Source organism: Vicugna pacos, chromosome 15 (assembly GCF_048564905.1).
Source record: "Vicugna pacos chromosome 15, VicPac4, whole genome shotgun sequence".
Classification (NCBI taxonomy): domain Eukaryota; kingdom Metazoa; phylum Chordata; class Mammalia; order Artiodactyla; family Camelidae; genus Vicugna; species Vicugna pacos.
In genome coordinates, this window is record NC_133001.1 from 16,233,829 (window position 1) to 16,302,283 (window position 68,455).

Sequence of the window (68,455 nt, forward strand, 5' to 3'; positions counted from 1 at the left end):
CACTGTTTTAATTATTATTGCTTTATAATACATGTTAACATCTGTTAGACTGAAATCCATCATGACTCCCCTTTTTAGAGTGAAAACATGTATACATGTATATCAATTTTTCATTTTTATACATGAATTTAACACTTTCTCAAAGTTAAAATTATTTTGTTTTGCTTTAATGGTATTAACCTATAAAATGATTTAAGTGACCTCTTTCAAATATGTAATTTCCTCATCCAGTAACTTAGTCTGTGTTTTCATTTATTCAAGCCTTCTTTTAAAAAAGAAGACAAAGTTTTATATTTTTTTAACATTTTTATTGATTTATAATCATTTTACAATGTTGTGTCAAATTCCAGTGTTCAGCACAATTTTTCAGTCATTCATGGACATATACACACTCATTGTCACATTTTTTTCTCTGTGAGTTATCATAACATTTTGTGTATATTTCCCTGTGCTATACAGTATAATCTTGTTTATCTATTCTACAATTTTGAAATCCCAGTCTATCCCTTCCCACCCTCCACCCCCCTGGTAACCACAAGTCTGTATTCTCTGTCCGTGAGTCTATTTCTGTCCTGTATTTATGCTTTGTTTTTGTTTGTTTGTTTGTTTTTGTTTTTGTTTTTGTTTTTTAGATTCCACATATGAGCGATCTCATATGGTATTTTTCTTTCTCTTTCTGGCTTACTTCACTTAGAATGACATTCTCTAGGAGCATCCATGTTGCTGCAAATGGCATTATGTTGTCGGTTTTTATGGCTGAGTAGTATTCCATTGTATAAATATACCACCTCTTCTTTATCCAGTCACCTGTTGATGGACATTTAGGCTGTTTCCATGTTTTGGCTATTGTAAATAGTGCTGCTATGAACATTGGGGTGCAGGTGTCATCCTGAAGTAGATTTCCTTCTGGATACAAGCCCAGGGGTGGGATTCCTGGGTCATATGGTAAGTCTATTCCTAGTCTTTTGAGGAATCTCCTCACTGTTTTCCATAGTGGCTGCACCAAACTGCATTCCCACCAGCAGTGTAGGAGGGTTCCCCTTTCTCCACAGCCTCTCCAGTATTTGTCATTTGTGGATTTTTGAATGACGGCCATTCTGACTGGTGTGAGGTGATACCTCATTGTAGTTTTGATTTGCATTTCTCTGATATTTAGTGATATTGAGCATTTTTTCATGTGCTTTTTGATTATTTGTATGTCTTCCTTGGAGAATTGCTTGTTTACAAAGTTTTATGTTTTTCTTCATGTAGGTCATAGTTTTCCTTTGTCAAAATTACTTCTAGGTACTTTGTATTTTTGTAGTTATTGTAAATGATGTCTCTTTTTCATCATATTTGTCTTATTCCTAGTATATAGAAATGGTCTTAATGTGTGTGTATTGTTTTATACCTTCTTGTTTGATCCAGCACTATTTTCAATTTCCTGCATCAAGAGGTATTCAATTAATACTATTAATTTGAATCAACTTTTAAAGTAATCTAGTTATATCAGCATCTTCAAATAATGATTTATTGCCTTCTCCTTTTAAATATGTTTACATCATATCGAATATATGTTCTCTTGTTTCAGTCAGAACTTCTAACTCAATATTATAGGAAAGTGATTGCAATTTACATCATAGGCAGAAACTAATCTCCCTTAAACAGAAAAATTTCCTACCAAACCCAGAGAAAAAGACCAACAAGAGAAAAATGGACAAAGGATAAGAATAGACAGTTCAGAAAGAAGGAAATATAAGTTCTTAAACATTAAAAAGAAAAAGCTCAACCTCACTTTTAATGAGAAAAATGCTGTGGTACCATTTTTTTACCCATTAGTTTGGCAAATAACCAGAAGTTTGTTAACACTGTTGACAGACTGTAGGAAAACAGGTGCTCTCATCCACTGCTGGTAGGAATGTAAATTGATTTAATCCCTACAGAGGGCAATCTGGCAATATCTGTCAAAATTATACATGCATATGTCCTTTGACCCAGCAATACCACTCCTAGGAATTTACCCTGCAGATACATTTGCACACGTGCTAATTGACCTATGTACAAGATTATTCATTGCAGCATTGTTTGTAATAGCAAAACACTGGAAAACAATCTAAGTGTCTATCAATAAGGAATCAGTCAAATAAATTGTAATGTATCCCTGAAGTAGAGTACTATGCTGCCAAGAAAGAATGACTTGCTGATGAAACAGAAAGATTTTCAAGATATATATTACTAACTGAAAATAACAAGGTGCAGAACGGTGTGTATGTTATGCTATCTTTGAGAGGAGCAAAAAGGGGCAAAATAAGAATACATATTTTTATTTGTATGTTCATAAAGAAATTCTGGAGTAATGTAGGCAGTACTTACAACAGGGATTAGCTTTGGTAATCTGAGTTTGAGCTAATGAGAGACAGTAGTGGGAAACTTCTAAGTGAACCTGCTTATTTTTTTAAATGTTTTAACAGTGAGATTGCATTGTCTATTCAAAAAACATGTGGAAAAAACATGTGAATGTATTGCATATTCAACATTTTTAAAATTTAAATCAATTTTTCGATTGGCAATTATGGGCCCCTTTTAAATTGTTAACAGCACGAGGTGAAGTGGATGATCATATTCACAGGGACTCTGTGTCAGCTGTTGTGTATATAAGTGTAGCTTTCTGCTTTGAAGTTAGAAGACCTAGATAAGCTGCATTCAACTACTGGCTGTGGCCTTAGGCAAGTTCCTTAACCACCACATAGCATTGTCATGAGGGTTGAATGAGGGAGGTAATGTCGTACAGGTTTTAGTTCAGAGCCCAGCATATGCTAAGTGGAAATGCTTGTTTTCGTGTTTTCTGAGAGCTGGTGCTTGCCCTCCTCCCTCCACTCAAGGCACCTGGTACCCACTTCCCTTCAAAGTGCTTGTGCTCTGTGGTAGCAGTTTGTTTGCAAGCCTGATCCCGTGAAGGCAGACACCCTGTTCTACTCAGCCCTGTCCACGCAGTACCCAACACATCGGCTAGCCTGTAATAGGCTGTATTGAGCACGTAATAAGTGTGTGTTCCTTCTTTCAACAGAGATCTGTTGAGCTCCCAATGTTCGGCCAGGTACTCTGCTTGTTGCTGAGCTTTGAAGAGACATGATCCTGTTGACAGTCTGGCAGGGGAGACAGACATGAAACAGATAGTTGACTGAAGTGGGATGAGTGAGAAGAAGGAGCAGTACCTAAAGTACAATGTGACCCTGCAGGGAGGGGCTGATCGAGGAGAGTCTCCCTTAAAAACTGGCTTCTAGAGTGAGAACTGAAGATATATGGAATCACTTTAGCCAAGATTATGAAGACAGTGTTGCAGGGGAGGGAACTGCCTCCTCAAAGAAAAGGGTTTTATGCTCTTGGGGAGCCAAAGGCCAGCTGACCCTTAGGGAAGGTGGAGGAGAGAGACATCTGCAGTGCCCCTGGAGGTAGACTTGATAAGACTTGTTAACACTGGTGTGCTTGAGCTGAAGAACAATGGGTTTCCACTGAAGGCTTTTAGGCAGGAGAAAGACTCAATTCAATTTACATTTCTTCAGCCAGCTTTTATAATTGTTGAGGATAATGATGGCAACTAAGTGTTTAAATGAATGAATAAATGAACCTCAAAGAATAATTCATCACCAATTATATTCAAATAGACTATAATGCGAATTTACTTGGTTTACACATTCTTTTCTATTTCACTGAGACTGTATCCTCTCTGTTTAGGTCTAGGAATTCATAAATCTCCTCACACTACAGGCTATTAACCATTTCTAGAATGGTCACCTCTATAGATCCCATTACCTGTTGATATAATTTCACTGTAGAAGATAACCAAATCTCAAAACTCTGAGGAGACCTCTCCATCTGCCCACACATGGGTAGCGCAGTCCTCCTCCACCCTACCTGAAATGCCGCCACACTGCTCCCTGCTAACACATCACACCGTTACTCTACTTAGGAGAAGCCTCAAAGAACTTTACAAGAAAAATAAGCAAGTGTGTGGTCCTGGTGGAGAAGCAAAAGCAAATGTAGAAACTGAGGGATATCAGAGTACAGCCAGTTTCCCTCTTAATTAGTATGATTTTTACCATAACTCTTTGGCTGCCTTAAGCATCTAGAAATCAATTCGGGTAACAGTTCAGGAAATAGTATTCAGAATTGTAGTATTATTATGGAGTCTTTTTCTTTTTTTTTTTTTAATTTTAATTCTTATCTTTTATTGAAGTACAGTCTACTTATAATGTTAGTTTCAGGTCTACAGCAAAGCAATTCAGTTATACATATATATACATATGTATATATATTTTCAGATTCTTTTCCATTACAGCTTATTACAAGAAATTGAATATAGTTCCCTGTATTATATAGTAGATCCTTGTTGTTTGTCTATTTTATATACAGTAATGTGTATCTGTTAATCCCAAACTCCTAATCTACCCCTCCCCCCACTTTTCCCCTCTCGTAACCATAGTTTATTTTCTATGTCCAAGAGTCTATTTCTGGTTTGTATTTTGTTGTTGTTGTTTTTTAGATTCCATATATAAGCGACATCATGTGATATTTGTCTTTCTCTGACTTACTTCACTTAGGATGGTAATCTCTAGGTCCATCCATGTTGCTGCAAATGACATTATTTCATTCTTTTTTATGGCTGAGTAATATTCCTGTGTGTGTGTGTGTGTGTGTGTGTGTGTGTGTGTGTGTGTGTGTGTGTGTGTGTGTGACATCTTCTTTATCCATTTATCTGTTGATGGACATTTAGGTTGTTTCCATGTCTTGGCTAGTGTAAATAGTGCTGTTGTAAACATTGAAATGCTTTTCAAATACTATAGTTTTCTCTAGATCTATGCCCAGGACTGGGACTGGTTTATCATATGGTAAGTCTATATTTAGTTTTTTAAGGAACCTCCATACTGTCCTCCATAGTGGCTGCACCAATTTACATTCCCACCAACAGTGTAGGAGGGTTCCTTTTTTCCCACACCTTTCATTATGGAGTTTCTATTCTAACAAGAGCTATTTAATATACTTGGCCAAAAAGTTTATAAAATCAAAATGATGTAACAAAAGACCCCATTTGTCATACCAAAATAAAAATAACAACACTAATACACAATTTAGAACTCTGGAATTACTTTTTTTTCCGTCTTCATCTTGTAAAGAACTTGACACTATTGCTAATATAGGTGCTAAGTAATAAAGTTCTGAATGTCTATTTAGAAGGTTATGACTTTAGAAGAAAAATATCTTTTTTCTTCCTGTGACATTCTAAAAAAGAGGGAAGAGTCATTATTTTATAATATAATAAATTCTGTAGATATCAATTATGGTGCTTCAAGCTGTGTAAACCTGTATGAGTGAACATTCTAAGGACAATGATCAAGATTTTAAATGTCTTATTACAACAGATTTTCTCACCAGAGGAAGAGACTGTAAACACCATCTGAAAATGAATCTCAAACACTGGAATTTCCTTTCAGAGACTTGATGAGGTTGACAAGCACCCTCTGTGACAAAATTATTCTTTAACTCTGAGGGGTAGCTATTTGTTACTTATATGGAACTTGAATTCTTTTGTTTTTAAACCAAGGGAAACACTATACTTTGATGAAATGACAAGCACTATATCTCACTGATATCTAAGCCAATTTATCATGATTGCAGTTTATCAGCCAAATAAAAGATGAGTCATGAGAGCAGTGTGTCTTTTGAATGCCTGACGATGCCTGGTACCATGGATTATACACAGACATTTAGAAGACACCTAGTGACTGATAAATAATAATAATGATGATGATGATAAAACTAGTAGTAGTACTGAGTGCTTACAAAGAGGCAGGCACTTTGACTCAAGCTTTGCAAGTATGATGTAAACACCAATTCTCACAATGAAGTAGATCCTATAGTTATCCTCATTTTATAGATGGGGAGGCTGGGTCAGAAGAGAATGGGAACTTGCACAAAATCACAGAGCTAGAAGGTAGTGAAGCTGAGATTTGAAATCAGGCATCTCCCCCTAGAGTCTTTAATCATTACTCTGTTTCTGAAGTGTGGGATGATTAAAGCTGAGGTTTTTCAAGTAGCAGGCCATAGTCCATTGCTTTAGCGGGTCCTTAAACATGAAATAGAATAGAACAGAAAATGCCACCAGAGTGTATCACAGTAAAGCAATGTTTCATAGAACTACTGTCCTGTTTCAGTTCTTTATTGGTAGGGATGTGGATTAGGTCACAATGTAAAATGTATTTTTTTCACATTTTATTTTGTTTATTTATTTTTTATTGAATTATAGTCAGTTTACAATGTTGTGTCCATTTCTGGTGTACAGCATAATGTTTCAGTCATGCATATACATACATATATTTGTTTTCATAGTCTTTTTCATTATAGGTTACTACAAGATATTGAATATAGCTCCCTGTGCTACACAGAAGACACTTGTTTATAAAATGTATTTTTTACTGTCGGTTGAGGTAAAAAAAAAAAAATCTTTGCAAGCCCACTAACCTGATGTGTAGTTGATGATTTTTTAAAATTATCAAATCAAAAGCACTGAATTAACTAGTCTCAAGTTCTCTTGACTAATAGTTAAATTGTAAAAAAAAAGTGGAGATAGGTCATTTAAATTTTATCTATTGTTTAAAAACTTAACCAGTTAAAAGTTAAAAAAAAAACCTAGAATTAGAAGTAAACAATAATTTAAGGCAACAAAATTAATAATTTGAGGTCTCAAATGGTGAAGCATTTAAATTTCAATTAAAATTAAAATGTGAACATCATAGTTCAAACTATCCCCATCTTTGGTCCTTTTTATGTTTTTCAATATTTTCAAGCAAGCAGAATTGGACTAATGCATTGCCAAGTTTAATTGTGCAGGTAAAATAAAATAGACGTGATATTTTCCCTTTTTGGAAAACTGATTCTGTTAGGTTCATATTAGTGTTAATCAGGTTTTATAATGTACTTTTTCATTTAACACTGTGTGGTAGCTTTTTCATTTAAAAAAAATCATCTATGCATCTTTCCCAGTTTATCACCAAGAGTTATGCAAGTGGAAAAGATGGATTAGCCTTTGTGACTTTTGCTTCTTATTTGTGTGTATGGTTGATTATGACCTTATTTGAAAGTGTTTTTGACAGAATATTGAACTTGGAAATTTAAACTTTCGTTATTACTGCTTTGATTGTGGAAATAATTAAGTAAATGTTGATGAATGAATCAGAGCATTCATTATGTAGGCTAAATGTGTTATGTTAACTGTTAAGATTATTGCTGATTTCCAATAATGGGTTATTGATTAACTGTAATAACATACATCCTCCACTGTCTCTGACACATCTTTTTGTGAGCTGGTTTATATTATAACTTCAGGAATCATAGTTCAATATTTTATGAGTTACAAGAATATTTCTGGAGGGAATCTGAAAAGTATTCAGGATTTTTCTGTATGAAAAGCACAGAACATCGTTTCTGACATGTCTGACATATCTAAGTGACAAGAGTTCTCCAAACAGATGTAGCATCTAATAGCATACAGTATACTTTCACACTGCTAGGACAAGGGATCTCTGTGGAATATGATCCTAAGTGACTTGTTACACAGACTCTTCTTTTTGTACCAATTGTGTAAATTGAGCTTTTGCTTTAGAATAAGAGTCTTCTTCCTTCTGAGGAACAATAGGGAATTTTATTAATTGATTATATTTGTCTTTTTTGACAGCAGGACCACTCCACCAAGCTAGCCTTTTCTTTTGTCTTTCAGGCCTAAGGTGACTACCTTAATAAATATTGCTTTGAGTCTTTCATAAATCTTTAAGTTGTGTGAGTTACATGTTGGTTTTATTTTGAAAAGTAAGGATTTATCAGCTCCACTTTGTGTATAGCTATAAAGCTTCATTCATTCATTCATCTATTCATTCAGCATATATTTATCAAACATCTAATCTGTAGGTAGGCACCATAGGGAACTGAATGGAATTCGAAGACATATACTGCAGAGTTCCTGCTCTTCAGAAGTTTATCAGTTGGTTGAAGTGTGGAAGATGCACAGTCAATGAACCACCAAGTTCTGACAGTTCTACCTCCTTAACATTTCTTGACTCTTTCCACTTCCTGCTACCCCCAAGGCTGCTAAATTAGTTCAGGCCATCACCAGCTCTTCCTTGGTTTTCTGCAATAGATACTCTAACATATCTCCTCATCCCCAGTCTTGCTTCTTTGAAATCTAGGCTTCACGATGTTCTTTCTAAAATGCTAATCGAATTACTTCTTTCCCTAATGATTCACTATTGTCCTCAGGATAAAGTCCAAATTATCAAACTGGCTGCATTTGTCCTTGCTTCTCTCTTTTGTCCCATCTCTAGCCATTCACCCTCTTCAATTATGTTTTCCAGCCATTCTGAATTCCTGCCAGAGTCCCTAACCCACCCTGCTGTCTTCCCTCGTGTTGTTCTCCCTGTCATCTGTAGGTGTGTGCTCATTCATTCATTTCTTCACTCAAAGCATCTTTCATTAAGGAAGCCTACGTGTCCAGCCCTGTACACCATCCTGAAATTTCCCATTGTGGTCAGCAGAGGGATGCAGTCAGTGTACTGCACTGTGCAAGTCCCAGGGTGGATTTAGGCACAGGAACTGTGTGGGTAACGGATGAACCCACGTCCAGGGAGTAAGTGAAGGCACCGGGGAGGAGAAAGGGGGTGAAGAGCATCTGGACTGAGTTAAAGGCCCAGAATGGAGAGACTTATTTCGGGAAAGAGCAATCAGTGTGGCCTGAGTGGACAATGCGCAAGCCTCAGAGCATGAGCCGGACTGGAGGAGGCAGGGTCTGGTCACCAAGGGCTTTGCCTGATGTGCTAGAAAGTTAGGGTTTCTTTTCTTGTGAGGTAAAGGGTAGACACTAAAGGATTTTTTGAAAGTGGAAGGGAGGGATGGGAAACTGGAGAGGAGAAGGAAGAGTGGCTTGGTCACATTCGTTTTTTAAAATCAACACTCACAGCATTGCTAGAAATAGTGACAATTTGTCACAAATTGTCTAAATAAGCAAACACAGTCCTGAACTGAAAAAAAAATTACCTGAAAAATTTTAGAGCCACCTTATGAATCTGGGGCAATTGACTAGGATGCTAACAAAGTTTAAATGGGAATGCACACTAGTTTAAAATTCTCATATTTTAATAGACCCAAGATTATGAGTCTCTGAGGACAGGGCTTCTGCCTGGCTTGTTCTTTACTATATCCTTACTAGCAACAGTAAATCTAGCATGCAGAGATTATCAACAAATGACCAAGTGACTCTGAAATGTCTTCAGAGACTTCTAAGATCATTTAATGAAAATAGCTCCCTAGTATTAAAAAAGAAAAAAAAGCCAACAACACAACAAAATTAATCCCCACTTGTTAAGGATAACATGTTCAAATGAATGAAACTGTGTGATTACTTAGAAACTATCGTAGACCCAATTATAGGAAAAATCACATCTGAGGAAAACATTTTCATCATTAGGGAAGTGAGAGGTTTTCTTCGTTGGTGTATTCCCAGTTCCAGCATAGTACATACCACATGTCGGGGACTCAAAATACTAGCTAAATGAATGAATGACTGAACAAATATAGAGAATGCTTCCTTAAGGCACATATATTCACAAAATCCCCAATGAAAATTTTTTTCTGCACTTCTCTTTGTCAGCTTTAATCTTCAAGAGAAAAGGAACACACAGAAGTTAGGGGTTGTCTTTGGGCCAGAAAGGAATCTTTTAGCAGTTTTAACACATCACGGAGGGTGAAGAGCTCTGTCTGTCTATTAACGGCAGACCTGGGAGGAGGCTCCTGATCTCCTGAGTCCAGACATTTTCACTGTCCCATTTTGCAACTCCAATTAAAAAATAAAATGTGGCAACACATAAAAATACTGTTTGATCCTATGTAACTCATCTTTTTGGCACGGATCAAACTTCTCTCTCTCTCTCCATTGCAGCTACTACAAAGCCATATATCTCCTGCAGGAGGAGAATTTGAAATACAGATGCGGAATTCTTAAATGAAAGTGTTTCCCCTCAAGTGAACCTTGTGTGTTGTTCTCTATACCAGTTATTTCCGCAGCATATGTTGTTTGGTTTCAGTCTTTGACAACCAATGAAGTTTATGTTGTACACAAGACCTTAGAGATTTCATGTTCACTGGGGCCAAATAAAAGTAAATTCTCTCGTGCTCTTCTTCCAGGAACTTCACTAAGACATTCTGCTGAGTGCCTTCTCAGATGTGCATGTGATTCTACTTCTCTCTCCAGATTCCAGGCTAAAGCCCCACTTACTCTGTCCTCTCTCACTGGGTCCTCTCTCGTCCCATTAGGTCTCCTTAATGGTCCTCTTTTCTTTCCTTAGCCACTCTGACCTGATAAGACATATGTTTGCACATCTCCCTCTCCCACTAAAGCTTAAATGCCTGAAACTGCTACAACCAGAAGGGAGAGCTAACACCTGCTGTGGTCCTCAGTTCTCTGTCTTTAAAGACAGGGACTAGAAGAAGATTCTTCTAGTAGCTCCCATAATGGCCTTAGAGCTACCTACAGTTCTTTGGGTCCTCTCTGGAGAGGCTTTGTTGGAAAAGAAGGGAAGATCTGTCTTTTCTTCACCACTGTCTCTGGAAGGGCACTCACATCTCCTGCCTTGAGGGGTCAGCCAGAGGACCCAGTGTTCCTGCTCCTTAACAGGAATCAGAGGAGGTGGGGAGCCAAACAGGCTACAGTCTACACTCTCAATAAGGTGTGTGAGATAGGTTGGCTCCTGGTAGAAAGATGCTCAGGAGCTATGCGGACCTCCAACTGCCCCTTGCTTGTCTGTCATAGGCTTACTTACTTTGAGGACTAGGTTTTGTGTTTTTGTATTTTTCCCTAGCATCAAAGCTGATGCTCCTGTAAGACAAGACTGGAGAGATTCTCCTGACACCACTGAGTGACAAGCTCCATTGACCTGCCTCCAGTCTTTTCTAGTGGCAGCAGTGGATGCATGGACTCCTCAGAAAACCGAGGCCCTTTTGGATCACCCTGAATTTTGAAAATGCTATAGTAGGTGCAGGGCCTTGGGGGCTCTCCAAAACCCCGACTAAAACTGTGCCAGGCGTGGATTTCCTGGTCTCCTGACCCACTCTCTTTCCAGTCAGAAACCTTGTCTCCTGGTGATACAAGAAGCAGCTAGAACTGTTTACACCCATGTCATTCAGAAGACTCCCTCTTCTTTCTCCATAGCTTCCTTGGGTTGAGGCTGCTGGTTTATTACAAAGATGATGCTTCTGCCTGGAAGAGTGCAAATTGCCACCTGGTAATTAAGTCTGTGATCTTCTCTGTCTCCCACCTCATCGCCTCTGAAGGCCAACCTGGCATTGTTTTCTATTTTCTCAGTCTGGCAAGGCTGTGGACTTGTTTTGACACAGTTTCCAGGATAGCACGTGGTTCCCACTAAGCCCACACCTCTCAATCTCTACACACCCCCAACCACCCACCAGCCACTGTGGAGCTAGTTGTGCCAGTGTTGCCACCCTGCTGCAGCCTCAGTTTCATGCACCTTTGCTCATTTCGTTTGCTCACCCTGTGCTCATCTTATCTTCCCAAATTCACTGCAAAACCCTTGTTGGGGAATCCTACTGTTACCCAGCAAAGAAAGAAGTGTTGCTCATCACGGTGTAAACACAGTCTGAGAAGAAAATGCTGGGTAGTGCATTAGTGATGAGCACAGAACCTAAATTTAAAGGTTCTACACAAAACCTATAGATGAATTATCAGGTAAACTACTTTCAATGTGTTCCTTGGTATAATTTGACTTTTATAGGAAAGGCTTAAGAGATATTTTTAAATACTTTGGTTTTCATGGATCTCAGAATAGGTTACATTTTTAAAATATTAAAACACAGTAAAATACTTTTTACACAGGGATTTCAATAGTTTGGATCTCTACAGGCAAAAAAAAGTGTGAAATAATTATCTGGATAAATCAGGAAAAAATCATTTTAGTTTGAATTTATATTGTACATTTTCTGTGTTCTTGGTATTGACCACGACACAAATGTCACTGTATCTAAAGATTTTTAAAATCTTGCTTTTATTTTATTGAACATTTCAACATTTAGAAATTTGAATTTACTTTGGCCTTATATCTAACTGTCTACATATATAAAGCATCTGGCAAATAGCAGATACTGATAAATGGTCAATTTAACAGAGAATTTTCTTATAACAACTACTGCTGTTTGATTTCCAGTAGATTACTTTATCCAAATAGAAAAAAACACTAAGTGTCCAAGATTCAGAGCATTGTAAAGAAGCCCCCTTGCAACCTCCAAATGGATTATAGATGGTTTTTGTTTTGTTTTGTTTTGTTTTTTTTGGAAAGTGTTTTGAGTGAGAAGAGAATGGTCATTGGACTTTTTCCATTCCGTGAATCCCTTCCCCCCTTTCCTTTTTTTTCTCTCCAATTTTCTCAAAAGTGCAAAGAAAGAGAGAGAGGAGAAATGAATGTATATATGTACAAACGAAATATATTTTATATTTCTGTGCAATTCAACAGTTACTATAAAAGGAACTTGTAAAAGATATTATGATCTCATGCTTATATATATATATATATATATATATATGTTGCTTTCCACATTTCTTAGATAAATGACATAAGCCTCATTTACAGAGGATTAGAATTACTGAAATTATGACTATAATGGCCCATAGAGTAATGTAATATTTTTCACTTCACTTTCCATATGAAAAGTGATTTAAACATTATTCATTTGAAAATCTTTAGACTCTAGTTACATTACAAGTAAAGAGTTGTACTGGCCAATCATGCTAGACTGTTCTTAAGAAAAGAGTCCATGAATTGTGGCAATTTTCAAAATGCCTGAGCAAATGTACCTGTTATTGAAATAAATCTTTTTGCTTTTACAATATTTCTCAGGATGAAGATAACAGAATGATTAAATAAGTAAATAAATAACTTACAGGATTTACACTAACTCTTTTTCTATGGGAATTTGACGATTGCTCTAAAAACATTTTAAGAGAACTTGAAAATTTCTAATTTAGTCAAATTATAAATGAGATTTTTTTAAAAAACAAAGACTCCATTACATATGCATGTTCCAGTCCTTTCAGGTGATAGTATTTCTCTTTCTTTTCTTTCTTATAAGATTTTAAAATTTACATCTAAATGGAAATGAATTAGAACCAAAAGAGTATTCTTTCTAGGAAACTCCTTCATACTTCATTCACTTATTTTTTATCAGGGTATCCTTGTATACTTATCACTTTATTTTCAAATATGTTAACTTTCTGTGTTCACTTTCCCATCTTAAAATGGTAATAGTAATAATTCTTACTTCATTGGGTTATTGTGAAAATTAAATGAGTAAATATTCTGAAGTACTTAGTAAAGTTCCTGTCACATAGTAAGTGCTCAATAGATGTTAGCCCTTATTATATTTGCTGGGGCTGTTGTTGTTGTTGTTGATGTATAGTTGATTTATAATGTTTTGTTTATTTCAAGTGTACAGCAAAGTGATTCAGTTATTTATATACACATTTTTTCAGATTCTTTTCCATTATAGGTTATCATAAGATGTTGAATATAGTTCCCTGTGCTATACAGTAAATCCTTGTTGTTCATCTAATTTATATATAGTAGTGCGTACCTGTTAATCACATACTCCTAATTTGTTTCTCCCCTGCCTCTCCTTTAGTAACCATAAGTTTGTTTTCCATGTGACTCTGCTTCTATTTTATAAGTAAGTTCATTTGTACTATTTTTTGGATTCTACATATAAGTGATATCATATAATATTTGTCTTTGTGTGCCTAACTTCACTTAAAATGGTATTCTCTAGGTCCATCCATATTGCTGCAGATGACATTATTTCATTCTATTTTATGGCTGAGTAATATTCCATTATCTATATAAAGATATATATCACACACACACGTATATATCACATCTTCTTTATCTAGTCATCTGTTGATGGACACAGGTTATGTCCATGTCTTGGCTATTGTAAATAGGGCTGTTATGAACATTAGGGTGCATGTATCTTTTTGAATTAGAGTTTTCATCTTTTCCAGATATACATCCAGGAGTGGGATTGCTGGATCATATGATAGATCTATTTTTAGTTTTTAAAGGAACCTCCACCTCCATGCTGTTTTCCATAGTGGCTGCATCAATTTACATTCCCACCAACATTGTAGGAGAGTTCCCCTTTCTCAACACCCTCTCTGGCATTTATTATTTGAGACTTTTTGATGATGGCCGTTCTCACTAGTGTGAGGTTATACTTGCTCTTCTTCTTATTATTTTCCCCTTCTGATCTATCTGGGTTTGTAGTTTATCTGCTGTGTGATTCTGACATTCTCAAGTATGTAGAAATCAGCTTGAAATGGTTTAAACATAGTACCACGTAAAGGTAGGGTGAGGTTCTGAGATTTTTCTATTAACACATTTATAATGCTAATTTGATCTCTTCATAGAGGACTTTCTTCTGCTCTAGAAATATATTTTAAAACTTCTCCCATGAGGAAAGAATTGCAAAATAGAGTAGCCAAAAATAACATAATTTTTAATGAGCCCAGTACAAACTTGCAAATATCATTCCCCAGACATAATTTTTTGGGGCTTCTCAGTCCCTCAAAATTCTTAAGGAATCCCATCCCACTCCAAAAGATAGCACAATGGCATGTGCCTTGTTACTCAAATCAGGGACTATCAGCGTCAGCATTTCCAGGGAGTTTGTTAAAAATGCAGAATTTCGGGGAGGGCGTGCTCAGTGGTAGAGCACATGCCTAGCATGCACAAAGTCCTGGGTTCTATCCCCAGTACCTTCATTAACCAAAAAAATTAAAAAAAGAGAGAGAGAGAAGATAGAAATGCAGAATTTCAGGCTCTGGCCCAGACCTACTGAATCATAATCTGTATTTCAAAAGGCTTCCCAGGTGATTCATACATACTGTAAAATTTGAGAAACTCTGATCTAGTTGACGTTCAGCTTTTTTTTTTTCCTGCTACTGAGCCAGAAATATTTTATAACTAGATCAGGGTTTCTCAACCTCTGCACTATAATTTGGGCTGAATAATTCTTTGCAGTGGGGACCCGGACTGTGCATTGTAGGATGTTTAGCAGCATCCCTGGCCTCCACCCACTAGATGCCAGTAGCACCCCCTCCCTGATCAGCTGTGGCAACCAACAATGTCTTCATATTAGTCATTATTATACTTACATTTTCTGATCTACTGTAGTGCGCTTGTAACATGATCTGTTTGGCTCTGACGTTGGCTAACAATGTTTTTTTGTGAGACAATGTTTGATTGCTAGATGTCTCCTCTGGGATAAAATCACCTGATTGAGAACCACTGAAATAGATCCACTAATTTTGCTGCATTCTTCTTTCCTTCTAAAGTCAGAGAACATGATAGATCATTTTTTACTGTTGTTAGAATCTATGTTCAGTTTATTATAGGAGAATAAGGTTTTGAAACATAATTTTCATAAAACTTCCTCAAAATTTGATAATATATTACTATTCTTGTCTGTCTTTCAGGCCTTACAAAGTCACCAACATGCCCTAGAGATTCACTGAGCAAAAAGCCCATGGAATTGTGAATTTGTGCTCAATACATGAATATACCCAGTGAGTCAGATTCATAGTATTTTCAGTCTAAGTGTCTGTTTCTTATGACTGGTACGAAGAAGTGTATGTTGGAAGGTCACTTTTGAATCTCTGAGGGCAAAGTGGTATCAGTTTTCTCAGAAAGAGTGAAATGACCAATTCTGTTATTAAGATAATAGATTTACTGAGTATCTTTACTTCAAGTATTTTTACTACATTATATGGGCATTTAATCATATACTTTGTATATTCCTTGGAAAGCTCACAATCAGTAGAGATTGTCTTCACAAGGTCAGAGTAAAAATGCAAAGATTTGACTCTGGTGTGAACTTAACAGCAAATATCTATGGCTTTCATAGGGAATAAACAGGTATTGTTTGCACATTGTGCTGGGTATGTTAAATTGACACAATCATTTTAGGGGAAATCTTGGCGATACCTATCACAATAATAAACATACATGGCCTTTGACATAGTAATTCCTTATTTATTTATTTATTTATTTATTTATTCATTTATTTATTTAGTGGGAGAGGTAATTAGGTTCATTTATTTTTAGAGGAGGTACTGGGGATTGAACCCAAGACCTCATGCATGCTAACATAATTCCACTTTTAGAATGTGAACCTAGCGATATATTCACATTAATGTCTAAAGATAAATATATGGGATATTCACTGCAGCATTATTTGGAAGAGAGAAAATCAGAAATAGCCTAGTCGTCCTCAGTGGGGGAATGGTTGAGTATTTATAGTACTGAGAAGATGAGGAAGAGCATGGAGCTGTTAATAAAGATGATGTGGATTTATACTGACCTGTTAAGTAAAAAGAAAATAATAAATATAGTATGATGTCATGTATGTTGAATAAAACAGAAAGGAAATATATTTGTTAATGCTTAGGAAATGTCTCAAAGCATACACATGGCACCCTTAATGATGATTATCCCAGGGCAGGAAAAAGAACTGGATGGGGGAGGTGACACATGAAGAGAACTTTTACTTTTTACCAGAGATACTTCTTTCTCTATTGTTTGAATTGTTAACCATGATCATGTATTACTTTTCAAATAAAAGAAAAATTTAATAGAAATAAGTGACACGTAGTACAAAGGAATTTATGAGTTTCTGTTTCTTATTTCTGATGAATGTTATTGTTTCGTGAAACAATGTGAAACTAGTAAAAACGCAAACGTGGGTTCTAATGCTGACCCAACTACTGTGGGGTGGTGTGTATGTCTAAGTTTGTGTGATAGACGGTTGCTGGGGAGGCACAGAGCAAGAGCAAGATCTGAAAAAGAATAACTACCTTACAGGGTTGCTGTAAGAATTCAGTGAATATTGCACAGAAAGTTCTCTAACAGCCTGCTAGACAGCAGGCAGGTACTCAATACAGTTGATTACGTTCCTTTATTCATATCCCACTCCAAGGTTTGAACTCTGTTTGATTCTAACAAATGAAGGTAATGAAAAAAGTATTAGACACATGTCAAACCTGTGTTCTGAATCTGATTCTGAAAATACAGGGATCAAACATAATTATCTACTCTTGTCATTTATTTTTGCACTTGTTAATAACAAGTTTATACTGAATACCCCATTTGGGCTAACTCAGGCAAAAACAATGGGCTAAAAATTTACATCTGATTCACTATCGTCAGACAGATCTGACCTCCTACGGGGTATGATTTAAGGACGGGATGAGAAGAGCCAAAGAAGGGGATAGCAAACTGGAACGATTTTAAACTTTACAATACACAAAGAGCTTTATGGGTCACACTGCTCCTTCACATCCATTTGATCCTTATATGGATGAGACAGGAGTGGATGATATCAGCCTCACCAAATAGGTGAGAGGGAAACTGAGGCCCAAAGAGGTGAAGTGACTTGCCCAAGGTCATACTCTGAGCAAAGTTAGGTGTTACATCCAGTCAACTTTTATTCCTATTATCCTGCCATCTACAAAAATCAGTGGCCTGGACCAAGAGCTGAAAATGTGGCGGGAAAAACTTTTTTCTTAAAAAAAAAAAAAAAGGCCCCGTTTTCTCAGTAATTCAATGAAAGTATTCCAAAAGATCAGTGTATATATCATATATATTACATAGTTTGGTTTGATATTATTCAGTTAAGCAATGAATAAAAATCTTAGGTCTGAAAGTAATCCAATATCATTTCGGTAAATCTACTGGAGGGTGAGGGAGTTATTCTTAGGCGGTGCGTTGGTGTTAGCCTTTGTCCACTGAGTTAGGATTTGCTGAGGAAAACTGTGTTGATTTAATAAACCATTTCTCAACCTCTTGGTGGCACAATGGGTCCACTTAATTTTGGTGGGCTGCTTGCTGCTTCTTCAGCAAAGAACAATCAGTAAAGATTTGGAGGGCACTTGGGGACAAGAGAGGCAGCCATGTGAAGGGCCACGTGCGTGTGACTTTCATAGAAAATACTATTTGGTGATGATGAAGTATGTGAAGGGCATCTGCGCAGAAAGGAAAAACCGAGGGTAGGGGAGTAGGGGGAGATCAAGGGCAGCTGGCATGCACCCTTATCCAGCAAAAACACGCGATGTTAAGCCACTCACAGGGATTATAGTGTCTTAATTTTTTAGGAAGGATCGGTTGTTGAAGCAGGCAAATTCCAGCCTGGGGAGACACTGTGTTAAAATCTGAAGGAGGCTTGCCCAAGAACTATTTAGGTATCTTTTCCAGGTCTCTGAGATTACCAGGTGCCAAGGGAGCGCGCCCCACACCTCACCCCCACCTCTCAGCATCCCGACCCCAAACCGAGGCCTTTAAAATGGATTACAGAGGTCCGGGGCCTACAATCGGCCTCCCTTGTGTCCTTTTCTTTCCTTTTTTCTACCTCTCCCCGATTTAAAAAACAACTGGGTGTGCCCACCCTTTTAGAAGGGCAGCCCCATCTGAGGGGGCGGGTCCCGATCCCGGCGGGCTCAGGCCCCGCACGTTGGCGGGAGGCGGCGGCGGCGGGCCAGCGCGGGTCCGGGAAAGGCCAAACGAACGCTGGCTGCCGCGCGCCGCACTCCGCGCTCAAACTCGCGCCTCCACCAGCTCACGAGCTGCGCCCCACCCTCTCCGTCACCAAAGGCGCCCAGCCAATGAACGGGGCGGAAAGGCCGGGCCTGCGGGCTAAGCACTGGGAGGGGGAGAGGCGGGAGGGGGACGGGAAGTCGAGGGCGGGCTGCGGTTGAGTGACAGCTCGCTCGAACCAATCCTCTGCGAGGCTTCTCTTCGCTCTCCTCTCTGCTCCGCTCAGCTCTTCGTCCCACCTCCTTCTCCTCCACCCCCTCCTCGCTCCTTTGCGACCCTCCCCACTTCCCTTCCCCCACTCTGCGGGCAAATCGCTGCTGGAAAGAGGCGGGGGCCGAAGCGGCGGGCTCGCGTGGAGCCCTGAGGTGGGATTGACGGGCGGCCTGGCCAGTAGGAGGTAGGCTAATGGCGCGGCTGTGGCTGGAACCGGCCAATGGGCGGGCGGGCTGGGGGCGGAGGCCCAGGTTCCAAACGCTCCGCGGCGCCATGGGCTGAAAACTCAACCGAGATGGAATCTCCCAGTCTGAACCGGTTTCAACCGGTTCCGAGTTTGAGGCACTAGGAGGAGGGGGAGAAGCGGCTGCAGCGGCCGCGGCAGGAGCAGCGGGAGCTACAGCATCAGCAAGAGCAACAGTAGCTACAGCCCCGGCGGCGGTGCCTGTTCCAGTCTTTGCTGCTGCAGTCCGTGCAACCACCCAGAGGGGGAGGGGGGAACCACCAGTCGCTGAGGAGCAGGAAAAGGGGGGAAAGTTTAGGCGAGCTTGGGTGGGGGGGGCCCAGCGCCGGAGCCGCGTGAGAGAGGGAGCCGTATTTTGGTAGGGGGGAGTCGGACTGCAGCTGGCAGCAGAGCGTCCCCCGACCGTGTGGACTCTACATCCCCTACTCCTGCCGCTTCTGCTGCCGCCTGTGGCTGGAGGGTCCCTCTGGGGCTGAATCTTTGGGACTTGACCCCGTTCCCCTCCCCCTTTCCTCACTCCCCAGCCAGGCGGGAGCATTTATTCCACAGATTAATTCCCCTTCTTTTTTTGGGGGGTCGGGTGGGTGTGTGTGTCGGGAGGAGGTGTCCCTGAAATAGTAAATATTGTTGAGCTTTTTTTGCCCTTATCCTCTTCGTTTTTTTTAATCTTCTTTTTTAAGGTGGGAAAACTGAAACCCACCTTGATTTCCTCCCCTCTCCCCCCTCCCCATCTTCCCTCGTCCTAATCCCCCGACAAGGAAGGAAGAAGCAGTTGGTTCAATCTCTGGGTAAGTCGACTGTGTCTTCGGGGCCGGGGGTCGGGCGGCGGCGCGGCCCGGCGGGAGGAGGCTGGCGTGGGGCGCGGCGGCGGCCGCGGGAGGCGAGCCCGGGAGGCGGCGGCGGGCCCACAGCAGAGCCTGCGATTGAATGGAGCCGCTTCTGCCGCTGGGGGATGGAGGCAGGGAGGCGGCCGCGGGAGGGGAGCGCTTGCTGGGTCTCTGGCGTGTGCGGGTAGCCGTGGAGGAAGGCAAGGAGTGTAAAGTGAAGAGGGGCCCGGTGCGGGGGTGGAAGGCCTTCCCCGGCCCAAGGGGCTGCGGAGAAGTTGAGATGATTTCAGGAACATCTCTGTAAATTATTAGGAGTGGAAGTTTCCAGAAATATTTAGTGCAGCAGCATTGAAACGTCCGCCTGCATCACGTGGCCCTTCGGTGGAGAGCCTGGGATCGCGGGAGGGAGGGGCTGTTGAGTCCCTGCTCCTCCTGCAGGGAAACTCAGATTTTTTTTTTTTTTTTTTTTTTTTTTTTTGCTGAGTAGAATTAGAAGTAGGAAAGAATAGTTTTTTCGGGAATCTACAGATGAGGTTCGGTGCTGTAGTTTTCGGGGACTTGCATGTGTTAAGTGATCGAATCATTCTGCTGGCTCTGTACAGTGGATGATACCCTGATTCTCCTTCATTACGATATCTGAGTGTGAGGTGGGTGGGAGGAAGTGGTGTACTAGAGGAAGCATTAAAGATTTGCCCAGTCCGGACCTCTGATCACGCAGAGGCCATGCTGCATAGAGAATGGGGCGGTGAACTTCAGGCGCCTGGTCTAAATGCCTCCTCCGAGTATGGGCGGGGTGAGTGCGTGCTCCTGTGTGCTATAGTTAGAAGTGCTGCAAATCGGTTCGGGTGGGAAGACGGGGGAGGGCGGGCCTTAGTGAGGTGTGTTTCTACTGAATGAAGCAGGCAATTGCCTACACACCTGAAATAGCAGTCTTTCTCCTTGTAGCGACTTGACCTACTATGTAGTTATCATTAAGCAACGGTTATGATTTTCTGGTTTTTGGATGGGAGCTGACAGTGTGTAGCTGCCTGTCTGTTCAGTTTGAAATGGCAGTGAAGGTATTTTGGTAGTCACTTGTAGAGCCACCACATGGCTGGATAATACCTTGTGTATTTGTTATACAGTGAGTGGATTTTAGGATTGAGTGTCCAAGGAGAAGAGAAAGCTTTTGTGGTTTCTTTAACCTCTCCCGCTGTGGCTGTTTGCTGTCCGCCTGATTGTGTATCTTCAGCGTGCGGGACACTGCTGTTAGTGGAAAGAATGTTTTGGAAGCTGATTTGGAAGACTAAATGTGCTTGGCATTGACCAGAAAGCCGCCATTTCTGTACTACGTACAGTTCAGGAATAAGATTGGTCATTTCGAAGATAGCCCTGATTCTAAGGGTGACATACCCTGTTGTATTTAACACAAGCTTCTGTTCTAAACCTGATTTTTCACGGGATTTTGTCTCGAACTCTGTAAGGACAACGTGTTTGAAACTTTTTAGGCACTTTATTACGATTTTGTCTATTGCATTATAAGTAGGACTAAGTAGGAGAAAAGTTTGTTCAATTTTTACCCGCCTACCCTCAAATAGAAAGCTTTTGAAACGCAGATCTTAGTTCTTTGTGGAACTTGCTTTTCAGCCTCAATTTTAAAGATTGTTCTGGTCCTTTAAAATTGTACGGCACTTGAAGGGGGGAAATTTACGCTTTCGTTTGTAGACTTTGTATTTCCTTTTTTATGTTAGCGTTTAGATCAAAGATTGTGTATGTCAGTTATTCTGTGTAAAAAATGTTTAATAACTGCTGTAGAAATTTTTGAAATCTTACTAGTTTTTACTGTCAATAATGGATCAAAAGACTTGAGAAATAAAAATCCTTGAACTCTTAACTTCTCAATTTCTCAATTTTTACATTATATCTAACCTGACTGATCTTTCACACTTTTGCTTTGTTGTAACTGATCTTATCGTTAAATAAAACATTTGAGTTAAAATTGAAATTGCTTCCTTTATTAAGAACGTTTTAAAATTTATAAATTAGCCAAGAAATAATGTCTTTTTCCTATCAAGCTAGTTTGTCCAAACAAAATGTAATCAAATTAGCCACCCATTGCCGGATCTTGGAAGGTTAAGAGTGGGAGAAATAGAGATGACCATCTGACCTTCTTGGGTCTAAGTACAGTAAACCAGAGGTACTTAACCTGAGGTTTCATGCATGGCTTTCAGAGTGTCCTGAATCTTCTGTATACAAAATTGTGAATTTTAAATGATTTGGCAGGAGCTATCCTGTTCCTCTGATTGTGAAGTATTTTGACCCAAAAAAGGTTCAGGAGTACTGATTTAGACAATGAGACTTAAGTGGCCCTGGCTTTGAAGAAAAAGCAACAGTAAAGATTTTTTATAATGCTGGGCAATAAAAATGTGAATGTATGCCAGCATGTTGGAGTAGAATCCTCTTAAAAGGGTAACATTGCATATGAACCAGTAGCTTTTAGCCAGTGCATTATTTGAGGTGAAGGAGCTCATTTATCTGTTACGATACAATTTGTTTTTATTTAGAAAATAGTTGGCAAGCTTTTTACAGCTTGCTTGGCAATGAATACATGGAAATTTTTAAAAATCTTGTTTGACATATTACCGTGAAGTTTTTTTCTAGACCATACATTCAAGGAGTTTTGAATGCTTGTAATTTCAATCCCCAAATTCATTCAGGGATGAAAGTACAAATATAGATGGTTTAATTGAGTGAAGAAGCTTAAATTCTGTACAGGTTAAAGATACCAGGCTTGTTTGACTTGTTCCTGCTAAATCATTGCTGTATGTAGGACAACTAATCAGCATCTTCAATATATCTTAAAAGTTAAGGTAACATGAAATAAGGGAAAGTGAGCTTTTACTGAACTGCTTAAACCCTACTTAGGAAGAGGGGGAAAAAACCCATATATTTGAATTTCATCTGTACTTAAAATTTTGAGATCAAGACTGAATTGTATCAGTTTATAGGGTCATAATTTCTTTAATAATCATTTTTTAAAAGGGTTAAGGTAATTGTTTATATACATGTTAATAGAAAGAAAAATATGCTTTTTCTGGGGTCTAAAAATAAAGTGGACCCTAATGACTAATGCAATTATGGAATACCTAAGTAATATCAGTACTTGCCTTTATAATTTCAGTTGTTTGGGTAAAATCTCTAAAATACTAATAGATTTGTGAGAACATGGTTGAAGGTAAAATGACTTGAGTAGAAACTTTTTGACTGATAATATCAAAACTTCATTAGGCACCTTAAATTTTTTTCTTTATTTTCAGTAATCTATGCCCGCAATTATGACAATGTTAGCAGACCATGCAGCTCGCCAGCTGCTCGATTTCAGCCAAAAACTGGATATCAACCTTTTAGACAATGTGGTGAATTGCTTATACCATGGAGAAGGAGCCCAGGTAAAGTAGCTGATCAAAATATTACTGAAATGTAACAAAGTTGTTGGCTTTAGAATAAAACTTTCAATTACTACCTTTTTAGAAAAGTATTCTATAGTTTGTATTAAATTGGAATTATATGTTAACTCAGATGGTCTGGAGAAAGAAGTTGCATTATATTTGGAAATGGTTTAGAATGGGATGTTTTGAAATATTATTATACTTGTTCTGTCCTTAACTTAAGAAAACTACCCCATTTAATAAAAAATAGAACCCAATGTATTAAGTGTTCTATAGATATTAAAGGTTGTGTGTACCTTATATTAAATATATTTGGAGTTAATATTATCCTATATTTGAAACATTTAAATTACAAAAGTACTTCACAGGTAAAACTTGTTTTAAAAAACTAACAATACCAAGCATCTTTACATTGAATTTTAGCACTTGTAAAAATGGTACTGTTATGGTAGGGAATTATCTTACACATCATCGGTGTTTTGGTCAGTTTAAAGTTTGGGGATTTTTTTTAAATTGAGAGATATATGAGACAGGAATGTTTGTAAATTTCTAAATTTTGTATGGTGCAAGAAATTGGGCAATCTTGAGTCTTCACCCTGTGGACCTAATAATGAAGAGTTTTAAATGAGTCAAAGTTTCTGTTCTTAGATTTAAAAAAAAATTTAAGGTGATGTGACAAATACCTGTTACTACAATTTCATTGCTCAAAAGTGCATTTCTGGTAGACTTCAGCTAGTGCAGATGAAGTTGTTTGTCTCTTCAAGATAATAATTTATATTTGCATAGTTCAACGTTGAGTGCTTTTATACTTTTTAGAAACCTGAAAGGCAGATATAGTAGTATCTTTTATAGATATTTTAAAAAACCATGATATAGATATTAGCAAATGCATAAATATTTCTGATCCCTTCTAAAATCTAACATTGGTTTCACTATGATATAATAAAGAGAAAATTTAAAAGAAAGAAGGGCCATGAAAGTTGTATGAGTGGGAAAAAATTACACTGATTTTTGTAAGCTTATTAGTGCAGTTTTATGCTCCTAAGGCTTTTGATCAGTGTTCTTGCCTCCAAAAGCATTCTTGAAAAAGTTTTATTCTTGTCCATGTTTACTACTCATACTACACATGTAGTTTCCTGATTACACATTCAGCATGGACCTGTAGGCTTCATTTCATCCCAGCAAGGGTATATGGAAAGCAGCTGCTTTTGGAAGAAAGTATGAAAGTAAGGTTGAAATGCATGAAGTAAGATTGGGCTCAAATTTGACTGTATTAGAAGTACAAATTTGTAAGCCATTAGGAAGATGAGCGTTTAATTTTATCACATCATTAAGCTACCACTGCTGTTTATTCTCTGTTCTTTTTCAACCTGATTCACGTCTAAAAGTATGACTAAACAGACCCACGTTCTAGGTTTATAACTGAAGTAGCAGTAATATGAAGAATATGCTGAAAGTACAACTTTTAGTATGTTTCAGTGTTGAGATTTAACGATCTATTTTTAATTTGACTTTAATAAAGAGTAGATTTAGAAAAGTGTAAAGGCAAAATTAACTTTCCCAAAAGTAAGAATTTAATGTCTAGTTAGATCTCTCATAGGACAAATAAATTGCATAAAGATACTTGTTATAGATAAGGAAACAGGCTTAGAGCTTAAAGTCAATTAAGAGCCCCTTTTAGAAAAGTTGTATCTTTAAACTTCCTTGTTCAGTCAATTTTTTGTACACTACCTCTTTGGGGGTTTGTTTTAAATAAAATGTAGAAGGCTGTAGTGGAAAACATGTTTTCGCCGTTAGATGTCATATTTTTTTTCCATTAAGTTTTCCAGTCATTCCTCTGTAGAGTCTCATCTACAAAGTGTTGCCTACCTTATAAGAGACTAATGGATTTGTATTGAGGTTTTGTAAAGAACCTGTAATCGGAGCTTGATAGTTAGAAGGCATTCTGTGTAAAGGGTACTTTTGAAAGTATGATTTAGCGTATGTGATGTAAGCTCATTATTTTAAAATATAGTTTGGTGGGCTTTTTCTGTTTGTTTTTGGTCTGTCGCTAAATATGTACTTAAAGCAGCTAGAAATTATGCTAATTAAGTTTTCAAACTCACCTGTATATATATATATATATATATATATATATATATAGCCTAACTTTTTAAAAAGGACTATATAACTTTGGAGGGGAAGAAATTATTAGAAGGGTGGCTTTTAATTTGTAGATAGAACTTTTGCCAAAATTGGTAGTATAGTAGAATATTTAATATTGTAACATTAGAACTACCTTCTGTTATAAACATTTTTTTCTATTTTTAGCAAGTAGGCTGCTAGGAAAAAAAATGGAAGAGTTGGGTGTTTTCAATATTGTGTTAAGTGTCTTGAACTCATTTTCTATTGCTTAGCAACTAAAATACTTTCACCATTCAGTTAGTAACACAGGGAGATGCCAGATTTTCTCTCTTTAGTTTCTTTTGTATCCTTTTTAACCCCTCCTGGAGTTCTAAGTTAATAAAAGAATATATTATGTAAGGACAGTGGGATTCTGACAAATTAAAGACACTAAGATGCAAATACTAGAAGTAACTTCAGAGAGAAAAATTACAATGAAAAGGATGACTTAAAAGGAAGGAAAAAGAACAAGATTTTTAGAGACTGAAATAAATGGAGACAGTTGTGGGAAGTATTCGTTTGTGTATAGAATGCTTGTCTCTTCAGAAAATCTGATAAAGTTGTATCTCGACCAAATAATTTTCACTAGGCATGGATCTTTGGTATACTTTATCCTCTTAATGTTTGCTACTATTGTATATGCAAGTCTAGTTAGAAATGAGTATCTAGTTACATATTCTTAAGGAGAAAATCAAAACTAGTAAAAGGGGCTTTGGCCCTAGATAACTCACTTCACTATGCTCTCTCTTGTTGGTTATTATATAACACAACTATAAGCGTTTAAAGTTATCAGTCCCTTAATGAAATCAAATTTAAAATACATAATTGTATTTCAAGAACTTACACTCCAGCTCTAAGTACAGACCCTTAGGATGGAACCTAGGCACCTGATTTTTCTTTCAAGTTCCACAGTGTTCCTGGTGTTATTGTTAGGGTACAGAACAACTACCTCATTTAGTGGGTGTGCATTTGTTGACGTTTTCTTTTAAACAGTAAGCAGTGTTTATTGATGGTTGATAAATAGGGGAAAAAATCATGAATGATAATTATATCTGTTATCCGAGGAAAAGAATTCTTAACATCAAAGCCACAAGAGAAATACGATTTTTTTTTGTAAATTGGAATAAAAGCCTTCTTAAAGATTATGTGTTGTCTGTGTCACAGATAGTTTAAATAATAATGCTTTTCTTCCCCATTTTTTGGTACTTGTTTATAACCCATAGAATCAAAACCTTGATCAGGTGGTCTAAAAGAAGGATAACTGACAAATTTTAAAACCTACAAACTTTTGCTTACAACATGTGATAGAAATAGGTACAAGATAGGATCCGGTTGAGCTACAAAACAGCCTGTAAAGGTGAAAAAGATTAAGCTATTGTTTCTCAAAAAAAATAGGATTATCAGCCTTTGATAAAATGTAGTGTTCATATCATATGAAAAACTAACAGTTAAAATGAAGAAGCTACATAAGGTCAAGATGGCTAGATCTTTAAAACTATCAGTTGTCAATCATGCCTCAGTAAAACTGAGGGAAGAAAACTGTCAAATGCAAAAAGCAAATTGCAGAAGGATTTCTGTAATATACTACATATATAATATTAGTAACCACGCAACCGTATTCGTGAAATTTATACACATATTGTGAAAATACAGACAGGAAAACACTAAATTCATAAAAGTTAATTATCTCTAAAGAAGAAAGTTACAAAATTCCGTAAGTTTTAAATCTTAACTTTAAAAAAAAGACAAAGTGCAGCAAAATCTTAACATTTGGTAATTCTAGATGGTGGTTTCATAGCTTTAAATATTTCTGTGTTTGCATTATAGAAATACAAAAGCAAAAAAAATTCAAAATAAATTAGGAGGTAATATATGAAATCAAGATTTTCAGAGACAAAAGTATATTTACAAAAAATTGAAGAGACTTTTAAAAAGGTTTACAGGTCTTAATGTTTTATATTGTCTACCTGTATCTGAGGTTTGTAGACATACTTAGACCTAACTTTTATCAGTCTTCCCATGAAATAAAATTTTACAGTTTGTTAGAGGCATCTTGGTGACTCTTACACACCAGAGTATATACCATTACATACATAATTTATCTAAGTATATGTGAATGTTATATGTTGCTTTTAGTTAGTTGTGTGCTGTGAGTACTTTCATTATGTCAGAGTAGATCTTTGTTACAATTGACTGAATTTAAGTTCACTTTTGAGAATAACAAAGCAGATTATTAAAAAACTTGTTTCAAAGGAATGCTCCCATTTTTAATTGATGTTTAAGAGTGATGATGGACACATCTTTGTTTCTGTAAGGACTAATTCTTGAGTGTTTCTGAAAGTTGATAGGATCATTGTTCTATTATGATTTGTCTTTGCTCAATACAACTCAAAAGAACAAGTTAGCTTAAAATTCTTTTTGTGTTTTTTAGCAAAGAATGGCTCAAGAAGTACTGACGCATTTAAAGGAGCATCCTGATGCATGGACAAGAGTCGACACAATTTTGGAATTTTCACAGAATATGAACACGAAAGTAAGCAAGTGGTGGTTTTAAAATCCATTATTTCTTCTTTTCTTCCAGTCATAAACTTTGAGGAAGGTATCTCATTTTTAGTATTAGCATTTGTTATCTCAAATCATTTAATAATGTTAACTTATTTCAAAATTTAGTGTTAAATATAGAATTAATTCTTGCAAATAGTCCTAAGAATTATGAATGAAGTTTTGTAATTGGGACTAGTATGCAAGGTGGCTTTTTTGTTGTTTGGGGTTTTTGTTTTTGTTTTTTCTTTTTAGAATATGTGTACAGATCTAAATAAATTCTGAATGTTATTCAGAGATGAAACATAACATCAGAGGAATTATTTTGGGCAAGTAATCAATATAATACAGGCTAGGCACCTCCAAAACCAAGTTGCGTGGGCAGCCTAAGACCCTACTCATGGTACCAATGCTTTTAATGGGACAGCACTCAGTTTTTATTTGCAATTGAAAATGTTATCATTTGGGTCCTTTTTTCTTAAGTTTGAACAGAAGGGTTGATCAAAATGTGTTTTTACTGTTTAGGCTTGATGATTCACACTTTCCTTTAAACTGCCTTAAAGTAATAAAATACCGTGAATGGCATTCTGTTCAAATATACACAAGGTTTCCACTTGGTATACATTGTGTTAAAACAGAAAATGGCCATGTTCACTTCTGTTTCTGAAATCAGACTGTGTTAATTAACAGTTTTAAAATACTAATTAGTTTTGACATCTTAAATTTTAGGGCAAAAATACAGTCCAGAACTTCCTCAAAGTGCTAACCTTAAGTAACATAACAGTGTTTGCCTGTTTGCTTGCCTGGTAAATTTTGCTTTTTATACTGACAGACATTACTAATGTTTAAGTTGATTTATCAACAGTATTTTTAAAAACTCAAATTTGTCTTGTGAAAAATGAGATGATTAGAGGAACAGAAAGAAAGCAACAGGTAAAGAATTCTTCAATTTACATAAATTACAAATGATTTGGTGCTAAATTTATGCACTATGACATTTGGCTTTTATGCAATCATTTTTTTTTCTTTAAAGATGTTAACACTACCTGATATTAATCATAATGTTCCATTATGTTGATTGCTTGTAATAGGAAGAAAAGGGGTGTCTTCCTGTGCAACTGACACAGCTAGGCTTTGACGGCAGGCCTCCACAAGGTCTACCCTTTTGATTCCCTTTAACTGAATTCTGTTCATCAATTGTTTTTGTTTCATGGGCGGTGGGAGGGGAAAGGGGAATTCAATGCATAAAATAAGTATTTCTAAGGGCTCAGTAGAAATTTCTACCATAGGGATCATTTCATGCATTTATTTTTTCATTTAGTCTTTGCTGTTATCTGTCCCTCATCTTCATAACTCAGCAGTGGATTTCTCAAGTCCTGAAATGTAAAGCAGAAAAGTAATACTTCAGAATGATTGGATTATTTATGTGTATTTCCGAAGTAGTTATTTATTACTGGCCCTCAGATTTGGCTGTCACTTCAAATTTTTTTAATCAAAATACTCTTTTTCAAAGAAATGTGGATTTTCTTCATATGTAGTATCTTAATGTATAGGAGGGTTTGGGGTTTTTAGGGTATTATGATGGTGATCTGTATATTCCTTTGAACTAACTTGTGAAAAGCTTTTGTTGGGCTTCCTGCCTCAGCCCTGTTGGCAGAAAGAGGAAAATATGAATTGTATCTTCAGCAAGCTTGTGCTACTTTTTTACAGTTGGAGAAAGGACTAGAGGTTAGTAAATAGGTAATTTAGGTAACAAAGTATCAGACATAAAGGAAGAAGTAAGTAAATGAATGCAACAATGAAGGGGGGAATATTCAGTTAAAAACGGTAAGCTGAAAATGCATTGGCTAAATGGTGAAGTTATCATTAAGATTACTTTTCAACTGGTGTTTTTATGGTGGGTTTTATTTCCTAGTTTTTTTAAAGATCTTTTTAATTGGTTGAGAATTAGCAAGGGGACATACCATGTCGTAAGAAGTGCATTATTTTGACTTAACTAAAACTTTAAACACTGATTTCATGCCTATAAAATTAATTTAAAGCAAGTTTAGGGTAGTATGTTTTTAAGAGTTAGTTTAGAATTTCAGTCGATGAGAAACGGTGCTTTTTTAAAATTTATTGACATTTTTCTGAGACCTAGACCTATAAAGAGATGTAAATGAACAGAATAGAAAGCTTCACCATTTGCTGCTGATTATGAAACTTTTAATGGCATCAAATTTATAATTTGTAATTTCAGAATTTTGCTTTGGCCTTTTTATTTTTGAAGTCTTTTTAAGGAATGTTCTGCAAATGTAGGATTTTAGTTTGAAATGGCAGAAATTTTCTTAAAAGTATGAAATGTTGAAAATGAAAGAAAACAGCAAAAACATTTACTGTTTGAGCACAATGTAGTTTGGGACAGTCTATATTGTGCTTGGATAAAGAGTGCATTCACATGATCCCTTTGGTTGAAATACTAATGCTCCTATTTTATTGTGTGATGACTAACCATTTTAAAGATGAACTCTTATTCTCAGCCAAAACTTGCAATCTGAGGTTATATGTCTATATATGAATGAGTTTACCTTTCAGGTATTGTAGCTGATTCTTCCCTAATTCAACCAGATGAAACATACCACAACACTTTTGACCCTTTTCTTCCTCCTGTCTATCCACACTAATTGGTCATGGTAATAATTTTGGGTCGTGACTTCTATAGCCTTATAAATTGTTATAAATATTGTTGACTATTTAGAGTGAGTAATCAGCAGGAGGGACAAAATGGCTTGAAAGTGGTATTTGTATTTATTAACTTAATTATATTTTTAGTTATTGCTTTTATATTTGGAAGGAATACCTGAAAGGTAGATGCAGATTGCAACATGCATTTGTGTATTATTTTGACTGTGCACAAAAGTTTATCTTTAAATTAGTAGAAATAGCAACTATGAGGGTGGGGTTAAAATTTAAAATTAAACCCGTGGGCTGTCTTGCTGCTCCTTAAGTAACACACCAGTGATATTTGTAAACACTTTCTGTAGAAGGTATCTGTGACAATACTTTAATACTTGGCCAAGAGCTTACAACTTCTAGAAGATGGTAGGAAGCTTGAGAGCATCCAAGCTGCTAAATTCTTAGGAGCCTGGTCGTGTTAAAGTACGTGAGCCTATAAGCAGTCATTTATGCTGTGAATTCATATCTGGCTGCTGCTTTTCCTCCTACAGACTAAGCCCATTTGGCTGCTAAAGGGCTTTTTATTTGGTTCTTCCTCCTGGTGTGAGCATGTATAAACAGCAGGACGTTAAATAGAGTAGTAAACAATAAAATGAGGAAAATGCATGAAAACTCAGTATATGGGTGAATAGATCCTTGTTTAATATATGTAATAAAACTTGGTAGCATAATGTTTTTGAAACTTTAGCTGTAAATGTGTGAATGTCTGTCCATTTGTGAATCCTGAAAGTTGCCAGTCTTACAGCAATATATTCACATCCTTCTATTCTCCAATTTTCAGTATTATGGACTACAAATTTTGGAAAATGTGATAAAAACAAGGTGGAAGATTCTTCCAAGGAACCAGTGCGAAGGTAGGAAAATGTTGTAAAGAATTGTAAATTCAGAATTTATTATTCCTGGCATTTTTATTATAGTTGAGTATTGGACAGAGAGAATGTGTTGAATCTTTAGTAATTTATTATGTTGTGATGGATTACTGCTTTCATCATGTGGTAAGGCAGGTTTTATTTATATTTGGTGGCAAGGGAAGGATAAGGTGATTTTTTTTTGTGGAAAAGCGGAGACCAGACTGGTCAGACTTTCTGCAGTAAATATTGTGGTGAAAAATTTGTTTCAACTCATAGTTAATCTGGACCATGTTTGAAGTGAATGAAATTTGAATATGTGCTCTTATGCATTGCTTTAAGCTTATCAGACAGTAAGAAGGTAATGAGTTGTAATACATGGAATAACAAATTAAAAGCAGAGCAGAGGTAAAACCACGTTTTATAAATCACAAGGCTTTACCTTTTGAAATTCTGGGCATACTTTATAGGAGGTTCACTTCTGAAATAAGGAAAGATAAAAAATGAAGATATGGTGACGCCTGGTATTCATGTTTTAACTTTTTTCCTTTTGTACTATCTCGGCAAAAGTAGTCACAGTTTAAGAAACCTGGGGCAAGTTTAGTCTCTTGGAATTCCTTAATGTGGTTACTTCCAGTTTTCACATATAGCCTTATTATCTACTTTTTATTACTTGTTTAATCTCTGAAACATATAAAAGGAAGTGTGGACTTTATAATGGGAATCATACTACTTTGGGTGGTGTTTTCTTCTATTAAATTATGTCCCCTTGGACTATTGCTCTTTAAGATGTTGTCTTTCACCTGCTTTCTCATGTCATTTTTATGGTGGGATAGTGACCTGGATTTACTCAGTCTGACCTACATCTTGACATCTTTGTAGCATGTTCAGAGGTGAATGGGACAATTTTTAATGGCAATACACCTAATACACCATAAGCTGGATTAAGAATGGTAGTACAGGAAGAAATACTGCTCTCAAAAAAGGTTCCTGTTTCTTTAAATGTTTTATTTTGGTTTGAAACCATTTTAGGTCACATTTTGTGACCTCAGAAATTTCCATTTTAGGTCACATTTTGTGACCTCAGAAATTAGTAAGTACAGTTTGACTATGTGGCCCAAATAGACAAATTGTTCATCACTACTTGTTAGGGACCTTAGGTGCAGTCCTGGTTCCTTTACTACTATAGTTTTATATTTGTGGTTTGAGCCTCAAATTAAACTTCAGTTCCTTTTGGTTGGTACCATACCAACAAAAAATTGTTTAATTTGCTACTTCAGTACCATTTTACCATAGTAAGTCCCTCTTTAATTTTTAAACACCTAGACCTCTGCTTCCTGTGATGTAAGGATTGTGCTAGATGATCCTCCCAAGATACTTTCCAATAAAATTAAATGATTTAAAATAATACTAGCTTATCAAAGTCATGGTTGTATTTGTTACTGAAAAAAATTAGAGGATAAAGTTCTCCCTGAGGAATTGGCATTTTTTGCTTTCTGCATGAATGGGAGTGGTATTTTTTAGTTTTTATCATAAAATCAAAAGCTACATATTTCTTTTAAATATCAAATATACACATACTCTAGGGGGCATGTGATTTTAATTTTGACAGTATAGTCATCTTGTTTGGAAAAAACTGATGGGGGAAAGGTGGTGGTTTTATTCTGTGTTGGTGAAATACTTCATTTCTCTTAAAGCAGTACTTTAAAAAAAAAATCAGAATTACCTTTCCCCCTGCATTTTCCTTTGGCACTAGTGATTAAGTGGGAAAGGGAGGAGGGTATAGCTCAAGTGGTAGAGCACATGCTTAACATACAGAAGGTCCCCAGTACCTCCTCTAAAAAAAATAAGATAAATAAGTAAACCTAATTACCTCCCCCCAAAATTAAAAAAAAAAAGATTAAGTTGAATGTAAACTTTTCTAAAAGTACCTGAAGTTAGTATCACACACTAACTTTGTTAGTGATTGTCACTGACAGTGAAGTAATTACATGGAGGGAAAAATGTAGTTTCTAGTGTCTTTCAGAGGCTCATTATTAAAAGAGCAAGTAAAATGGCTCCCAGAGAATGTTAGTGAACTCTAGCTTTAGATATGCAACAGAAACTTTGCATGATGCGTTGAATGACTTGTGTTTTTAAGGTAATTGATCTCACTTATAAAACTTTGGAAAACATATTCAGTACTGTATTTTAAATTCTTTCCAACTTTGTCAATACTGGGAAGCTTCTGCAATCTTAAGATTTTTTTATCTCACAAAATAAACTAACATTTCTGAGTGTTAATTTTCCTTCATCTTTACTAGTATTGGAAATACATTAGTATAACCTCCAAACTATTATACATTCTTTTTGTTTGTAATTATCATATCTTTTAAAGTATAGCTAGTATTTGTCCAATTTTCTTAGTATATATGTGGGACATACATTGTGTATCTGCCTTGTACAAAGCACTATTAGATATTAAGACTATGTAAATATATCCCTGCATCAAAGTGTTAAAGGTGGGAAGATAAAATGTAGGTTAAAAATAATGAGAGCATTAAATTAGGTGTATATGTGAGTGCTACATATGCTGAAAGGGAATAATCAGGTTGGACCCTGTAGATAAGCTCATTCATGAAAAGTGGAAATGCTTGATTTTGATGTATTTTAAAGGAAGGATAGATTTGGCTCTACAAACAGCAAGCCAGAACAAGTTTTATACATTTTTTTTTTCAAATCTAACCTTTATTTTATCTGCTTTCAGGTTCTTGTCCATAAGCAAATGTTAAATTTTCATATGTTCTTTTAGGGGAATGGCATTTTCAGCTTAGGGCTTTTATCTAAAGCCCTTTGCCAGGAAAATAACCTGACAATTCTGGACTGAGTCAGATGTCTCTTGCTGTGTGTTCCCTTAGTGAGTCCTGTACCAGTGGATCACAGAGCAAAATTTTAATGAACAAGACAGAGCTAATAGTCAAATAAGGACATTAAAAAAACATTTAATTAAAAGATACTTTAATAAAAATAGAGTAAGGGAGATATAACATTTATAATCATTTTAATGAATTTAATTTATGTAATACAAAATTTACTGCATTGCTCTGATTTTTATCATTTAGTTTTAGGTCAGAAAAATGTTTCTTTCTATTTGGTCACCCCAACCTGTACCCACTGTAACCTTTATCCTATTTGGCTGTTGCTGTTTTTCTTTTCCTTGTCCCTCCAAATATAAACTTAATGTTGTCAGGGATCAGAGAATGTCTTTATTGCATTCTTACTCCTTGGTATATAGGTGTTCAGTTAATAATTATTTAATTAATGAATTGCTTATTATTACTTCAGTGACTAGCAGTCACTATTTGGAATTCATTCCTCTAAGAGCCTAATGACTTTCCCAATATTTTTTTCTTTTACGTGTATTTATAGTTGATATCTTAGAGGTTCAGTTTTAAAGTGAGTGTTTACATAGATGAGTTGTTGTAACTCAAGACAATTATTTTTGACTTAAGAAAGACAAGAAATTTTAAAAATGAAGTAGAATAATTTCCAAATAGGGAGTGGTTACTAGTCACTGAAGTAATTAAAGGTACACTAAGACTTGTCAGTGGTATTGATTCTGTCTTGTCTGCAGTATACATCAACTTTCATTATGCTGGTAACTTCCTTCCTTTTAAAAATAATTTTTGTATTTGGTTTAGAAAATTTAAACCATAAAGAAAGGGCAAGGGAGACCTTTGTCTCTCCCTGAAAAAAAAAATCTTTGTAAAGGAATCTCTTTTCTTTAACCAAAGGATTATGTTTAAATCTGTTAAGTGATAAAGCCATACTATCTTGATTGTCTTGCATGGTTATTGGGATATGATATAAGTGGTAATGTATGTGAAGTCTTCTACATATCTAGGTGCTGACCGTGGATAAACACAATGTGCGTTGCCAGCCTTTTTCCACAAATATTCCCATTTCTTTCCGTTTCACCAAATAACCATATAGTAGTCTCAAGTTACCTTGACAGTTCTGCAGTAGCATCCTAACTGGGCTCATTAACCACTCATGTGTATATGTTGTGTCCCTTGTAATATATTCACTACAAAGAATTAAACATGGTATTTTTAAAACAGAACTAACTAATCAGGTCACTCCCATGCTTTAAATCTTCCGTTGTACTGAATATCATGTTTAACATGTTGCCTTTAAGCAATAGTGGATTTTAAAAATTATTTGCATTGGCCCTTTTTTAAGTTGTATTGAGGTATATTTGACATACACAATAAATTGCATGTGTTAAAGTATACAATTTGATTTTGACTCTTGTGTACACCCATGAAATCACCAGTATAATCAAGACCTTCATCTTTGTGGTTGCCTTCTTTACATCCCCAGCTCCCAATCTGCTTTCTCTCACTCACTTGATTAGCTAGAAGTAGAATGACTAGATCACATGGTAGGTGTATGTTTAACTGCCCAAGTGTTTTTTTTTAAATGGTTGTATCCCTTTACGTTCTTAGTAGCAGTATATGAATATGCTTCCCATTCTCACCAAACCTTGGTATGGTCAGTGTTTTTCATTCTAGCCACTATAGCACATATATAATGGCTTATCACTGGTTTTAATTTCTGTTTCCCTAATGACTAATGCTGCTGAGCTTCCTTCGCATTGTGTTTGGCTCTTAAACAAATCCTTGAGAAGTTTTTTTTTCCTCCCATAGAATGTAATGTTTGAAACATCAGTATAATCTGAGATTTGACAGACATGCCTATATGTGTATTTTTGCCAGCTTTATACTATGATAGGATAATAAAAAGAATATAGTATTGGCTGGATTTATTTTATCTAATAAAACAAGAGGATTTTTTCAAGATGTTCTTTTACATTTCAGTACCATACATAATTGGCAGAAACTATTTTCCCACCACTGCTGGTTAAGGTAACAATTTGGTCCCTCCAGTTTCCTAATTTTGTGAAACTTCCAAAAGAGGTCCTTACTTGAAGCCTCTAACAATGCCTAATCCTTACTTCACAGCCACATAGGAGACAGGAACTATCTATAAACTTTGTAAAAGGGGGGTGGATTTTAATATAATTGTTTTTTGTTATAGGGAAAGTGTATAATTCATTCTTGATAAGTAATTCACAGTATTGTGCAATCATCATTACTATCCATCTCCAGAATTTTTTCATCGTCCCAATTGAAACTACCCATTAAACATTAACTCTCCAGTACACTCTCTCCCCTGTCCTTTTTAGCCATTATTATACTTTTTGTCTCTGAATTTGCCTATTCTAGGTAACTCCTGAGTGCAGTCATACAGTGTTTTGTCTCATTCATTTCAAATGGCCTGTTTCTAGGGTTCATGTTGCAGCATCTGTCAGAATTTTATTCCTTTTTAAGGCTGAATAATACTTCATTAGAGGTCTTGTTCAGTATTGGTTTGAGGCCATACATCCATTTAAGAATAATTTTAAGGATTTTAGAAACTACTTTTAAAAACTAATAAACATGTAGGCAGTAAGTTACAGTCTAATTCTAGCCTATCTAATGGTTACGAACTGTTTTTAGCTATTTCTCATTTTGCTGTTTGTTCTCACAAGTATTTCATTGAGTGAGGAGTAGGAACATTGTTCTGAATTCCTTTGGACAATAAGAGAAAGAGGACAAACAGCTTTATTTTGGTGACTTACCTTTCTGATGATCACTGGTGGTGGTTTACATGGATAGATGTTTAATACTGTGGCATGAGAAAAGAGCCTTTCTTTTGATTATACATGGCTTTGATGGAGGAATCTGATTATAGAGTAAACAAACATTTAAAGTAATTAGAAGGGTGGGAAGGGATGAATTGGGAGTTCGAGATTTCAGAAACTAATACAAAATAGATAAACAAGTTTATACTGTATAGTACAAGGAACTAAATTTAATATCTTATAGTAGCTTATGGTGAAAAACTATGAAAATGATTATTTGTATGTTCCTGTATGACTGAAACATTGTGCTTACACCAGAAACCGACACAACATGGTAAATTGACTATACTTCAATAAAAATATATTTTTAAAAATTAAAAATAAATAAAGTAATTTGATTGTATACTTTTAAGAATTGCACAGTGATTGGGACTGAATTGAATTCAGTTTTGCCTATCTGTAGCTTTATGTTTGTAATAGTGTGTTAAGGCTTTCCATTTTCTGTGGTGCAGGAAAATTAGCCACTATGGAAGAAAAGGATAGGTATGTGCAACTTTTTAACTCATATTTTACAGTTTGTCTAGGAATGCATTTTTCTCTTTAATAGGTAGAATCCTGTATTTGATTAAAAATTTAATGTATGGCAGTGTCACTGACTAGCTAAGATGCTCATGTATAACCTTATGATTTAAATTTAGAAAATGCCTTTGTCTCCGTGGGATATGGCACTATCAATATATTGTAGTCAGTAAGTTCTGATTTTAAAGGGTTTTAGTGAAATTTGTTAATGAAGATCAAATTCTGTTATACATTTCTTTTACCCTATCATTAAGTATCCACATACTTGTAAGATATTCCTGGGGGTTAAGATTATTAATATTGCCAGGTAAATAACTTGCAAGATGGTATGTAACTTCTAAGTCATGATGGCCCTTTTCCTTAATTTTTAGGGGCCTTAATGATAGTAATTTATGTGTAAAGAATAGAAGAGTCAGCAATGCCAGAATTATGTTTTGATTAGGTCTAGTGGGTATTAGGACATGAGGTTTTTGTGTGGATTTCCCTAAGCGGTATGATTTAGCACTACTTTTAAAATAAAATTGATTCCCCTAGTTTTTTTTTTTAAATCACCTTATTGAATCTAGACCTGATTTTATTTTGTGTCCACAAAGCCCCTTATTTTTTAAAAACATAATTTTAGACTGTAGAACCATTGCCCAAAAAAGTACAAGATGTACTTGCACCTTTTAGTTTATCCTATTATTAACAACTTAGACAACCATAGTAAAATAATCACAACCAGAAATTTAACATTGGTTCAGTACTATTAGCTGAATCATAGACCTTAATTCAAATTTCACAAGCTTTCTCTCTAATGTCCTTTTTCTGTTCTAAAATTTATTCAGTTGTGTCTTAAACTTTACTCTCCCTAATCTGTGACAGTTCTTAATTCCTGCTTGATATGTCTTTGACACTTTCGCTGAGTTTTAGTCAGTTATTCTGTAGTATATTTCAGTTTAGGTTTGTCTGTTTTCTCATGATTAGACTTGAGATTCCATATTTTGGGCCAAGAATGCCACACAGGTGATATGTTCTCCGTCTACCAAACCAGGGGGTACATGGTATCAGTATGTTTAATTGTTCATTTATTATTAACTTTTACCAGTTATGTTGGTGCTTGCTGGTCTTCTGTTTACAAAATTACTATTTTTTTACTTTGAAAGTGATAAATAGCTTGGGAAGATAATTTAACACTATGCCAGAAACACATTCCTCTTGAAAGTTTTGCCCATTTGTTTTAGCATTCATTGGTGGTCTTGTCTGCAACAGTTAGTACTGTGGTCTTTGCCTAATGTAAAACCTTTTAAAATATAGGTACTGTAATATTGTGTGTGTTTGTATGAAACACATAAGTTTTTGGCACCTGGCAGGCAGTTTTTTAAACAGGTCTTACACTGTGAATATTGATAGTACTTAACATTGCATTTTCAGTTGATAAATAACCCTTATTATGTGGCTTTATTATACTAATGAAATATTTCTGCAGTTAGGAAATTATTATTATTAATGTTTTTTAAGGTTTTGTTTTTATTTGGGATGTGAAAGGGAATGGCTGATTTCCCCATAATAAATAAAAATTATTTTTTAAGTACCAATGAAGAGGAACCCTTAGGGTCAAAGAGTGAATTTAATACTTTAGCTCATGAAGATTACTATATTAAGGTAGTTTTACAATCAAATAAACATTTTGTTGCTCTCAAGTTGACTCTATTTCCTGCTGATTCTTAAATGGGTAAATTTCTTAGCATATCCCTTCGAAGTCGATATTGAGTCCAGTTTTGCAGGTTTGTTAAATGAGACTTGAAACGCAGTTTCATGAACTTTTATCTGTATTTTTGAAATTTAGATACCTCTGAAAATTTTGGTCTTCATAAGTCATTTGGTGGCAAAGCCTAAGTTATGAAACAGATGTGAGGGTAGTCTTTATCCTTTGTAGTGGGAAATAATAATTCGTTGCAATAGAGAATCCTGCTTCAGACCCTTTGGGTATGGGAATGTAAGTGCACCACATTACTTTAAATTTTAAGGGGACCTGTAGTAGATAACTCAGTAAATTCTCAGTGATGCAAAATAAAATCAAAGGTGTGGAGTCTTAACTGTTTAAAGAATAGGTTATGCTATTAAAGTATCCTTCAGTAAAGAACATTACAAATAAAAACTTTATCCTTAACTCTTTTTTCCTACATTGTAAGACGAACACATTAAAATTACTTCTAGGATTAGCTTAATGCTGCAATTGAAATAAATCTGGAAAGGATTAACATCTGACTTTGATTTATAAATATTTTACATAAACTTATTTATAGTGCTTACATAGTTTACATATTCAGTGTTTTTGTAGTTTTAACCCATAAAAGTAATACATGTTTTTATTTAAATGAATAACACGTTAGTCCCTTGTGGTATTTTTTTAAGTTAAAAACCACGGCTTGGTGTACTTAACTGTCTGGCATCAAGGAATATCTCAGAAGACAATAATTTGTAATAGGTAAACCAATGTTTTTTAAAGGTTAATGAAAATTAAAAGGTTAACAAGAACTAAAACTTTAAAGGAGTAGTGTACTAAAATCGGCATATTTTTTAAATGCCACAATTTGTGGATTGAGATGTGTTTGACTTTACTCTTCCCTCCCCCACCCCCAGTTTTTTTGTTTGTTTGTTTTTGCTTCCTAAAGATTTATTAGCATGCTATAAAGTATTGAATAATTTTTTTTAATAGGCATAAAAAAATATGTTGTTGGCCTCATTATCAAGACATCGTCTGACCCAACTTGTGTAGAGGTAAGAGCTTTTTTGGCGATTACTGTGAGAGTGTAATATTTAAATATATTAGATATTCAACTTAAACTTCTGTCACAGACAGAAGATATACATACATGCACAGTCATTTACAATGGATCTGCAATCGTTTTTCTCTTGGATGGGGTTGCCTACGTTTGTTATTTATCTATTTTAGGTCTTTGTTTAATCTAAACTTTTTTTCTTTTCTTAGAAGGAAAAGGTGTATATCGGGAAATTAAATATGATTCTTGTTCAGGTGAGTTTTTACTTGATACAGTGTTTCCCTGAGAAGAATTAAATACTTCAGTTAGGCTGATTAGTTGAACAAAATATCCTAACCTACTTTTATCGAATAACTAAACTCACATCTTACAGAGTAGTGATAGTAGTGTTCACAATAACTACAATACTTAGCTACTGTCTGGTATTTAAAATTGATAATATGCTGTAGTAGGGAACATCAGATGCTGTAAACCCTTCACTTCTGGGCTCCAATATGGATTGGACTCCTTAAAGATTTTCTCATCTGCCTCATAATGTGAACGCTTCCTTTCCATGTCAACTGTTTCAGTCTTACCTTACTCAGTCTTACTAATTCATTAAAAATTTACCTTTCAATTCAAGCATCTCTTTAATTAATCTCTGTACTTAGCCTGTTTTTAAACCTATGTCTAACTTTAGAAATTTCATACTTACCTATCTTTTATAATATATCCCCCAAATTTCCTGAGAACATTAATTGGTATGTGGGAAAAAATAGGTTTTTCTATTTATTAAGTTACAGAAACATTTGGTTTTCCCAAACACTTGGCTTTTCACAAAGATGCACTTGCTTTTATACTGAGGACTTTGTTGTTAGCCTGTGTCTGGACGGGAGGAGGGAGGATTACAAAGATGTTAAGTTGCTTACCTCTTACTGACAGGTGGTACTGCAGAATATCTGGTTGGGAAATCCCTAGCATACATAAACAGTAGACTTGAAAATCGAATGTAGTCCACCCATTAGGCTGTTTTAGTCTAAGGTGATTCTATCCCCAATTGTAACGCTTCCTTTTTTCCAAATTTATATGTCCAAACCCTACTATATTTCAAGGCTCAGATTCCAGCCAAAGATAATGTCTTTCCCTGCTCATCACCGTTTTATCACTTAGAGTGAGGTCTTTGCATCTCCTAGGATAATTTGCACTTATGTGGTAAATACTGATACACATAGACATCACAGACAGATTAGACCAATCAGGGTAACTGAGAGGAATGGGGCATTTGAGACAAAGGACTTTATCTGTGCTATACTTTCTACTCAATGTGTTCTGTAGAGATTGGCATATTTCCTGTGTTAATAAAAGAGAAAATGAAAGGTGATTGATATTTACTCCTGCTTTTGGTATCACACAATTTCTGTGAAGTTTATTTGTCATTGACAAGTGCAATGAAATTAACATCTCCTATCTTATTTCAGATACTGAAACAGGAATGGCCAAAACACTGGCCAACTTTTATCAGTGACATTGTTGGAGCAAGTAGGACCAGTGAAAGTCTCTGTCAGAATAATATGGTGATTCTGAAACTCTTGAGTGAAGAAGTATTTGATTTCTCTAGTGGACAGATAACCCAGGTGAAAGCTAAGCATTTAAAAGACAGGCAAGTATTTTAGAATTTTAAAGTAATTTCTGAAACAATTACAAGGAATTTGGAGGTAGATTATAAATTTTTAAGGAACTATCATTGTTAGAAGTTAATATACTTTTAATTCTTTTTGAGAACAAATTTAAATACCAAAGTGGCCCTAATATTCTAAATATGGAGGCTGAAAAGTATGTGTGGGGTTACAGCAAAATAACTTCATACATATCACGTGGAAGGAATATAGGTTGAGTTCCCAGAAACCTCTTTGGGATCCATTTTATATGGTATTTACTTAATTGTAGGCCCAAGAAAATGACTTATGTTCAAATGTCTACTGTATTATTTCTGCATTTTGTCAGTTCCCCTATAGTTAACACTAGGAACATGCCAGATTTTACTTTTTTCAACATTGTAATAAGGATGTGTTCTAGTCATTCGGGAACAGAAATGTTTTACATTTGTGTATTCTGACTAGCTTCAGAATTTATAATTTATTCGTCTGATTTGGTGTATAAGCACATCTAACACTACTCGTTTTCAAATTTTTGATTCAGCTATCTTGATTTAAAAGACTAGATTGATTCAGATTCATATAAAGTGAATTGGCAAACCTTCAAGAAATGAAATTACATGCTTTTGTGGGAGGGTATAGCTCAGTGGTAGAGCACATGCTTACCATGCGTGAGGTCCTGGGTTCAGTCCTCAGTATTTCCATTAAAATGAATAAATAAACCTAATCTCCCACCCAAAGAAAACAATTTTTAAAAGAATTATGGGTTCTTTATAGGTGAGTTTTAAAACAGTAATATACATAGTTTTTATAACTTGATGAAGTTGATATCTGTGTTTACATAGAATTAACTCAAGTTTTTAATGACCAGGCTGCTGAAATGTTATCGGTATGTAACTAATTACAATGTTTATTTCTATGTGTCTTCTAAATCGATTACTTCTTTTTTAGCATGTGCAATGAATTCTCACAAATTTTTCAACTGTGTCAGTTTGTGATGGTAAGTACTTTTAATTTCATTTTTAAAAATAATAATTATAGGAAGATGACAATTTACAAGCATGTTTTCATTGCAGGAAAATTCCCAAAATGCTCCACTTGTACATGCAACTTTGGAAACATTGCTCAGATTTCTTAACTGGATTCCACTTGGGTATATTTTTGAAACCAAGTTAATCAGCACATTAATATATAAGGTATAGTGAATACATTTTAGTTTATTTATCAGTGGATAATTGCATGTATTTTCTTCATTCATAATGTTCTTTTGTATAGAAAAACCATTCTATACTCCTAGCTATAATCAACCTTGTTTCTAAGAATGAGGAAGCTACTCAAAAGAACTTTTCTGTAGTTTCAGCTTATAATTCTTAAGAACACTGTCAAAATCTACCATGCAGTCTTAACAAATTTCATGTGAACAACTAATAATGAATTTAGTTGGCCTTTAGTTGATTACATATGTCACAGTAGGGTAAGTTAAGGGGTATGTCTGCAGAATGGGAAATCTTTGTATTTTTTCCCACGTAATTTTAAAGCAGTAGCATGTAATGCCTATATAAAGTCTTAAAATTGTTCATCCAGAGATAATCACTTAACCAACTCGTGTATTTCCAGATGTTTTCTAGTCAGGTATAATGAATAAATTAGTATTTAATCAAGACCTTATAAAAGCAGGCTACGATAAACTTACATTTGGAGCTTTGTACAGGACTTGGTAAAGTGATATATTCTAATATGAATTTACTCATTAGAGCTACCATTTTATTGATAGACAATTTATTTAAAATTACTTGCCTTTGTCAACAGTTGGTTTGCTTTTTTTTACTACATGAAAGAAACATCCATGCTCTTGGCCAAATATTTACTTTGGATAAATTTTTAATACATGTTAAGTACCAGGTCAATAGGTACATCGATTTTTAAGGCTTTTGATGCTTACCAAATTGCCACCCACAAGTGGTAGGCTATTTTTATACCTTCCCAACAATAAAATGTCAAAGAGCTACTCTTCCCACACTTTCATTAATCCTAGGTATATTGCCCATCTCCTAAAATCCTTAACAATTGCAGTCCCATTAGATTACGCAGAAAACATGATGTCCTTAAAAAGTCATATAATAGGTCAAGGGGAAACTTTTCTAAGCAACTTGGTGCTTTAGAGATGTCTTGAGGATACATCAAAAGAAAGTGCAGTTTGCTCCTAAAGCATTTACTCCCTATTGGGTGGATAATGGAATTCCTTTAAAATATATGTACCAAAAAGACATTATCACCTCTTTATCTGATCTTTTTATCTATGTTCCTGATTTTTAAATTCTTTATTTTTTGTTTGTTAATTTTAAATAAAGTGCTTCAGGCCATTTAATTTTATGCTTCCCCCTTTGTTTCAATTAAAATAGTTCCTGAATGTTCCAATGTTTCGAAATGTCTCTCTGAAGTGCCTCACTGAGATTGCTGGTGTGAGTGTAAGCCAGTATGAGGAACAGTTTGTAACGCTATTTACACTGACAATGATGCAGCTAAAACAGGTAATACAACACTCTTTTAAAAACTGACTAAACAATTTTAGTGCCTTAGAAAAATGTGGGTTAGAGTTGAACCATTTCTGCACCTCTTAACATAAATAAATCAGCTGTAATGCAACTGCATATTTATTATATATATTACATGAAGGGTAAGCTAGAAATTTTTATGAACATTTTGAAAGTTCCTTGAAAATTTCTGGGAGTGTCATGGTAATTTATTTCTACAGAATTTAGAATCATGGTAAACTGGGGTTAGTATCATTTCTGCCTCTGACCTTATATCTCTTAAATGAAGGGATTAGCCTGTCCTTGTTTGACTAGGTATATATGAAATTATCTAGAAGGTTAATCATAGTACATTACTGTATATGTTTGTGATCTGATTCTGTTGAATATTTTTACACTTTTAATAACACTAAGATGGGAAAACCTCAAAGGATAATCTTTGAGGAAATCTTACTACTTGTAACATTAAAAAAAATCAAAAGCTAGAGCAGAAAGGTACAAAGTGGGTGTAATAGATCAAGGCTTTCTAGTGAACAGTAAACTGTTTAACTCCATGTTTTAAAATGAGTAAAAGTGTGGTGGAATTTGAGAACTTAAATGTAGTGTCTTGTCTTTAAAATGAAGACTAATGACTAATATGAATTTGCAGATGCTTCCTTTAAATACCAATATCCGACTTGCGTACTCAAATGGAAAGGATGATGAACAGAACTTCATTCAAAATCTCAGTTTGTTTCTCTGCACCTTTCTTAAAGAACATGGTCAACTTATAGAAAAAAGATCAAGTCTCAGGGAAACACTCATGGAGGTAGGCTTTGTGGAGCCTTTGGTTTCTGAAATTCTCTGCATAATGAAAACTTCAAAAGTAGTCTGAAATTCATGGACCTTTTGACATGTCTTATCACCTAATAGTCTGTGCAGTAAAAATACGTGTCGTCAATTCTGCATTACAATTAAAAGCCAAATTTCCTGATTTTGCATTCTACTTAATGCCAGTTCAATAATTTATAATGAAAATTAAATTCCTAAGGGATATGTAGATGTGTTATTTATAAGATAAAAGTCTAAAGGCCTTATTTTAAAATAGAGGTGTAATTCACATAACATAAAACTATCCATTTTAAACTGTATAGTTTAGTGGTGTTTAGTATAGTCACAATGTTGTCAGTCATGTGTCTATTCCAAAACATATTCATCATCGCCCACAAAGGATGATGCATGCATTGAAACAGTCATTCCCTTCATCCCCCTCTCTCCTCCAATCCCTAGCAACCACTGTTTAATGTCTCAATGGATTTACCTATTCTGAACCATTTCAAGTAACTGGAATTACAGTATATGGTCTTTAGTTTGGGGCTTCTTTCAGCTTAGCATATTACCATGTTACAGCATGTACCAGTCCTTCATCCTTATTATGGCTGAATAATATACCATTGTATGGATATATATTGAGTTTTGTGTGTTGATTAATCAGTTGATGAACATACGGAGTGTTTTCTTTTTGAGGGGGCTATTAGTAACAAATATCTTAATGTTTATACCTTTTTAAGAAACTTAACATTATTGTTTGTTTGTTTGTTTGCTTCTCTCTTTTATTGAAATATATTTTCTGGGCACTGCCTGCCTACCTAACTCAGCATGGCCTCTTTGGCACTGAAAGCTGGAGAATTAAAAAAATAGGTAAAAAAAATATATTGACCAACAATATCGTAAGGTTCTTGAAGCATTCTAGGATATGTCAGAAGGCAGCACAGTTTGCTCCTAGAAAAGTTCTACTGTCTATTTGATGAATAATGAAACTTCAGAGTTGTATAAAATACAACATGAATTATTTCCCATTAATGTAGCAAGTGGAAAGCAGTTTGAGGTTGGTTTAATAATGACTAAGGATTGTTTTACTAGTTTTGCTCTTCTGTGTAGGCCCTTCATTATATGTTGTTGGTATCAGAAGTAGAGGAAACTGAAATTTTTAAGATTTGTCTTGAATACTGGAATCACCTGGCAGCTGAACTCTATAGAGAGAGCCCGTTCTCAACATCTGCCTCTCCCTTGCTGTCTGGAAGTCAACATTTTGATGTTCCTCCCAGGAGACAGCTGTATTTGCCTGTGTTATCCAAGGTAACAATACAGTGGGTAGTGAGTGTGCTTCCTGTGATTTTTGAGGACTAAATGCAAATACTGGCTTTTATTTTTTGGCTAAATCTATCCAAATAAATGAGCTACAAAAAAAATTGAGATTCTCCATGCATACTGAGAAGTTGGACATGAAAGAGAATGGTTTTTAGAGTTTTGGTCCTTAAAGGTGTAGTCCTTTTACAAGCACCAGCACCACCTGTGAGTTCATTAGGAATGCAAGTGAGACGGAAGAACCTTAACAAGAGTTGATTTTTATCCGTGATAAATAAAGATTGAAAAATCATTATTGTAGAATTACATTTCAAGAATGTGCATCCTTTTATAGCATGGGAACAATTTTGTTTGGTATGTTGACTTTAAGTGCTTTGGGAAGGGGCTACATTTATTTGTTGTGGCTGATTCCAAAGATCTAAAAGATTTTTTTCTTCATTGTTGAATAGGTCCGTTTATTGATGGTTAGTCGAATGGCTAAACCAGAGGAAGTATTGGTTGTAGAAAATGATCAGGGAGAAGTTGTGAGAGAATTCATGAAGGATACAGATTCCATAAATTTGTATAAGAATATGAGAGAAACATTAGGTAAGTTAATAGATACTGTTAATTTAATCTATCTTTGTAATTCTGTTCTGAGGTAGAAGTACTTTTTAATAAATGTGGCATGTTTAGGTTCTGAATCTGTTAATAGCCATCCTTATTAATGTGCTGTTCTTAGTAAACAGTCTTTTTGCCCATTAAGTTTTGCATTTTGAAACATCTGAAACTTTTTCTTCCTTGTAGTTTATCTTACTCACCTGGATTATGTAGATACAGAAAGAATAATGACTGAGAAGCTTCACAATCAAGTGAATGGTACGGAATGGTCATGGAAAAATTTGAATACTTTGTGTTGGGCAATAGGGTCCATTAGTGGAGCAATGCATGAAGAGGATGAAAAGCGATTTCTTGTTACTGTTATAAAGGTATGCAATTGATGTGTGTGGGCTGGAACCATTAGACAAGTGTATTTTATTACAAATGACTGAAATTTGTCTTGTTTTACAGGATCTATTAGGATTATGTGAACAGAAAAGAGGCAAAGATAATAAAGCTATTATTGCATCAAATATCATGTACATAGTAGGTCAATATCCACGATTTTTAAGAGCTCACTGGAAATTTTTGAAGACAGTAGTTAACAAGCTGTTTGAATTCATGCATGGTAAATCTTATTTAATACACTTTATTTATTTTTGCTAAAATGAAAAGCGAAATTTTTCTTGAAAAATGTTTTTGATAATTGTTTTTGTTTTGTTAGAGACCCACGATGGAGTCCAGGACATGGCTTGTGATACTTTCATTAAAATAGCTCAAAAATGCCGTAGGCATTTTGTTCAGGTTCAGGTTGGAGAAGTAATGCCATTTATTGATGAGATTTTGAACAACATTAACACTATAATTTGTGATCTTCAGCCTCAGCAGGTATGTAGAGGACTAAGCACATTTTTCTTAAGATAGTAACTGCTGTTTAGTAAGAATTTGTTCATGGGAAGAGAACAAATGCTATTATTGGATTCACTTCATGTGTCTCTTTGGTTAAGTTTTGTAGTGAGGCAGAAATTCAACCAGAAGTTTGTTAGGCTGTTTTCCTATAATATAAACGATTTCTGACACTTGAACAAAATTAGTTTAAATAGGTATGTGGATTGTTTGTGTGTGGTTTTCCTTATTACGGTAGATAAAAGAAAATTTTTTCCTTTTAACATAGGTCCATACGTTTTATGAAGCTGTGGGGTACATGATTGGTGCACAGACAGACCAAACAGTACAAGAACATTTAATAGAAAAATACATGCTACTTCCTAATCAAGTTTGGGATAGCATAATCCAGCAAGCAACCAAAGTAAGTTTTATTCTTTTTTGTAAAAATGCTGGTGGTTGGAATTTTAAGAAAATGTTACTCACAAAGGTAGTAAATTCAGTACCTTTGACATGTATATATGATTCATAGGTGCTTTTAGGTGTGCTTTTGCACACTGAAAAAGTAATACATTTTTATATTTTGATGGAAAATTGGGAATATTTTGTTCTATTCTTAGTAGTGAAGACTTTTGTACTAGTTTTACCATTTAGGATTATAAATGTGATGGTGGTTTAGAGTAATGTGGGTAATGTATTTTGCTTTAGCTACAAGGATAATTCTCATATGATAAATGGAATTTGTTATTTTTCACAGAATGTGGATATACTTAAAGATCCTGAAACAGTCAAGCAGCTTGGTAGCATATTGAAAACAAATGTGAGAGCCTGCAAAGCAGTTGGACACCCTTTTGTGATTCAGCTTGGAAGGATTTATTTAGATATGCTTAATGTATACAAGTGCCTCAGTGAAAATATTTCTGCAGCTATCCAAGCTAATGGTAAATGATTCTGAATTCTTGTGGAATGATGTATTAAGGCAGGTCTACACTCACTGCTTTAGCATAAGCATTCAACATTTCTCACAGATTTAAATTAATCCCTTCCTTGTTTCAGGTTATCCTAGGCAATTTTTTTTAACTAGTCTCTTTTCCCTTATAACATTAGTCTTAGTTTATTTTCTCAGGAAATTCATCTGTATAGCCTTGTCTGTAAGTTTTCTAATGATAAATAGTATCTGAAGTACATGTAACTGCCAATGTAGAGTTTTGGTTGTCAAGTTGGATTCCACCTGATTATATTTTTCAGGTGAGATGGTTACAAAGCAACCGTTGATAAGAAGTATGCGAACAGTAAAAAGGGAAACTTTAAAGTTGATATCTGGTTGGGTGAGCCGGTCCAATGATCCACAGATGGTAAGTGAGATGTGCTGTTTGTTTTTAAGGTTGATGCTGCATTCTCTGGAATGTGCATATATCTCTATATACATTTAGTTAATTTAGATGTGTCACATTTTATAACATTTTATTTATCAGAATTCTTGAGTACGTTAAAATAGTAAGATATATTCCATCTTACTAAGAAATTGCTGTTAGTTGGGAGGGATGGCGCGCTGTAACAAAACTGAGATGATTGGATCATTCTTATTTTTCCATGGATACAGTTAGGATGAAATTTTTGTTTTCCTCGTGATCTTGAAAGCAGTCGACAAAGCTGTCATTAGATTGCCTCTTTAGTAGGAGTAGGCACTTTCCTAGTTTTGAAGGTTTGAATGTCTCTTTTGCTGTCTTATTCCCGTTAGTCTTAAGTGGTCTTCAGAAACTAAACCCACTTCATATACTTCAGCTGGGGAAAAATCTGTTTTATGTTTTATTATTGTTACACCTTTCATTCTCTTGATCCTTGGAAATTACAAGAAATTGTGTCTTGTTTATCACTGTTGGGTGAAAATAGCATTGACAAGTGTGCTATTTACTTTCATAATTTTGAAATTTCAATATTGTTCCTGTTGACAAGGTAAATTTCAGGAAACTTGTTCAGAAAACAGTTGTGGAATTCCCATGATTCCCAGAAGGTTTTAAATATGCATTATGAGATCAGAACTGCATTTTAAAAATTAGAAAGTAAAAAGTAGGATGAATTGAGGGAATTGAGAAGTTCATAATTTACAAATAGCATGGGCAGTAATTTCAGGAACATCAGAGGTAATGACCAGATGGGTCTCATATTTTATTTATAACTAAGATTTCTATTGTGATTTAGGGCTGTGAATTCAAAGATACTCAAATACTTTGGATCTGCTTTGTAGGAAAATAAACTATTTCAGTTAGGGTTAAGAGTAGAAATGTGAAAACGGGAAGGAAAGAAATAGGTTGAGGGAGATTAAGAGGTATAAACTTCTAATTGCAAAACAGATGAGTCACAGGTATGAAAATGCACAGTGTGGAGAATATAGCTCTAATATAACATGTTATTAATACATAATATTTCTATAGTCCGTGTATTATATGATATACATTTTATATAACAATATACTAATATAATGCAGACTATAAATGTAGTCTTTTTATGGTGACAGTTCATAACTAGTTATTGTGGTGATCATTTTGAAATACATAGAAATACCAAATTACTATCCTGTGTAACAGGAGCTAGCATAGTATTATAGGTCAGTTGTACTTAAACAAACATACAGCAAACTCAGAAGAAATCATTGCAGCAACATGGGTGGACTTTCGGTTGCCAGTGGAGAAGTGGGTGGGAAGGGACAGACTGGGAGTTCGAAATCTGTAGATACTGACAGGTATATTTAGAATAGATAAACAAGATTATACTGTATAGCACAGGGAAATATATACAAGATCTTGTAGCTCACAGTGGAAAAGAATGTGACAATGAATATATGCTCATGTATGACTGAAAAGTTGTGCTCTACACTGGAAATTGACACAACATTGTAAACTGACTATAACTCAATAAAATAAAAAAAAAACATGGGTGGACCTAGAGACATCATACAAAGTGAAGTAAGTCAGATAGAGAAAGACATATGTGATATCACTTATATGTGGAATCTTTAAAAAATGATAAAAATGAACTTCCTTACAAAGCAGAAAGAGACAGACAAGCAGAAAACAAACTTATGGTTACCAAAGTGGGGAGGAGGGATAAATTGGGAGTTTGGATTGGCAGATGCAAACTGCTATATAAAATAGATGAACAAGGTCCCCTGTATAGCACAGGGAACTATATTCAATATCCTGTGACTACCTATAATGGAAAACAGTGCGTGTGTGTGTATATATATGTTTAAAAATAACTGAATCACTATGCTGTACACCAGAAACTTAACACAACATTGTAAATCAACTATGCTTGAATTTAAAAAGAGAGATCAGATTTGTGGTTACCAGAGGAGGTGGAGTGGGTGGAGGGTGAATTGGATAAAAAGGAAGTCAAAAGGTAGAAGCTTTTATTTATACAATAAATAAGTACTAGGGATGTAACGTACAACATGATAAATACAGTTAACACTGCTGTCTGTTATATAAGAAAGAGTAAATCCTAAGCGCTTTTGTCACACTCAAAAAAATCTTTTGTTTCTTTAATTTTGTATCTATATGAGATGATGTTCACTAAACTTAGTTGGTAATCATTTCATATATATAAGTAAACTTAACACAGCACTGTACATCAATCGTATCTCAATGAAACTGTAAGAAAGGAAAAAGTGAGAACTAGTTCTAGTTAAGAGAAACCCAAGTGGGTAAAAAGGAAAAATAATTTTGTCCTTATCCTTCAAATCTTTCTAGACCTGTTTCATGTAGTGGGACACTAGTAACTAGAAATCTTCAGTTAAATAAAACATTGGTTGTGTTTACGTGTTTTAATAGAGAACCTGAAAGCATAGAAATTACACCCTAATAAGACTATTGAGAAGCTTGGAAAACCACACGCAGTCTTTCTGGCATAGTCCAGTTTATTTTTTGAGAGTAAATGATAGTTATTGTTTCTATTTATTGAGATGTCAGCTAGTATTCATTATGTTAAAAATCACTGAGTGGCGTCCTCTTTTGGTTAGATATGAGTACCTTGGTACAATATTGGTTAGGACGACTCTTCTTTACTCTGAGGTTACCCATCCCACATAACAGTGTCCCAGAATCGTGGTTCTGCTGCAGAACTTAGAGCTAGTCATTTGATTTCAGGCCTCAGTTTGCTATCGTACAGATTTAAACTGCATAATGTTCATGGCCTTCTCAGCGTATTGTGATTTGTTGGTTTCTGTTAGTAAAAAGTTTTAATACACAAAAAATTACAGTACAGGAGATGACATTGACCTGACTGTTTAATATGAGTTACCAAGTGCCTAAATTAAAATCAGATTATTTTTTAAACAGGTAGCTGAAAATTTTGTCCCTCCTCTGTTGGATGCAGTTCTCATTGATTATCAGAGAAATGTCCCAGCTGCTAGAGAACCAGAAGTGCTTAGTACTATGGCTATTATTGTCAACAAGTTAGGAGGACATATAACAGCTGAAATACCTCAAATATTTGATGCTGTTTTTGAATGCACATTGAATATGATAAATAAGGTATGTGTTTTTGCCTTTCAGTTATATAATGGAAAGTTCTGCAGTGTGTTCTTACCACTTTTAAAAGCATAAATGATGACTATCTTTGATTACAGCATAAATTTTAGGCTCTGATACTAAATATTTGAACTAGATCATAAAAATACTTGTTATTTTTAATTTGCATGGAATTCTAAGAATTAAAAATAAGTTTGGTATTTATTCAAATGGCAGCTAGCATTGAAAACTTACTGCATTTCAGTCATTGGCTTTAGTTGTATTAATTTGTTTTAAATAAATGAAAAGGGAGGATTACATTTTAGGTTTTTTTTTTTTTAAGGTTTTTAAAATAACATTTATTTCTTGAAAGCTGATGTGTATAATAGGAAACCAAAAAACACAAAGAACAAAGTAATCCATAATCACAAGCAGTTTACAGTTTGATGTGTCCTCTTAGGTCTTGTTTGTGTATCTCCTTAACTAAGCATCCATTTTTACGTAATTAAGATCATTACAGTTACACTTTTTCATATATGATGAATATTTACCATTTTAGAGTCCCAAAACTATATTAGTATTTTGGTAACCAATATACTATACCAACTCAGTCTGGAAGGAAAAAAGGGTAATCCTGCCTTTCTTGGCAATAAAAATTTCAAAGACAAAAGTGGCAACAGCCCTCTAGATAAAGATACTGCCAGAATTATGATTAGTACTACATTCCCTTAATGCAACTAAAAATGAGTCATAAAGCAACAGAGTTCACAAAGTGTAATGCTTCTAAGAGGATTCATTATCCAACCCATACTATTAAAATATTAGCAAAGAAATTTGTTTTTTTTTTTTTTTAAATACTTTATTTATTACTGTATTATTTAGTTAATTTGGTCAGGGGAGGTGATTACGTTTATTTTTAGAGGAGGTACTGAGGATTGAGTCTAGGACCTCATGTAAATACACACTACCACTTGAACTGTACCCTCCCCCCAGCAAGGAGGTATGTTTTCCACTGAATTACTTAACAATGGATTCTTACAGTACAGCCAAAAGAGATGCACACACATCATTGGTTATCATCAAAATTTATATGGACACATCTGCATACATCCCTCCCTTGATACTACATTTTAGTTATTATAGTGTAGTATATGCTTATTATAAGGAGTGGGAAAATATATTAACTAAGGAAAAAAATGTAGATGTTAAGTATACACATTTATACAATAGGTAACAGTTTTTCTAATCTGTGTTAGTGGTCTCAAAGTCATTAAAAATAATAGTAATAGTCTCAGAGTTCCTAGAAAATGTGATGGTCTTTATGTGAGTTTTGATGAATATTCTTTAAAATAAGGTGCCCTTGTATTGCTTCATTTTAGGACTTTGAAGAATATCCTGAACACAGAACAAACTTTTTCCTACTACTTCAGGCTGTCAATTCTCATTGTTTCCCAGCATTTCTGGCTATTCCACCTGCACAGTTTAAACTTGTTTTGGATTCCATCATTTGGGCTTTCAAACATACTATGAGGAATGTAGCAGATACAGGTAAATACATAGAAACAATGTTCTTTATTCATTTGCCTAGCAACCCAAAATCTATGTACAGACACCTAACAGATGTGTATAGTGGTAGACAGGTAGTTATCAATTTACTTGTCCTGGTTTTGTTTGAGTGCATCAATTGCATAGATATGTCTAAGTCCTATAAACAGTTTAATCATCTGTTTCAGAGTGAGTCTGTAGGCAGAATTGAGTTACGGGGAGGTGGGCATAAGATTTAAGGCAGGGAGAGCATCACTTACCCATATCCTCACCTCAACAAAGGAAAAAATAAAACATTTCTAGCAGGAGAGTTGATTTCTTTTACTTTTAAGTAGTAATTGGTTTATGTATTAGAAAAATTGCTCAGTTGTGCTACTTTTGGAGTGGATGAGGAAGAATCAAACTAAACCTTCAGAAATAATGCTAATGTGATAATGGTTAGATTATAGTCTGTAAGTAAGCAGTCAGTGGTTCTAGTTTTAACTCCATTAGTGATTTAAGATAACCTAGGCAAATAATTGTTAGCCATTAGCAAAAAAAGGGGGAATGGGCTTTGAATGAATTTGTTAATAGCTGAAGTACTATCATGAATGTCAGTATGTAATAACTTTGTTGGTGTTATATGTATTTCAAGGCTTACAGATACTTTTTACACTCTTACAAAATGTTGCACAAGAAGAAGCTGCGGCTCAGAGTTTCTATCAAACTTATTTTTGTGATATTCTTCAGCATATCTTTTCTGTTGTGACAGACACCTCACATACTGCTGGTAAGGATTTACAGCCATAGAAATATTAAATGTTCTGGTTATTTCATCTTGGTGTTAATGCTGTCCTTCTTATCAACAGGTTTGACAATGCATGCATCTATCCTTGCATATATGTTTAATTTGGTTGAAGAAGGAAAAATAAGTACACCATTAAATCCTGGAAATCCAGTTAATAACCAAATGTTTATTCAGGAATATGTGGCTAATCTTCTTAAGTCTGCATTCCCTCATCTACAAGAGTAAATACACTTTTTAATAAACTTAAATTTTTAAGCTTTTTGTCTTTAAGTGATTTTTTTTTAATCATTGTGTTTTGAATTGCAGTGCTCAAGTAAAGCTCTTTGTGACAGGACTTTTCAGCTTAAATCAGGATATTCCTGCGTTCAAGGAACATCTTAGGGATTTCCTGGTACAGATAAAGGTATGTAATTTATTTGCGATCACAGAAGTATTGATACTAAATGTGATTGAACTGTTGCACTGACACTTTTTGTAATGTGAAATGACTGGGCTTTTTAAATAATACAAAGTGTTAATGGTTTTAGACTGAACTACAGAAAGGAAAACTTAAGACCAGGACGAAGATAGGCTTGAAATGTTTTGGGCAACTTTTTATTAATATAATTCATTTTAGAAGGTCTAAATATCTATTGCAGCATTGTGATTGAATCCCATAGATCATTTTAAAGGAGTGAAATTGAGGAAAGAAACACATTGGTAGTTCCTTTGGGAATTTTATACCCCTGTTGTTATTAAGGAATCCATTTTAGGGAACCATGATAATTAGATTATCAGCCTATTTTTTTTTTTTTTTACTGCTGTTTTACAATGCTTTGTTGCAGCCTTTAGGACAGTGATAATATAGTTAAACTTGATCATTAGTCTGAGAAACATCTTCTTGGTATCATTGCTTATGAAGTATATTTTGTATATGGCATCACACTATACCTCTTCTGTAATCTTACCTTTTTTTCTTCCAACTTTCTTTGGTTTTTAATTCAACTCTAGAATTATAAAATAATATACTATAATTTAAAATCAGCAATTGATGGATAAATTATATCAGTTATGTAAACAGGGAGGTGCTTATCTACACGCCCCCCCAAAGGGAAGTAATTTTCTGAAATTGAAGTTTATTATGTTGACATTTCAACTGTCTTTTCACAGGAGTTTGCAGGTGAAGATACATCTGATCTATTTTTGGAAGAAAGAGAAACAGCTCTTCGACAGGCTCAGGAAGAGAAACATAAACTTCAGATGTCTGTCCCTGGCATCCTTAATCCACATGAAATTCCAGAAGAAATGTGTGATTAAAATCAGAAGTCATGCTGATGGGGGTTTTTTTGTTTTTTTTTTTTTCCTTCCTCTCTGCAACTCTTGTTAGCAGAAGAAAACAGCATCTGGATATTTGTCGACCAAAATGATGCCAATTTGTAAATTAAAATGTCACCTAGTGGCCCTTTTTCTTATGTGTTTTTTGTATAAGAAATTTTCTGTGAAATATCCTTCCATTGTTTAAGCTTTTGTTTTGGTCATCTTTATTTAGTTTGCATGAAGTTGAAAATTAAGGCATTTTTAAAAATTTTACTTCATGCCCATTTTGTGGCTGGGATGGGGGAGGAGGCAAATTCAATTTGAACATATACTTGTAAATTCTAATGCAAAATTATACAATTTTTCCTGTAAACAGTACCAATTTTTAATTAGGGAGCATTTTCTTTCTAGCCTGTATTTCAGTCTAGAAGAAAAGATAATGAGTAAAACAAATTGCGTTGTTAAAAGGATTATAGTGCTGCATTGTCTGAAGTTAGCACCTGTTGGACTGAATCGTTTGTCTAGACCACATGTATTACAAGTCTGTATGGCAAGTTTGCAGCAAGATCATGTGCATATCATCCCATTGTAAAGCGACTTCAAAAAATATGGGAACACAGTTAGATATTTTTACACAGTTCTTTTTGTTTTTGTGTGTGTGTGCTGTCGCTTGTCGACAACAGCTTTTTGTTTTCCTCAATGAGGAGTGTTGCTCATTTGTGAGCCTTCATTAACTCGAAGTGAAATGGTTAAAAATATTTATCCTGTTAGAATAGGCTGCATCTTTTTAACAACTCATTAAAAAACACAAAACAAAATTCTGGCTTTTGAGATGACTTATACTAATTTACATTGTTTACCAAGCTGTAGTGCTTTAAGAACACTACTTAAAAGGCAAAATAAACTTGGTTTACATTTATTTTCCCTTTATTGGCTCAAACTTATTCGTATGTTAATGAAAGTTGTTACTTGTTTTTAGGTATTAGGTAACATTTTAAAATGAAGTTCAATACCAAGTATTTCTAAGTTTATTGAGTAAAGGCAGCACTTGGGTAAAATGAACGTGGTCTTGAGATACCTTCTGTTTCCAAGAAACAAATCATTCCTGTGAGAGGTTGGCACATGTTTTACTTTTATTTGCAGTTAAAAAGCATCTTTTCTCTGGTTAGGAACTAAGAGTAACGAAGATTAAAAATTAGCCTTAATGAGAACCCATGTACAAGAAACTACTGCACATATTCTTGAACATAACCCTGGGAAGTAGTCTTATTCCTGTAAGAAAGGTGGGAGGAAGGGGAGAATGTGTAGAGTGGCTACAAAACATGAAAAGGGAATAGAAAAAGGAAGCCAGCTTGGGTGAACCCATTTCCAGAGGATTAAACTAGCCTATTAACCTAGACTAAAACATAAGGGTTTGAAATGCCTCATGTTCGTGGAGGATCAGCACCTTTTTATAACTGCCATACTCCTGTAACTTTGTAGGTTTGGCAAAACTGGCATTATTTCAGTAAAAAATAATCATGCATAAGATCTTTCTAGAACAAATGGTAAGATTTTAATATTTAAAGAAAAATAATTGAAACACTTGTTTTAAAACAGCTTTGAGGCACGGATGGTATATAGGTGAGTGGTACAGTGTGTGCTCAGCATGCACTCGGTCCTGGGTCCAATCTCCAGTACCTCAATTATAAATAAATAAACCTAATTACGCCCCCCACAAAAACCACGTTTTTGAAAAATCAGCTTTATTAGGATCTTTGGCCTTCTTACTCATGTTTGTTGAAAAATAATTTAAGAAGTTTATTGGATTAGTCAAGAGTTCAGGTCCAGATTGTTTTCTCTGAATCAGCTATAAGTTCATATTTATTTTAGAAGAGCCGTTGCCGTTTCCAACAGTGGTCATATATAATTTCTTTATTCTGCAGCCTCATTGCCTACCTTAATATGTTCTGGATATTTCAAAAATGAAGCTTTGACCAGGAAACCAGGATTAGTCCAACTAATCATCTTTAGAAATGATTCACAACTGAGGACTCAACCACTGCCAAAAGTAAATAACACCTTTATTTAGATTAATACGAGTAGTTACAGCTATAGGCAAAAAGAATCACTTTTAGATTCAAAATACATAAAGAATTTTCAAAACATTGAAACAGAAGCCTCAGATCTAGTTTTTTTGTTTTGATTTAAATTAGATCTCAGAGGTGTATTCTATTCCATAGTTCAATCCTTTGTGTGAAGATTGTTTACAGGACAAGTCACTTAAACTTTGAAAAATAGGATCATAAAACCAATTCGTGTGTCAGTTATGAGGATATCTCATCAACAATAGGATGCATTTTTCCCTTCACATTTTAGCGTCTCTGGAAATTGGGGTGTAATGTAGCTTAAAACTTACAGTGGTTAGGCAATACCACTGATACAGTCCCTGCTTATATTTGAGTGAGCTTAATTATAGCTGTATGCATTACCTTAATCGCTATTTAAAAGTGTCCTACAAAGGATTGCTCAACAACAAAGTAAAATTACTGTACATGCAAAAGGTATACAAAGACAGCAGGACATAAATGTGATAGTAAGGGAGGAAATACTTGTTACTGGAAGGATGATCTCCATATTGCAAAGTGGCAACCAAATTTTTCTTGGGACCTACGCAAGGGAGTTGCCCATAAGATAAATGCTAAGAATTATCCACTAAAACTCCAAGCAGTGCAATTTTATTCATGAGAAGTTGATAAGTGAATAGATGAAATTTCAAAAAGGCTGCTGTAACCAATTCATGCATTTTCCAGTAAGGACTATCATATTGTTATATTTGACAGTGTTTTCCCAACTCTGGGTGGTACATAAAATAATGGTACATCTTGAAGTTGTTATCTTAGATTTGAAATAAAGCAGTTAACAGTTCAGTCTTCACAGGCTATCTTTAACCCCACATTGAGTCAAATCTATGGTAGACTTAAACCTAGGACACAGACATTTCGTAGTTTGATGTTGATGCAACAGACATACTGGGCTAGAGTTTGAAAAAAAATACAATTTTAGAATACTGAGGGGAGTTAATTGGTCAGATTTTGTGTATATATAGGATTTTCCTCCCAGAAAGTTTTCCAGCAGAATTCATTTATTCTGTAACAATGTGAAGGCTTAAGTCTATGGAAACAAATTTTTAAAGTTACCAGCCACATAAGTCAACTGATTTTGATGTAGTGATTAGGCTCTTAAGGACAAAATGCCTGGATTATAAAAAGCTACATAAACATATTTATAAATAGTGCTTTTGGTGATTAAGTACTTCTGTACAGTTTCTTAACTACTTTTTGTGCTTTGCATCTCTGTGATACATTCTGGGTAAACTTCAATAATTAACAGTAATTACATAATATGGCTAGTTAATGTCAGGTTTCCCCAACTGTTCCCAAGAATGTCTTTTCATAGCTTGTTTTTCCAGATTGGTATCAATTTAGGTTCATGCTTTTTGTATTTGTAGTTTATAATTTCAGTGATTGTTTTTTAATTCTTAAAAAATATTTGGTTACTATTCAGATCTGTTTTTTAAAGTATCTTCTCTTTTTTTCATGTTTATCTATGCATAGTTTATATTCCATATTATGACCATTGTTCCCATTGACAAAAGGCTTCCTCCCCACCTCCCCACTGGTAACTTTGGCTTCAGAGTCCATTTACCATTTTGATTTACAGTTTCATTCTGGGGGCACTAGGGAATAAATTCTTACTAGCTTGCAAAGTGGTTATATATTTAGGAACATTTTAATAAACATTTTAAGGTGTTTTTGGCTCTTGTAACAAAAAGTAACAGCAGTGATTTATTGTAGTTAGTTAATTTTGTTGTGCTCATATCAGTGAAATCCAGAGAACCAATACAGAACTTGGAAAGTGCAGCTTTATGATAACACTTTGTGGCAATTTAGAAATTTGTTTTTTTCTATCCAGCACCTGGATTATACCCCAAGGTCAAATACAGCTGTGGGAATTTCAGCTGTTACATCTGCATTCTAGGCAGCAGGGAGGGTAACAGCTTCCTCTTGTGAGACTCGAACAAGTCACAGAACACTTGAATACATCTCCATAGCCTCACCCAACAAGAGAAGCTGAGAAATACAATCTTACGGCTGGATGCATTGCCACTCTGAATAAATCTAGCATTCTCCTAATGAGGAATGGGGAGAGTGAACTGAAGAAAATAGTCTCAATCACAAGTTCAGCAAAAATTAAGTGAAAGTAAGGGACAAAGGCAGTTGACTCCATGGGAAAAGTAAAAAATCTTTTCTCTAAGCACTGAGGTACTGGCAGTGCCAAAGAAATTGTTCCTGTTACAGTGGCAGTTGCCTTTGTCATTCACCGTCTACAATTCTAAAAATCCGTATGTACAGGGTGGCAGACAAAACCATTTACTCCTGGTCTCTGTAACTAATTGCTATGTCATATCAGTTTTCTTGATCAGTAAAGAGAAACTACTGAAACACTCTGACTTTACAAAATGAAGACTTTAACACCTAAAGGAGAGGAGAAACTACAGAAGTTGAGGGGAAGGGCCAGGTCTAAGAGTTGGGAAGGTTTGTATGGGAAACCTGTTATTTCCATTGTGTAAAAGGGCTTTTGAAAAAATGGGTGCCTAAAATTCCAGAGTCCTTTCCTTGATCTGCTTCTGCCTGACCTATCACTGCTCTCACCTCTTTGTCAAGACACCCAAGGAAATTATTTTTTTTCCCCAAAGTTTGCTGACTGAACTAGACCTTTTTTCCCTGACGTGGAAGCACTTGCTCCTCTTTAAGTCTTCCTTTGTCCTCTCACCCTATGAGTATTTCTTTGAAGCTTATTGTAGATCAACTTACACTTAATTTATTACATCTCTCTTCTTCTGTTAGCCTATTAGGATAAATCCAGAGTTTCATGAAAGCTGGGATACACTTTTTTGTTTTCCATCAGGACATTCATAAGAGATCCAGCCTGAACAGTAACATTAACACTCTACGCTTGCTACCCTAAGTGAAATTCCGACCCAGAATGCCCTCTCCCTACAACTGTAACAGGAAAAGAAACTCTAGGCCTCTCACACTTTGATCTCAAAGTCCTGAGATCAGACATTCAAAACGAGATCAGACTTACTCAACCTGCCCCATCAGGTAAGAGCAAACTATTCTTAAGTATGTTTTATTACCTTTTTATGATTCATCTGGTTCTTTCTTAAGCACAGAAGGTAATGGTGTACTTTCCACCTTGTTTTCCAGACTATTGGCAGTGAGAAACCTTTTCATTCTCGAGTCCACCGCAAGTCTCGGTCTTCATCAGAGACATTTGAAAAGGTGGAACCAATGTCCTGAGGTTTGAAGTTGAACTACCAGCCCTTGAGGTTGCCTTAAGCATTACAAATAGTGTCTTTGTTTGGTTTTTGTTGGTTTGTTTTAAAGACTCTAAGAGCAGAAATAATTAGCCAGTTGGCCTATAGGAAGAAGCATTTCTGCTTCTGAAGGTGTTTGTTAATTAGTTCATGAGTAAGCTGTCAAGAGGTTGCATGTTTGAAATAGAAGAGACCATGGAACCATGCATAGACACACACACACACACACACACACACACACACACACACACACACACACACAAAATCATCCTGATAGGTTTTAGTAGCTAGATTGCTCCCATATTCCTTTTTGGTCAGTTATCTTTGCTCCATGAGGTGATGTGCAGTAAATCGCCCTTCCCCATAGTATTTACACATGTACCCCACAGAGCCTTAGATGACTAGTTACATTGCTTGTGCTGGACTAGGCTCTGCTCCCCATCTCTTAGGCTAAAATCTCTGCTTGCTGACCTCCATGTCCAAAAAGAAAGGACTCTTTTAGAAACTTTTTTGCTTTTAAACCATAGGGTTCATTTTTACCTCTCAGCGATTCAAGCTCTAACTCCAAAACTTCTATTAATTTAAAACACAAATTTTGTTTATATAATTGCATGAGGTTACAATACATATCTAGAGTTGGAAACGGTGTTAATTCATAAATTGTACCTGTTAATATTCAGCTAAGTTGTAAATTAATTCACTAGTTTGTTGTCATGTTTGCTTCACTCTTAGTTCCTCAGGGTGACCTCTGATGCAGTTTCATTTTGTTCTTTTGTCTTCATGAAGCAGCTCCTGGAAGCTTATATTAGTTAAAGGAGCTTCCAGAATTTTTTCTGAATTCAGTCACAAAATAAATTGATGATTAATATTAATGAATTTCCTGGATTCAAAGGAATCATAACTTTTGAATAGCTACAGAGTTACCTAATAGTTGTAAAGCCACAATCTCAGGAAAGATTTATAGATTTTGGCAAGTCTGAACTGTGCTTTAAAATTCTCAGACTGCTTTTGCAAAATAAATTTGAGAATGTGCCTGAATTGTTGGTCCTCTGCCCCATTAAGGTGACTTGTTTCAGAATATCCATGGAATTTTGCAGGTAAGAATTTCAGAATGATCTTGAAAAAAATAAGCATTCAAACACAGCATAGTCTACCTGTGCTTCTGTGAAAGCATATTGTTTTTTATGAAACTTCTGATATAGAAGCTGAAAGTTGAGAAGTTTGAAAAATTCTTTCTCCTCACATACTTAGAAAGTCTTTTTTTTTAAATTCAAATAAACATGCATTCAAATTTTGGGGGAAAAAAAACGTATTCCTCTGACAACTTTCTTGCTTCTCACTTTTGAACTTTTTGAAAGGGAAGAGAGGCAGAGACAGAGAGACAGAGATGATAGGACAAACAGCCTTACCAAGGGCTTGTTAATAGCATGATAAAGGTACAGTCCCCCTCCTCCAAAAGTCTTTGCATTGCTCACAAGGAACTTAGGAGCTATGCTTTCTGGAATTGCCCCTTCGAAATTTTTATACTGTGAGACAACAGAATGGGTGAGAGGTATGATTTTCTTTAGTAAAGTGGAAGATGGGCTATTTGAAAGGGAAGTGAGAGAGTTAAACTGGCAAATGGCTGGAACATTTTGGGGCAGGTACTGTTAACAAAGTCCATATTGAGTTGGTTCCCTTAAAGGTACTTAAGAGTTCCCCTCTGACAAGCATTTGTGCACCTGAAAGAAGCAGGTAGTCCAATGTGAACACTGTTGGTCTTCAACATCCAGCATGATTCAGGCCACACCTACTACCTTCTCAAGTGTGTTTTGCACTTAAAGGAAAGTTTAACATGAAGTTCTTAAAGTTCAGATTTCAGGGCCTCTGTCTTGTGGGAGCTCCTTCCAAGGCCCTTCAGAGATCTTAGCTATGTGTGACATTTGTAATATTTATCGGTTTTTAAAATTTGTGTTTCTTATGATTTCTGTTCTCATTCTAAATATGTATTCAATTTTGTACATAATTTTTTTTTGCAGTTTTGTATTATTTTTCTTGAAGCAGGCCCCCCTAGTTGTGCAAACTTTTGGCTAACACAGAACCTGAATCCACCTGTATTTGCACCATTTTGTACTTACTTGTTTTCCTTTAGTCCCACTGTTACTTTGGGGGTGAGGTTACTCTTCTGACAACAGAAATTCAGTGAACCTGTGCATCCTAGATGCTGTGATTCTTGAAACTTCTTTTCCTTCTTGGTTCCCAGGAAAACTAGTGGTGGCTTCTGGCAGGAATCTCCTTCAAGAATCTTCTCTGGGAACCCGACCAGTTCAGGAGGAAGGAATTAAAGGTACTGGTACAAGTTCTCTGACTAAATCTTATCAGTCAGACCACTCTACAATGAAGATCATAGTAGACAAGTCCCACTCTTGGGCACAGCCTTCCAGTCAATTTCTTTATTCTTGTACTTTAAGTATGAATGGACAACTAAGGATTACCAGGCATCTGAAGGCAGCCTCAATATGAAAGAAAAAACAGAAACAAAACAAACAAACAAACAAAAACTCAAAGAAAACACAGACTATGAACAGGCAAGAAAAATAAACAGACAAGAAAACTATTACCAATAACCTCAGAGCAGTTAAGAGATGTAGCAACCAAGAAATGAGAAGATAATATTATATTAAATGTAAATTTAGAGAACAAAAAAGAACTTTTACAAATTAAATAGCAGAAATAAAGAGCTTAAGAGTTGAAGGATAAGTTGAGGAAATCTCTCCAAAATAGAGTAAAAAGACATATCACACAAAATAGTGATTTGACACTTGCATACACTATGAAGATCAACACAGTAAGTCTAGTAACCATCTGTCCCCATACAGTTATTACAATATTATTGACCATACTCCTTATGCTGTATATTACATCCTCATCCTTATTTATTTTGTAACTGGAAGTTTGTATCTTTTAATCCACTTCACCCATTTAGCCCCACTCCTACCTTCGTCCTCTCTGGCAACCCCCTCTTTGTTCTCTGAATTTCTGAGTCTGTTTTTGTTTTGTTATGTTTGTTCATTTGTTTTGCTTTTTATACTCCATCTTTGTAGTCCTGTAAATCATTGATCCATCTGGAATTTTAGTATTTTAGCATAAGATGCTATTATTTTATTGTATTTATTTCAGTCTTTTGTTCATATTTTTATACATAGGTACAATCATAGTGTGTATAAAATTTGTATAAAATTAAATGTTCTTTCATAGCCCAGAGAGTCTTAACCATCTTGGGGGAAAATGTAATGAAAGTTAGCAACTCTCCTTTCAGGCAAATGCATACATACCCCAAATTTGTATATAATTTCAGGTCTCTAACTTGATATAGTTTTCCCACAAACAGTAGCTTATTATACACTGGGCTTTTTTACCTAGTGAAGGATATATCTTCCTTGTTGTCACGTATCAGTATATAAAGAATTTTCTCTTTATTTTTTATGGCTGCATTATAGTCTATTAGAGGAATATACCATAATTAATTAAAGGAGCTGAGCTGTACTGCTTGGGTTTGTAATCCAGCTCTAGCACTTACTAGCTTTGTGACCTCTCCAAACCCCAACTGCCTTATCTATAGGATGGAGAGAATCCCTGCTCATAAAGTACCTACCCATAATACTCACCCATAAGGTTATACCTACCCATCTGTGAAATGGGAATACTCCCTATCTCATAAGGTTGAGGATTAAATGAGTTAATACACATAAAGCATTTAGAACAGCGTTTGGCTCAGAAGTAAGTATTAATTTCTTGCTATTATCCTGAAGAAACTTGTGCATGTGTGAGTAGATAGAAATGATACATTTTTAGAAGCAAGATAGTTGTGTGTTTAAAACTTTCATGGATATAAATAAGGGCTGAAATATGGCCTTCGTTGCTGCAATGTGATAAAAGTTAATGATATAAATTCTTCCATAAACTCATTAGTTCAAGGTAATTGTGCTAAGGTACCATGATAATCATTGATAAATGGGTCTCCGTCCTTAGTGACATCTAAGAAACATTTGCAGCATTTCTGCCAGTTCAACTCATTTCACAACAGGAAGCCTGTCCTTTAGGAGGATCTCTGTTTAAATTAAAGGATCCTTATCCTTTAACTACATAGTTGCTACTACTCCTAAATAAAGCTTTTACTTTGGCTTTATTTTTATTGCAGTTTTTTGTATTTATACATTGGATAATTTATAACAGTATATTAAAAAAAAACACTCAGGATAAAAAAATAGCAAAGTTGGGAAAGTTTCCTAACAGTCCTTTAAAATATAAAGCTGAATCTCCTGGAAAACAAAAGGGAAATAGTATTAATGATGAATTGTAGCCTGAACCTGGAACACTGTACAAAATAAGAACAGTCCAGACTGTCTTTTGATATTGTGGAAAAATTAGTACAATAATAAAGCAATTAGTTATATTTCCAGAATGGAATAACAGCTTTATTATTTCAACAATATATATGAGTGGCTTATTATTGCAGATTACATAAATGTACATACAATTTAAAATAGTTAAATGTAGTATTATTAATGGTTGAAAGTGCTAACCACATATTCCACCTAAATGGCAATTCTGTTGTAGCTCATGATTTTAAAAAAGTGCAATCATCAATGGGAAAATTTTTTTTAATTAAAAGAATACTGTAATACCATTCAGCAATAAAAAAAGAAAAAAATACTAGTGATACATGCAACAAAATGGATGCATCTCAAAATCATTATGTAGATGAAAGAAGCCAGACACATGGGAGTATATATGTGCAATTGCATTTTTATGAAATTCATGAATAGATGAAACTAATGTAAGATAATAGTGATTATATGAGTATTACACAACTTTCAATACTCACCAAAATGAATACCTAATATGTGCATTTTTATGTTAATTAAACTTTAACTGAAAAATACAGTAGCAGTTAAAAGATAATAGTGTTTCTGTGCATGTACTCTGTATGCACAGTAAACCATTGGAAATGATGACTTCCAAGATAAAAGCAAGGAAAGTTGTATATATTTATATTATATATGTTAATATATAAAATATATCTAGACATGCATATATAATGTAACTATCAATTGACTTTAACTCTATAGTTAAAATAATTGAAACAACATTTTCAGATATAAAATATTTTAAAAGACATCCAAAAACTAGAGAATATATATGCAATGTATTATTATGATCTAGATAAACGGTTCTACTTTTTGCAAAACATACATCTACTGGAATGAGAAAACTTTCAGGAAAACATACATCAAGGTGGTAAAATTTTGTCATTATTGATGAGATTTCAGGTGTTTGATACTACAGTATTGTAATAATTTACTTAAAACAAAATTATTTTACATTATTTATTGAGCTTCAAAGATAATTTAGTCATTTTTGTTGATCTTACGGAGATGACAGAACCATAACAACAGATCAAATTTTATTCATAGTATATTAAAATGGGTTCAATAAGAAATCTTACATAAAATTTGGATTGAATTTTGTACAGACTGAGTCAGAATTAGGAAGAAAATCTGGAGTTTGAGCCAAAAGTCGAGAAAATTTTCTGGATATTTTAATTCAGCATTAATTCACTGTATTCAGTTATCTCTGGGTGATGTGATAAAAAATGTAAATCGAATAAATCACTTTAAATAGTGTTGGGTAAGTTTGAATTTCTATCACATCAAAAAATTTTTTAAATTATGTGGTTGAAAAGTAGGAAATCGAAAAAATAAAATAAGAATATTTGGTCTTTGATGGGCAGCTTGTGGTGCAAGAACTGAAAAAGCAGTTTGGAAATTGAATCAGGCCTCCTACATTTAACAGAAATTATGAAATTGGAGTAAGCCTTTGGAAAATAAAGTTTTGTTTAAACATTTGGCTTTAACATACAATATTCTAACAGATGTCAATTTTTTTTTTGGCTTTACAAGAAGTTACTTTCAGTTATTAAAACTGATAGATTAATCCAATAATTGATTAAAATGATTAAGTATATAAAACTAAAGTAAGGAAACTAAGAGAGACAAGTGAAAGATATTACGGAAATGAAAAAGTATGAAATGTAAAGCAAAACAAAATATTCAATTCTAAGATAATGATTAAATTATCCAAGAAATTATATGGACATATGTTTGTTGTTTGATCATTAAAGCAAAATAAAAAATACAATGAACTTTCAAGATGAATCCTAAATGTTGGCCAGATTATAATTATGATATTCTGTGGATTGAAGCGGAACAAAAATAATTATTAAGTCAAGTAATTAACTATGGGATCCCAATAAATAACTTTATGACTTAATTGATAGTAGAGATGTTAAATATACATAAATTTCAGTGTAAAAGTTGTAAAGTTTTCAAAGTAATTTTTAGTGTAGTTCAGCAGAAGCTGAGATATAAATTCTCAACGTTTTGAATACATCTACTGACTCAGTTTATTGGGAAAGTTGTTAAAGGAATCTGATGATTTCGTTAAATAACTGCAGGGCTACATTTAGCTAAGTGACAGTTGTATTAAAAAAA

General features: G+C 35.0%; 1 protein-coding gene across 1 annotated transcript; it reads left to right on the top strand.

The window, feature by feature from the left end:
- The first annotated feature begins 19,136 nt into the window (after nt 1-19,136).
- XPO1 (exportin 1) lies at nt 19,137-57,479 on the top strand. The gene is made up of 25 exons (XM_015237027.3): nt 19,137-19,919; nt 23,255-23,386; nt 27,981-28,082; nt 31,587-31,659; nt 40,599-40,660; nt 40,872-40,916; nt 42,120-42,301; nt 43,248-43,296; nt 43,373-43,492; nt 44,699-44,827; nt 45,480-45,638; nt 46,751-46,948; nt 47,407-47,545; nt 47,744-47,925; nt 48,008-48,164; nt 48,261-48,424; nt 48,711-48,845; nt 49,179-49,362; nt 49,670-49,776; nt 52,762-52,956; nt 54,312-54,480; nt 55,112-55,246; nt 55,326-55,485; nt 55,571-55,667; nt 56,414-57,479. The coding sequence occupies exons 2-25, from the start codon at nt 23,261-23,263 to the stop codon at nt 56,558-56,560; spliced, it is 3,216 nt and encodes a 1,071-aa protein (XP_015092513.1). The 5' UTR covers nt 19,137-19,919; nt 23,255-23,260; the 3' UTR covers nt 56,561-57,479.
- The last annotated feature ends 10,976 nt before the right edge of the window (nt 57,480-68,455 follow it).

What these genes read in the sequence shown, in the direction of transcription:
- XPO1 (XM_015237027.3), top strand. Translation starts at nt 23,261, where the DNA reads ATGCCCGCAATTATGACAATGTTAGCAGACCATGCAGCTCGCCAGCTG. An exon ending in TCAGGGAAACACTCATGGAG is followed by an intron (nt 45,639 to 46,750) that starts GTAGGCTTTGTG and finishes TCTTCTGTGTAG; the next exon opens with GCCCTTCATTATATGTTGTT. An exon ending in ATTTCCTGGTACAGATAAAG is followed by an intron (nt 55,668 to 56,413) that starts GTATGTAATTTA and finishes GTCTTTTCACAG; the next exon opens with GAGTTTGCAGGTGAAGATAC.